General features: G+C 39.6%; 2 protein-coding genes and 1 long non-coding RNA gene across 3 annotated transcripts; 1 reads left to right on the top strand and 2 right to left on the bottom strand.

The window, feature by feature from the left end:
• The first annotated feature begins 45,462 nt into the window (after positions 1-45,462).
• LOC149393545 (uncharacterized) lies at positions 45,463-46,368 on the top strand. The gene is made up of 3 exons (XM_089618069.1): positions 45,463-45,653; positions 45,836-45,980; positions 46,078-46,368. Exons 1-3 carry the CDS (start codon positions 45,463-45,465, stop codon positions 46,366-46,368), a joined length of 627 nt encoding a protein of 208 aa, XP_089474195.1.
• Positions 46,369-47,657: 1,289 nt separating this feature from the next.
• Positions 47,658-48,490, bottom strand: LOC149393544 (uncharacterized). Its single transcript, XR_016299645.1, has 3 exons — positions 48,131-48,490; positions 47,868-47,942; positions 47,658-47,756 (listed from the first exon to the last, which is right to left on the bottom strand). It is a non-coding gene; the product is annotated as an uncharacterized LOC149393544 (long non-coding RNA).
• A 2,915-nt stretch (positions 48,491-51,405) lies between these two features.
• On the bottom strand, positions 51,406-71,276 carry LOC149393543 (uncharacterized). Its single transcript, XM_089617119.1, has 24 exons — positions 71,103-71,276; positions 59,144-59,361; positions 58,939-59,044; positions 58,740-58,841; positions 58,608-58,667; positions 58,359-58,437; positions 58,086-58,233; positions 57,857-57,983; positions 57,592-57,772; positions 56,902-56,930; positions 56,667-56,818; positions 56,463-56,565; positions 55,032-55,127; positions 54,887-54,936; positions 54,672-54,795; positions 54,521-54,583; positions 53,757-53,816; positions 53,511-53,672; positions 53,347-53,420; positions 53,135-53,228; positions 52,910-53,046; positions 51,942-52,022; positions 51,740-51,845; positions 51,406-51,617 (listed from the first exon to the last, which is right to left on the bottom strand). Exons 1-24 carry the CDS (start codon positions 71,274-71,276, stop codon positions 51,555-51,557), a joined length of 2,589 nt encoding a protein of 862 aa, XP_089473245.1. The 3' UTR covers positions 51,406-51,554.
• Positions 71,277-72,089: the final 813 nt, after the last annotated feature.

The following is a 72,089-nucleotide window of genomic DNA, read 5'->3' as shown; positions in this document are numbered from 1 at the left end:
TGTTAACCCTTTTTCAGCGGGATTGCCATCCTCACCTTGGACGTAGAATATCCTCGCTTGGGTTTGATCACCATCCATGATGCCAATTCCCTCCTCAGTTTGGAATTTCACCAGTAGGTGATATGTGGACGTGATGGCCCTTAGTCTGTTCAATGTGGTTCGCCCAATGATAACATTGTAGGGCGACTCCTGGTCAACCACAAGGAAGGGGACCATGTGAACGACTTCAATACCTCCGGCAGTTTCGAAGGTGACCGGCAAATTGAAGATTCCTTCGGTCATGACCTTTTCTCCCGTGAACCCAAACAAAGGTGTCTGGGTCGGGACGGGGCGGAGCCCCCTGAGTTGCATGCGCTCTAGGGTGGTCTTAAAGATTATATCGGCTGTGCTGTCGTTAACAATAAGGACACTTTTCACCAAGTTGTTAGCCACTTGGGCTTTGAGGACTATTGCGTCATTGTGTCGATGCACAACTCACTTAGCCTCCTCATTGGTTAATTGTATTGTCTCGTATGGCACGGATGGAGGTTCCTCATAGGTGAGGTTAACCTGCCCGGCAAGGCCTTCTTGAGACGCAGCCCTTAGGAGCTTTTTTCTTTGCCGGGCTGAATACCCGTCTTGCAGGCCACCTAGTATGGTGGTGTCGATGTGGAGTTGTATGTCTCCTGTAGCCGCGACCGTAGCATGGTCGGTGTTAGTGTTGGTTCCTCCATCTTTCCCAGGCTATTGCCTATTAGTGGTGGGGACTGCAGCACCTATCATTCGGAGAACGAACTCTTTGAGCTCGCCTTTTTGAATCAATGTCTCAATCTGTCGCTTGAGCGCGAAGCATTGAGCGGTCATATGACCATAATCCTAGTGGAACTCATAATAATGGGACCGATCGCGAGATGCCGGGTCACTTTTATTGGAGCTAGAGTGGTGAATTTGTCACGCGCCACAACGTAGATTCGATCTACAGGGGCGTTCAAGGGTGTGAACACTGACTAGTCTCTGAAGTTGTTCGCGAGACGCGTCTTCTGGGACATAGAGGGTCGGCTGTCAAAAGCTTGACCTCCCTTGTTCACTTTCTTCCTGGGGTTGCCCTGCTCGTTGCCGGGCTCGTCTCAACGGCGGGAGTTTTGGTTATTGCTCCTACGGCCATCGAGGTAGTCTTCAACCCCCATGAAAGTCTTGGCTCGGTTCATTAACTCGTCCATTGTAGATAGGAATCTGCCTACGACGGACTTTAAGAAGTCCCCAATGCGTAAGCTATTGTCGGTTGTTTTTGGAAAAACTGGAACGCCGAGAAGACGCACCGCTCAAAGGGCCGATGGCCAAGCCGGAGGTCCTAAAAAGTGGCAAGCCTTCCGTCGCGAGACGCTAGCAAGCCCTTATGTCGGAACTTTCAGCGCCCCTCGGGTTGAGTAACTCTACCCGAGTCGTTCCCAACTCCTCAAGTCGAGTCGTTCTCCTCGAATCAAGCCTCGCTCCTCGGGTCGAGTCGTTCTCCTTGAGTCGAGCCTCGCTCCTCGAGTCGAGTCATTCTCCTCGAGTCAAGCCTCGCTTCTCGAGTCGAGTCATTCTCCTTAAGTCGAACCTCACTCCTCGAATCGAGTCGTTCTCCTCGAGTCGAGTCTGGCTCCTCAAGTCGAGCCCCGAGTCGAGCCTTGTTCTGCTAATTGAATCATCCTCCATGAGTGGAGACTTTCATATTTCGCTCCGCGTGCCGCGCCTGGCTGGACTCGCGCCGGGGGTTGCGCGCCGCGTGCCACGAAGGGCAATCTGCGTGCCTCCTCTTGGCGGGGCGCACGCCCCCAGTCCCACATGGACGAGAAATGAGCCTCCTAAGGCCCTCCAACTACTATAAATACCCATTCTCATTGAAGGGGAAGCCATCCTATTCATTCCTTTCGATTCGCCGAGAACTCTCGCTCTCCTTTGCTTCTCTTGATGCCATCTCTGGCCTGAAGCGCTTTCTACGAGTCTCTCTCATTCTCAAAGTTTCTGAAGCACTCTTCGGGACTCCCAGATGTCGCTCCCTCTTATCGAACGCCGAGACTGGTGCCCAGGCACGCTCCTAAGGTTTTCCACCGAAAATCCCTTACGCGTCTAGCACACTAGACGCGTCTGCGATTTCCGAAGTTTCGAGGACTCCTTTGTGCTCCATTTCCTTCATCGAGAGCGCCCCTTAGGCTCGGCCCCTCACTCTGGGTTACATACGCCCTGAATTAAATTCTGACCTGATGCCACACACGAGTACGTAGGTAGCCGACCCAAAAGGCACGGTCACTCCTCCTCCTCACCCCTTCTCTCCTCTAAGAGGCACGTTGATCGGAGAAAACCCAGCTCGAGACTTTCGAGTTCACACCTTTGGCTCGGGTGTGGCTACTTGGTTCGGCCTTGGGTCAAACCGCCCGAAGCTTCTAATAGTTGTTCATTTTCGTGCGACGACATTTTGGCGCTAGAAGGAGGGGATTTCCCGACTTGTTCAGCTTCTTCTTTTCTCTGTCCATCTTCTTCTTTTCTCTTGAAGACTCGACTTTCTCGAACTCGAGAGAAGATGAGTAGTCAGCCACCCACACGTTCTGAGGGCGTTAACAACCCTGATAACGCTACTGGGACCAAAAAATATTTCTTGCGCTCCCGAGCGCATGGTGAGAAAGAGTCGCTCCATGAAGAGAGTTCGACCCGCTCACCATCTCCATCTCCAGATAGCAGAGACGACCGCATCATGGAGTTGGAGGAGAATATCTGCCAACTAAAGGTAAAGAACGCGAGGTACCACAGCTGACTAGTTGCAAAACAACCTACGCATGACACGGTGATCCCTGATGGGGATCCTGAGAACCTCAACGACGAAAGTCGCGACCGCGACCCTGGTTATGAGGGTACTGGTGATTCGGAGGATGTCGAGACATCTCTCACGAAGGACGGGGGACTCCCCGCCGTGAATGAAGCCGGTCCTTTGAACCCCTTACCCAAGACACGGGATAATCCTGCTGCCTTCCAAGAGGGGAATTCTCGACGTTCGGCCCTTGACCGACTTGGTCAAAGGGATAAGCTTTTAGTCTTACCCTCGCCGGACCCGGTTTCGAGTGGTTCAAGAACTTAAGGCCGGGAAGCACCCATTCATTCAAAGACTCGAAGGACATGTTCCTAGCACGGTTCGCTACATCTATGGTCCAAAAGAAGACCAAGATGTACCTGTGGTCAATCAGGCAAGAGAGTGGCGAGTCTCTTAGACGATACCTCGCCCGATTCACCGAAGAGTCGGACAAGGTCGACCGCTTTGACGACAGTGATGCAATTTCCGCTATCATTGAAGGCTTGCGCACAAGTGACTTCCTCAAGTCAGTCGTTGGCCATGTCCCTTCTACCATGGCCGAGTTGATGTCTCGGGCCAAGACCTTCATGGGAATCGAAGATTACCTCGACGGCCATAAGAGCAACAATCAAAGCTCTCGTCGTCGAGGCGAACCAAGCCACGAGCAAGGTGAATCTCGTAAAAGACGAAACAAGGGGAACCAGGCTTCCAACAGCCAACCCCCTGCACCCCAATAGCCGCGACTTGCGGAAGACTTTAGAGGGTATTTGTCGTTCACACCACTGAACACGACGTCGGATCAGATCCTGACTTTGGCACGTGACAAGTTCACTCCCCCGGCTCTAATGAAAAAAGTTCCTGCGACTAGCGATCAATCTAGATATCGTGAGTTCCATCAGGAATATGGTCACCTGACCTTCGAATGCCACCATCTCAAAAGGAAAATCGAGGCTCTGATCCAACGGAGTGAGCTAAAAGAGTTCGTGTTGCGCATGATTAGCGATGTGGGCCCCACCTCAAGCAAACCACAGTCTAGCAAATGAGGAGGAGTAACTACTACTACCGACCGAACCACAGCAACTGATGCCGACAATCCGCTGCTCCACGTTGTGACCACCATACTGGGAGGTCCAGAAGGCGGAGATTCAATCCTGCAACGGAAGAAATTCCTACGGGCCGTGTCCCAAGAAGACGCCGCTGTGCACGTCAACCTTACTTATAAGGAACCTCCGTCCATGCCTCACGAGACGATGTACTTCACCAACGAAGAGGCCAAGCGAGTTGTACATCCGCACAATGAAGCGATAGTGCTCAAAGCCCAAGTGGCTAATAACCTGGTGAAAAGGGTTATCATCGACAACGGCAGTGCTGCCGACATAATTTTCAAGACCACCCTAGAGCGCATGAAGCTCGGGGGGCTACGCCTAACTCCAACACAAACGCCATTATTCGGGTTCACTGGGGAGAGAGTCATGACCGAAGGCATCATCTTTATGCCGGTCACCTTCGGAACTCCCGGAGGCATCATGGTCTCATTCCTAGTGGTTGATCAGGAGTCGCCCTACAATGTAATCATTGGGCGACCCACGCTGAACCAACTAAGGGCTATTACTTCCACATACCACCTACTGGTGAAGTTCCCTACCGAGGGGGGAATTGGCATCATGGCTGGAGATCAATCCCAAGCCAGAATATGATACATCCAAGGAATCAATTGAAAACCCGCTAGAAAATGGTTAACACGATCTCCCAACTGAGAGGTAGCGTCGAGTCGACCAAGGTCCTCCGCGAAATCCACAAAGACATCTGCATGACACCCAAGTACAAGGTGCCGGCGTCCTCATCCCAAACAGGGAGGGACCCTACAGCGTCCACCAAGTCATACATGATGGGACCCACATCGAATACACGAACGAGATCCCGATCTGTCACCCATGGAATGCAGAACGCTTGAGAGAATACTACCAGTAGCCAGAGCTTCCCCCATTTTATTGCTTTGCTTTCCAACATTCAATAAGGCCTACAGGCCAATGTTTTAGGATTTCAAATTTTTGGAATATTAATAAAGTTCGAGGTTTTTCTTTCTAACTCCGCTTGATCAAAGTTTTTTGGTTATCAAGATAACGCTTGTAAACCCAAAAACTTTGGGGGCTAGTGACATAGGCAATGGTAGGTACGGTCGAAATCCTCAAGAAAGTACGCTCCGCCAAAACAAAACACCCGAACACAAACAGGAACAAGCGTGCTCATTAGCTGCCTACATGGCACACGTAAGACGCCTATATGGCGCACCCAAGACGCCTACATGGTGCGTGTAAGACGCCTACATGGCGCACCCAAGACGCCTACGCGGCGCGCCTAAGACGTCCAAGAGATGCAGGCCAAAGACGCCTCTGCGGCGCGCAATAAGACATCCAAGAGATGCATGCTAAAGACACCTTTGCGGCGTGCCATATGACATCCAAGAGATGCATGCTAAAGACACCTTTGCGGCGCGCCATAAGACATCCATGAGATGCATGCTAAAGACGCATACGCGATGCGCCATAAGACATCCAAGAGAAGCAAGCTAAAGACGCCTCCGCGGTGCCCCATAACACGTCCAAGAGATGCAGGCTAAAGACACCTTCGCGGCGCGCCAAAAGACATCCAAGAGATGCATGTTTAACACGCCTACATGGCGCACTTAAGACGCCTAAATGGTGCACGTAAGACGCCTACATGGCGCAACCAAGTCGTCCCTCGCGACGCACCTAAGACGCCTACATGGCGCACCTAAGATGCCTACATGGCGCATGTAAGACGCCTACATGGTGCGACCAAGTTGTCCCTCCCGATGCACTTAAGACGCCTACATGGAGCCTGAAGACGCCTACATGGCTCGACCAAGTCGTCCCTCGCGACGCACCTAAGACGCCTACATGGCACACGTAAGACGCCTACATGGCGCAACCATGTCGTCCCTCGCGACGCACTTAAGACGCCTACATGGCGCACGTAAGATGCCTACATGGTGCAACCAAGTCGTCCCTTGCGACGCACCTAAGACGCCTATATGGCGCGACCAAGTCGTCCCTCGCGACGCACCTAAGACGCCTACATGGCGCAACCAAGTCATCCCTCACGACATACCTAAGACGCCTACATGGAGCACCTAAGAAGCCTACATGGCGCATCTAAACCATCCCTCGTGATGTGTCTAAGACGTCTACACGATGCACAAAGCTGTCTCTCACGACGCGCTCTAAGTCGCCACAAGGCATTGCGTATGATGACTAATCACAACGCATTCAAAGATGCCACAAGGCGCACCTGAACCGCCATACTAGGCGCAATTTATTCCATCTCACACGATGCATGCACATCGGCGCGGTTGCGACAGACTTGTCCCAACCCAGAGAAAGCGACATGATCGCTTGGGAACAAGGACGCGAACCATACAACAGTTCGCACGTGTAAGGCCGACTTCCCAAAGGCAACAAGCCAAGCTGCTATGGGAAGGAAAGCCAAATCTTGCTAAGGCAGAAGACTTGTCGAAACCATCGACAGACACGCGTACCTACCGAGACATGCCATAGCTAATCGGAATAAGAACGCACAATCAAAATGAGCAGACATGTTCATAAAGGGAAAAATATCATATTTCATATAAAGAGGGCAACTGCCCAAAAAATCCTAGAAAGCTAGCGCTGAGACAAGTGCGCTGAAAAGAAACTCCTAAAGAAAGCAATGCACTAAACCCTTGCGGGGAAAAATTACTCGGACACAACGTGTTAAACAGCGGAAAAATAGGATCGAAGAACTCGAAAGTGATCCCTCGAGAGACGTTCTTGGTAGCGGTAGCTTCTCAACATTCCACTGCCGCAGCATGCCTCGCCTCCTCGACCCCGACATCAAAGTCGTCTAGCAAGTTAGACGCAAGTTGTTACACCGCTGCCTTCTTCGCGATAAGCCGAGCTACTTCTTCCACCAAAGAGTCACGCTCGCGCTTCGTCCAGGCGCAGGCAGCCTCGCTTGATGAAAGCTGGCCCTGTATGATAACAATCTCATCCGTCCGCGTGTCCAACAGGCGTCAAAGGTCACGCACCTCGCTCCGGAAAACTTCCATCGACCGAGTCGCCACCTATAGAGCTTGACGCCCCATAAGTCAACTCTCCAGTCATCTTCGCCACCGCCATCTGAGCACGATCACACTCCCCTTGGGAGACTCCCCATTCCACGTGAGCTAATTGAAGCTGCTCTCGAAGACTCACGAACTCCGTCTTTGAGCGAGAACCTCTCTCGGCCTGAGCTAGCTGAGACTTCGCTTGAGCAAGCTCCTCCTGGAGGAATCCCATGCGATGAATGAGGTCATGTAGAATCTTCTCGCCTCGGGTTGCACAAGGAAGCTCGTGAAGCGATTCGAAGAGCAGGTTAGCCAAAGCAAGATGGTTGCAAAATGAAGTGAAAAGACAAACAGAGGGAAACTTACCCTCTGGGCATCAAAAACACCATGACAGAAGAAGTCTACATGGCTACTCGTTACGATGCCTTTTCACGTCTCCAACGCAGACTACCTGCCCTAGCCTCATCAGTAAAGTCAGCCAGAATCGGAATGGCACTACTCCAAAGGCCTCAACTGAGACCCGTACTCACATCTAGGGAATAAGGGTCGATCTTCCGAATGCAGACGGAGAAGCGCCACCAAAGTCAGAATGGCAAATGCCCCCATGAGACCGACATATGCCCGATGCGTGATCGAACTTCTAGCGTCAATCCCCGAGCAGTCGAAGCCCTCCGGAGTGGCAGAGGCTTCCACCAGATACCACTCCGTCTTCTCGAAGCATCGGCCCGCAGCATCAACCTCCATCTCTGACACCTCGGAATGAGCACGCCTTTGCAAAATGCAAAAGTGCAGTCGCCTTCCAAGCTGGCCGAGACAGACGCCATGATCTTCCCCTAAAAGGTCACAATTAGACAATAATTGACATGCTAGTCATCGACGAGTCCCACGGACTCCGGATTGAAGATGTCATCAAACAAAACGTTAAAGAAAGACTTGGGCGGGACTTCGCCCAAAGATCAACAAGCCGCGACACGTCGGTCCACCTCTGCACACGCGCCCAACTGCTTGCGCATGCACCTTCCCTTGCTCCGAGGCTAGAGCGACAAATGCAATCGCGTCCATCTCGTCAACGTCGAGCTGCGTCTCCTATCTGCTTGGATCATCCTCCACGTGTTGATCACACGCTCGTGTTGAGAGAGACGGAAGAGCGGGAGAGAGCACATGCAATTGCGAATATCCTTTATAATCACAAAAGCTTCGCGACAGCGAAGCTTTGGGAGATCAATTTTCCTCAAACAACCGGCTGAAACAAATAAAAGTTCACCGCCAGAAGCCTCCCGAGCAATGAACTTTGGGGGGCTAATGTTGTCGATCGTTTTCATAAAACCTGGAACACTGAAAAAGACGCACCGCTCAAAGGGCCGATGGTCAGGCCGGAGGTCCTAAAGAGTGGCAAGCCTTCCATCGCAAGATGCTAGCAAGCCCTTATGCCGGAACTATCAACGCCCCTCGGGTTGAGTCACTCTACCCGAGTCGTTCCTAACTCATCAAGTCGAGTCGTTCTCCTCAAATCGAGTCTCGCTCCTCGATTCGAGTCGTTCTCCGTGAGTCGAGCCTCGCTCCTTGAGTTGAGTCGTTCTCCTCGAGTCGAGCCTCGCTCCTCGAGTCGAGTCATTCTCCTTGAGTCGAGCCTCGCTCCTCGAGTTGAGTCATTCTCCTTGAGTTGAGCCTCGCTCCTCAAGCCGAGTCGTTCTCCTCGAGTCGAGTCTCGCTCCTTGAGTCGAGCCCCGAGTCGTTCTCCTTGAGCCGACCCTCATTCCGCGAATTGAATCAACCTCAACAAGTGGAGACTTTCATATTTCACGCAACAAGCATGATATCCGAAGCTCAGACGGCCCAACGAGCCAAATAAAACAAAGGCCATAAAGGCCCACCAAAATCTAGCTAGGCGCGCGCCGTGCCCAGCACTCCGCGCGCCGCGCTTGGCTGGACTCGCTGGTGGAATTGATCTAGGGATAAGAAAAAGTTTAACGCTTCGAGCAAGCGGCGGAATTTAAAAAATTTCTTTAAAATGAGTAAAATGATTTTACTAACCTAGACAAAGAGCAAGTACATGTAAATAAAAACTATAAATGATAATTAAATAATTTACTAACCTTTGAGAAGCTTGAACGTTGAGGAGCCTTCGGAAGGTTTAAACGTTTGTCTCCCCTCGCAGCACGTCTCTCTTCTTTCCTCGGCAACTCGAGGAACCACGAATTTTCTATCACTAAAATCACTAAAGAAAAAAGGAATTAGTGAGTGGGCACTTTTAAAAAGGACGACTCGAGAACAAGTCTCAAAGTCGAAGAGCTAAAATTACTAGGTCAAATGAGGACCTAGGTGCCAAACAAAAACGAAAGAAAACTAGAGTGAGAGGGAAGGGGGCGGCCAAGCTAGAGAGAGAAGCTCTCAATCTCTAAAACTTGGGATGAATGAAATGTGAAGAATAAGGGCTCTATTTATAGGAGAGGTTTTACCTTCAATAAGGTAGTTTCCTCTTCTATAGAATATCACATATTCATGAGCAAATATTCCCTCTTTCTCTTTCTCATTTGGGCGGCCAAGAGAGCTTCTAGAAGCCTTGGATTTGTTTCCTCTTTTGCTTCCCTCTTGCTTTGGCCGAAATCCCCCCTTCCATATAGAGGAAATTTGTTTCCTCTTTTTCTTTTGGCAAGTATCTTCATACATTAATGCACAAAATAAACTCTCTTTCACACTATAGGTTGCACGAATTTTTGTCTCCTTTTCCCTTGGGTTGGATGGCCAAAAAGGCTTCTAGAAGGTGTTTGTAGATTTCTCTTCATTTGTTCATGACAACATAAGAAAAGCCCATTAAGAATTTTCAAGTAAAATTCTATGAAATGAAATTAATCCTCAAGGCCCAAATAACTTGTTATGGCCGAGTACTAATATGTCATCATATGACATTGTCAAAAAATTTATTGACATTCATTTCATCTTATGTCCAAAATAACAAAAATACCCTTTTGACAATTTTCGTAAAACTTATCTCGTTCTTGTTTTGACTTAGCTTCTAGTTTAACTATTCCTACTCGATATGATTTGTGACAGTGACCTCATGGCTCCAAATGAAAAAAGCTTGAGCTAAAAACTTGGACTCAAAAGTTCACAAACATTTTCCAAGTTTAGCTTAATGTCAACTGACTCCACTAAAGAGTTGACACTGAAAATCTCTTGGTTCAAATGAATTTATTTTCTACTCAAGAATTCAACTAATTGTGATGAGTGGATCCACAGAATATTATCTATGTTTACCCTTCATGAATATCATCAGCTAGTCGGGATTTACAAAATTACCATTTTACCCTTCTAGCTGTTATTTTCTCAACTCTTTTATTGCTTGAGAATAAGTTAGAAACAATGTATTGATGAGGAGCTAAGAGGTCACATTGTTTCATCCAAAAGAGTCAAGACTCAATTTGAACACTGGCCAGTTCATTTATTCACGTTCCAAGGAACAAAGCATGAGATGATATATATTGCATTTCAGGAATCTTGTACATGAATTCCAAATCTATGAGAACTTCACAAAGTTACTCATGACATATTCATATCTTAGTACTTTACCGATAGGTCTTGTTAAGAATCACATAGTGAATCCAAACTCTGACTTTCTCAAATGAGAATACATAAGCTATGTAATCGCATGTCTCATTTCAGGATTGAGGTAAGCATGATGCAATTCATACGTAGTGACTTCGAGACATAAGAGGTTAAATGGTTTGTTCTTATATTGTCTCTAGAAGTGCACTGGTCAATTCAGTACCTTCAGAGGATACCTAGAAGAACTATAGAGTCTCCAACTCTCAATGCCCCATAACCAAACATCATAGATTCTCCTAACAATCGTACTGAAGTCAATAGTCCTTTGACCCTTAGATTGCGAATATATCGTTTTTAAGCAAACTACGAAGAGTTTGTTCATGAAAATCTACATTTGTCTCTTCGTAAGTTGTTAAGTTTGTTTATGGACTAAAGACTAAGGTTTTATCATAAAGCTTCAAACAGAAAAGGAAGAATGAATGAACGTTTCAACTTTTATTAATAAATAAGCAATTACAAGCAAGAGTCTTCTTGAGACTATATTACATCAAATGTACATAAATAGACACTACTACTCTTCATGTGGGCACCATTGACAACACTCGCATCGCACGCAGCGTGGCGCATCCCGCGCGCCGCGGGTTGTGCGCTGCGCGCCGCAAGTGGCAGTCTTCACACGGCGCGTTGCGCACCGTGCGCAGTCGCACGCCTCTTCTTGGCGGGGCGCGCGCCCTCACTCCCACATTGAGGGGAAAGCCGTCCTATTCATTCCTTTTGTTTCGCTCGAGTTCTCGCTCTCATTTGCTTCTCTTGATGCCATATCTTGCCTGAAGCGCTTTCTACGAGTGTCTCTCGATCTCAGAGGTTCCGAAGCACTCTCGGGGACTCCCGGACATTGCTCCCTTTGATCGAACGCCGAGACCGGTCCCCAGGAACGCTCCTAAGGTTTTCCACCGAAAATCCCCTACGCGTCTAGCACACTAGACGCGTCCGTGATTTCCGACGTTCTGAGACGTCGCCGAGGACTCCTCCGTGCTCCATTTCCTTCGTCGAGAACGCCCCCAGGCTGCGTGCCTCACTCTGTGTTACATACGCCCTGAACTACGTTCTGACCTGATCCCACACACGGGTACCTAGGCAGCCGACACAAAGGCACGGTCACTCCTCCTCCTCACCCCTTCTTTCCTCTGAGAGGCGCGTTGATCGGAGAAAACCCAGCTCGAGACTTTCGAGTTCACACCTTTGGCTCAGGTGCGGCCACTTGGTCTGGCCATGGGTCAAACCTCCCAAAGCTTCTAATAGTTGTTCATTTTCGTGCGACAACACAAGCCCTCAACGATTGCTATAATTGCATCACTGTCATCGAAGCGGTCAACCTTGTTCGATTCTGCGGTGAATCGAGTGTGATACTGTCACAGGGACTCGTTATTCTCTTGCCTGATTGACCATAAGTACATCTTGGTTTTCTTTTGAACCATCAATATAGAAAATTGTGCTAAGAACATGTCCTTCAGGTCTTTGAACGATTGGATGCTCCCATCTTAAATTCTTAAACCTCTCGAAACCGGGTCCCGTGAGGGTAAGACTAAAAGCTTGGCATAGAGCGCCAGGAGACACCCCGCATCGTCATCCAAGTTTTGTAATGTTGGATGTGATAAGTGGGGTCAGTCTCTCCACGGTAGAGAGGGAGGTTCGGGAGTTTGAAGTTTCCCGTGCACACCTCAACGAGGATTTGGGCAATGAACGGCGAGGAATGTTCTTTTACGACCCCGTACATATCACCGGCCAAGCCACCTTCACGTAGATCGCGTACTTCATTGCGAAGGTTATGAATTATGGTGACAACATCAAGGCCAATGTTTGGGGTCACTTCCTATTCGGGTGAAGTCACCTTGCGCCTTTCATTCGATTCTTGAGCCATACGGGGGTCCCTATTGATAGGGGCTGCGGGGTTGTGACTCTGTCGGGCACTTAACCTCTCTCGTAGGTCTTCGCTACGACTGTTTCGTTGGGCAGTAATCCGATCCCTTAGGTCTTGGTCAATGGCACGGGGGCGTGAGTTTTGAGTAACACGCCTCACCCGCCGAGTTGCCTGGCCTTCCCAGACATTTCCTCTATGCCCAAGTCAGTCATGGGCTGAACGCCGGGATGTCTCGTCTTAGGTGGTGGATTCGAAAGACCGGCTTCAATCTCTATGGGGAGTTTCCCTTCTATAGTGAGAGAAGTCTCGATATCCACCAAAATTTCCAAGCCCTCGTAGTCAAGATCATAGTCATGTCCTTCATCTACACGGTCTTCAGGTTCCCCTTGAGGAACGTCTTGCATAGGTCCCTTACCCGCCAGTTGGCGGTGGTACCTTTCATTGGCTGCCCTTAGTTGGCAGATATTCTCCTCCATCTCAAGGATGCGGTTATCCCGGCTATTCTGAGGTGGAGATGGTCAGGGAGTGTGACTCTTGTCATTGAGAGACTCCTCGTCGCCATGCACTCGGGAGCGCAAGAAGTATTTCTCCACTCCAGTTGCATTTTTGGGGTTATTCACGCCCTCAGAACGAACGGGTGGTTGATCGCTCATGTCTTTCTCAAGTCAAGAAAGAGGAGGTTATGATGTAGAAGGGATTCCGGGCTGTATAAGTCGGGAAGTCCCCTCCTTCTAGCGCCAAAATGCTATCGCACAAAAATGAACAACGATTTAAAACTTCGGGCGGTTCGATCCAAGGCCGGACCAAGTGATCGCGCCCGAGCCAAAATGTGAACTCGAAAGCCGAGTTGCACCATCCAGACCCTGAGGTGTGTATTGGAGGGTGTTACCATGTCAAATGTTGGCTGCCTACGTACCCGTGGTCCAGGATCAGGTCAGAACGTAGTTCAATGTAGGTGTTGTAGCTATCTTGGACTCGAAGATAGAGAACTTAAAACTTTAGAGAAGGACCTGGCTCGTAGGTTATATTGAAGACTTTAGAGAGGATGCTTGACTCGTAGCTCAGAGTTCTAACTCAAGGGTCAAGAAGCTATGGCATAGCTTGTACGTTGTGAAGACTCGGGTCTCAAAATTGGAACGCGCCCCTGTTGTCAAGGGGGTTCTCGGATTTCTGAGCCGAGTTCGGAGAGGAGGAGAGAACTCTTGGAATGTCACAAGAGAGCGGTGAGAGAAGAGAGAATTTTCTAAAAGAGAGCTTTTTCATGGTCTCCTTCAAGTGATGAAGGGGTATTTATAGATTTTGTGGAGGCTATGGGCCGGCCCTCATGGGGGCCCATGGAAGGGCCGCGTGCTGGTCGAGGGAGCAGAGCGCGCGCGGCCGAGGGAGCAGGGAGCGCGCGGCCGTGGGAGCAGGGCGTGCTCGGGAGTTGGGAGCAGGACGCGAGGGAGCAGGGCGCACGCGGGGTCGGCGGGAAAGAGGCAGTGCGCGCGGGCCAGAGGGTCGGGGGCGCAATGCGCGCGCGGGCCGGAGTGCCGGGGGTGCCGTGCGCGCGAGGGCCGGAGAGTCGAGGGCGCAAGGCGCGCACGGGCCGAAGGCCCGGCCGGGGGAGCAGCGCGCGTGCGTACTGGAGGCCTGGTAGGGCGCGCGCCCACGGACCGACATGTGCATGGGCCGGGGGCCCGGTAGGCGTTTCGATCGGCGAAGTCCGGCCGGTGCCGTTTGTTTTTGTTTTTCCGATTTCCTAAAAATGACCGGTAACAAACCATACTACATGGAAGTAATGATACCGTTACAAAAATAAAACTATTCAGAGTCTCTAAAATCAATACTAAAAAAATAAGAAATACAAAAAATGATTTTAGGGGGCAGCTAAAACTAAAACACAAAAAAGAGAAATAAAAATAGTACTATACGTATACTGATACTAATATGTGTCACTGAATATATATTTACGTACTTGTTTGAAGCAAAATTGAGATTTGTAGGGTCATCGTCGTCGTTTGGCAGGTTATTCCTCCATAAGAAAGGAAACGTAGTCTTTTTGCGGTGGACTTTGATTGTCATCGTCGTAATTATAAAAGGCTTTGCAAAAGCTTCACTTTTTCTTCTTGTTTGAGTTCATTAGTAAAGTTTTGTTTTATATTTGCAGAGTAGTGTTCGTCGTTGCCGTACGTAGTTATTATTCATATCGTTTTCCTACGTAGTTGTCACGGGATACTCGATATTGCCTCGAGACACTCAATCCTCCTATTTTGATAAGTAAAATAATTTTTGTTTAGTAAATTATATTGATGGTGATATTTTTAGCTTTAATTTGAGTTAACAATTAAATTATATATAAAATTGCGTTAGGTCTACGAAATAGTAATTAGGAATTTGAATTAGATAATTGTTTAATACTTAAATTGTTGAAACTTGTGAGCTGTTTTGACCGAGTCACGGAAATTCGATTTATCTAGTTATTAATTAAGGATTGTTATTTGTGATTAAATACTTAAATTTGCAGGTTTTGGTATGTCAATAATATAGAAGAAACCATGCCAAATTTTAGGTAGAATTAATTACATTCTAACTTCTAATTGTAAAAAAAATAACTATCTCGGAATTTTTAATCAACGAAATGTTGAATCCAAATTATGAATGGATTTCTGAGAATAATCATGTGAATAATCCAGAGTCTGATTCGACCCTGAGAGAAGAACGAGAACAAGAAAAATTGGACGACACATTCGCCGAGCTTGAAGCAGAGCTATACACTAGGTGCAAAGTGTTTTTGGCTTTCTCATTTTTGGTGTCGTTGATGCACATCAAAGTCACGAACCAGTGGAAAAATAAGTCAATCACTCAGCTTCTTCAGCTACCGAGGAAGTCTTATTCGACTGGAAATCGATTTCCAGAAATTCACTACGAGGTGAAGGACGTTTTGGTATGGTCTACGAGATGATCGACATTTGCGTCAATGATTGTGCCTTATTTTGGAAAGGCGAGGAAAAGGCCGACTATTGTCCCATTTGCAAATAAAGTAGGTGGAAGGTCAAAGGGGTCGGAAATAAGATTTCGCATAAGATATTATGGTATTTTCGTTTCAAGGATCGACTGAAGCGATTGTACGCATGTCGACATACAGCCCAGGAAATGATTTGGCATAAGAAGGATCATGTCAAGGAGTCAGGTGTACTTAGGCATCCTGCTGATGGTTTGGTGTGGAAAGAGTTTGATAACAAGTATCCTGATTTTGCAGCGGAGCCGAGAAACGTTTGTCTTGGGCTTGCTACTGATGGGTACAATCCGTTTGGGGAAAAAAGCTTATCGTACAGTATGTGGTATATGTGGTGTTGACTTCATATAACTGGCCCCCTTGGTTGTGCATGACGTCAGAGTACTTGATGTTGACCATGCTCATTCTAGGTCGCAAGTCACCGGGAAAGGACATGGACGTTTTCCTCCAGCCGCTTGTTAAAGAGCTAAACGAGTTGTGGCAATCTGTCAGATTACGAGATGGGGCCACCTGTACGGTATTTACAATGTGTGCCGCATTACTCTGGACAATTAACAATTTCTCAGCACGAAGTAGTTTGTCAGGATGGAGTGGACAAGGGTATTTAGCTTGCCCCACATGCAATACAGACACGCCAGCCCTCCGTGTTAGAAGCAAGATTGTCTATTATGACCATCGTCGATACCATCCTTCGAAGCATTCAATGAGAAAGAGCAAAGACTACCAAATCCGCAACAAGAAAAGGAGGCCACCGAAGAAGTTAAGCGCAAGTAACATATTCGAGCAGTTGTTATACTTTCCTCTGACAATACCAGGCAATCACCCTGAGTTTAGAAAAAAGAAGTGCATGACGCTCGCCGAACCAGTTGAATTGGAGTAAAAAAAAGTATTGTCTACAAGTTACCATATTGATCAGAATTGCAATTGAAGCACAACCTAGACGTGATGCACATCGAGAAGAATGTCTGTGAGTATCTTTTGGGAACTCTACTCAATATATATGGGAAAAATAAAGACACTGTGAAATCGAGAATGGATTTGAAGGATTTGAAGATAAGGAGTGATTTGCACTTGAAAAAATTAGGGGATCGTTGGGTCAAGACGCCGGCGTCATTCACGCTAACAGAAGACGAGAGAAAGCATTGTACAAGTTTCCTTAAGTCTGTCAAGTTCCCCGAGGGACTTGCTTCAAACTTGGACAAAAATGTTACCCCATACGGCAAATTGACAGGTTTGAAATCTCATGATTGTCACGTCATCATGCAACAATTGTTGACTCTTGGTATTCGTCCGTTTTTGCTGAAGCCTGTGGAGAGACTATTGCTAAACTTTGCAACTTTTTTAAACGCTTGAGCGATAGAGCGTTGCAAGTTTCTGCTATTGAGAAAGCAAAAGATGACATTATAGTGATCTTGTGTAAGTTGGAACGCATATTCCCTCCCGCGTTTTTTAGCATCATGGTGCACTTGGCAATACATTTACCCGAAGAAGCTTTGAATGGAGGACATCTGCATATGACTTGGATGTACCCATTCAAGAGATATTTTTGAACGCTAAAGCACTTTGTGAGAAATAGAGCGAAGCCAGAGGGCCCTATTGCTGAAGCGTATGTTGTAAAAGAAGCTTTGACATTTTGTTCAACGTATCTAATAGATGTCAATGCTCGTCTTGGCACTACAAGAAATACCACATTTAGCGACGAAACTATTAGCGACGACTTTATCGTCGCTAATCACCCTTTTAGCGACGATATTATCGTCGCTAATTTTTTGGGGCGAAAAATGTTAAAGTTTGGCGGCAAAGATAATTAGCGACGACTTTATCGTCGCTAATTCTTTTTTGTCGTCGCTAAGTTCGCGGGGAAATAATTAGCGACGATAAATTCGTCGCTAATGATTTCTGAATTCGGTTAGCGACAATAATATCGTCGCTAATAATGTTGAATTAATTTCGAATTTTAAAGAGGAAAAATCCCTCAAATTTAATTAAGACGAAAACCTTTAGCGACGATTTTATCGTCGCTAAATATTTTTTTATCGTCGCAATACAATTAGCGACGAAATAATCGTCGCTAAATGTTTTCGAATTTTGACGAATTTTAAAGAGGGAAAAATCCCTCCCGTTAAATTAAAACGAAATGATTTAGCGACGATTTAATCGTCGCTAAAGATGTGAAATTTACTATTAGCGACGAAGAAATCGTCGCTAAATGCCTGGTTCAATTAAGTTCATTTAGCGACGATTTGAAATCATTTAGCGACGATTAAATCGTCGCTAAATGTCTTTAAATACCATATCGCGACCTAGTTCCCTCATTCGCTCCCAAACCCTAAAAAATCCTCATTTTTCTCTCTGGTTTCTCCTCCTCCGCCGTGCGCCTCCTCCGCCGTGTGCCGCCGACGCAGTCGACGCCGTGTGCCTCCCCGGTAAGTCTCTCTCTCCTCACATCTCTCTCTCTCCTAACATCTCTCTCCTGTCTGCAGCTCCTCCGCCGCTCCGCCACCGACGCCGTCGCCGCTCCACCACCGACGCTGTCCTCGTCCTCGTCCGCCCCGGTCCGGCAGCGCTGCTCTTCCTCGTCCTCGTCCACCACCGACGCCGTCTGTATTTGTCACAGTAAGTTTTTTTTTTATAACTTTATATATTTATATATTAGTTATTTATATAATTAATATATTAGTTATATATATTAGTTATTTATATATATAACTTTATATAAATAAATGGAATTGTATTAATTAGTATATAGTTATTTATATTAGGTAATTTCAATTAGTTTATAGAATTAATTAGTTTAAATTAGTTATTTATATTAATTAGTTTACACATATATTTAAATTAGTTATAAATTTTAATATTAGGTATAAATATTTAAATTAGTTATAAATATTTATATTAGGTAAAATTATGTAAAAACATGTAAAAACAATTAGTTAGTTTATGTAGATTAAATGGAATTGTATTTAATTCTTGTTACAAATGATTAATAATGTGAAATTAATCAGTTGATATGGATTATGAATTAGTTATAAATATTTAAATTAGTTATAAATATTTATATTAGGTAATTTAAATTATTTAAATTAGTTATAAATAAATGGAATTGTATTAATTAGTTATAAATATTTATATTAGGTAATTTAAATTAGTTTATAGAATTAATTAGTTTAAATTAGTTATTTATATTAATTAGTTTACACAAGTATTTAAATTAGTTATAAATTTTAATATTAGGTATAAATATTTAAATTAGTTATAAATATTTATATTAGGTAAATTAGTTTATATGGATTATGAATTTTAATAATCGAACCACTGAGGTTTGATTTATTGTTAGTTTTAGGATGTTTCTATGCAGGTTTTAAAGTTAAAGGCTTGATGCCGGGTTGTTAAGTTTATAGGTGAGGTTCTGCCGAAATTTCGGTAGGATTGTGAATTTTCTTTTGAATTTCAGATGGCTCCGGCTACAGGAGCTGGAGGCAGCGGAGGCGGGGATGATTTCTTAGCCCGTCTCCCGAATTATTGCCAGTCAGCGCCCGTACGTGATGGCGTCGAAGAAGAAGACGAGGATATCGAACCGGCCGTGCGTGGGCTGACGGTCGGGCTTTGATCTGAGCGTGCACGGCGCCCCGGGGTGAAGGAAGTCGTTGTTTATAACGAGGAGTTTCAGTCGTTCTTGCAGCCAGAGCGCGAGATGGATCCGTATCTCGCGACGTTCGCGAACACGCTCGGGTTGGTCGTCCAAGACAAGATCTCGCCTACGGTCCCAAGGTGGACGAATGCGAACGTGGGGCCGGCGAAGGAGGCCGAGATCCGAGCAGCGATTCGAGACAAGTACGACATTCGAGTCGATGGTGATGCAACCGGGAAGAAGAAGGCGATTGTCGATGCGGCAATCATTCGAGACGCGAAGACTCATCTTCGCGATTGGAGGCATACCTTGCGGTCATGGTTCGACATCGACTGCAAGAGCAGCATACAGGTGGCGCGGTCGCTGAAACCGAGGACCGTTAAGCTCGACACCGAATGGGAGACGCTGATACAACGATATACGAGCGATGAGTTTAAGGTAATCAAATCATTTACGTTAAATATGTGTTTACCCTTTTATTAAACGATTTGTTATTTACGTGTACGTTTACTTATATTATAGGCCATACAAGCGAAGAACAAGGCGAATCGCGCGAAGAAGAAGACGAAGACTCGACAGGGGACGATTGGGTTCTCGACCCACCGCATGAAGAACGTAAGTTTTATGTTTATATGATACATCAAATCGTTAAAATTATCTAACACTTGAAGTTTTGTTTACATGCAGAAGAGCGCCGAGACAGGCGCTTTCGAGAGCTTGTTTGCGAACTACAAGTGCCAACATCAGTCCGACAAGTCCGAATGGCTGACTCCTGAAGCCTCCGCACGTTATGTAAGTTTACATTTATTTTTCTTATTTTTTTATTAATATATACTAACTAGTTAATTATATCAGGATCGACTGGTCGCTAGGTTCAACACGTTGCGAGCAGAGGCTGAGCACCAAGGAGCGGACATTGATATTTCCGTCCTAGAGCAGCAGGTGATCCGCGATATTATGGGTTCGCGGACTGATCACTTGACCGGCGTCGGACGTTTGGTGCCACAGGGAGCACGGATGGCGGCTGAAGTCGCCGAAGTCTACGGTTCGGAGGCTGGGACGTCGCAACCAGGATATATCTCGCAGGAGGTGTTGACATCGACCCTCGCCGGGTTCGCCGAGACAATACAGAGTCAGGTGTCCGGCCTCAACCTTAGCTCGTTCATGTCCCAATTTCCGCAGAGTTTGCAGCAGGCTCCGTTATCCCACAGCCAGCAGACTCCGACGGCCGGCGTCCACACTCCGACGCTCGGCGTCCACACTCCGACGAGCGGCCAGCAGAGGACTCCCGACGCCAGCCAGCAGACGACGCCGGGCGGACCAAGTCAGTCTACTCCGACGCCGCAGCCTGCAGAACTTCAGCGCCAGCAAAAGAGCGTTTCACGTCGAGGAGGGGGAAAACGAGCGGCGGGACGACAAAGCAAACGTCGCGACTAGTGTTTTATTAGATATTTTGTGTATAGTAGATTATTATTTACATATTTCTCGATAACCGAAAACGTACGTAAACGGATTTTATATATTTCTTGATTTGGATAATATAATTTAGTTTTTATTTGATTTTTCATTTTAGAATTTCATTTTAGAGTTTCATAAACAAAAAACCATAAAAAATAAATAATTAACGACGAAAAAAATAAAAAAAAATAATAATTAGCGACGACTCTAAATATTATTACACAGAAGTATTTGTCGTCGCTAATTCACGCGGGAAATTTTCGCGCGTGAATTAGCGATGACAAAGTCGTCGCTAATAACCTGTTTCAAAATGGAAAAAAAACTTCTCGTCACGACATTTAGGGACGACATTATCGTCGCTAATATCGTCGGTAAATATTTAGCGACGAATAAATCGTCGCTAAATATATTTAGGCACGGACATTTAGCGACGATAATAATCGTCGCTAAATAGATTTAGCGACGATTATAGGGTTATTACCGACGAAAAAAATCGTCGGTAATTGTCGTATTTGTTGTAGTGTGGCCAAATGGATGTGGAAGCAGAACGTGAGCTTACAATTTTTCAATCGCATAAGTTTCGCCCTTATGGAAAGACGACTGCGAAGCGATTGGATGAGAAGACCATCGAGCAAATAGAGTGGTATTGTTACCGGTCCGTCCCGGCCCGGTACGGCAACGACATCATATGGCGGCTTCCCCGAGCCTTTCCCGGCGCACGGCCACCTCAAGGCCGGCCATGGCCGAGTCAGAGCCGGCCATGGCCTTCACGGCCGAGTCAGAGCCGGCCATGGCCGGGTCAGAGCCGGCCATGGCCTCCACGGCCGAGTCAGAGCCGGCCATGGCCGGGTCAGAGCCGTCCATGGCCTCCACGGCCGAGTCAGAGCCGGCCATGGCCTGGTCAGAGCCGGCCATGGCCTCCACGGCCGAGTCAGAGCCGGCCATGGCCTCCACAGCCGAGTCAGAGAGCCGGCCATGGCCTCCACGGCCGAGTCAGAGCCGGCCATGGCCGGGTCAGAGCCGTCCATGGCCGGGTCAGAGGCGTCTCTCGGCCAAGGGGCTGTTCACGACGCTCCTTGGTCGCCTATAAATACCAAGGTACCTCCCTTGGTCCAGGGAATCCATGCTTGAGCACTGAAACGCTGCCGAACTCGTACCTCGCTCGTTTCTCTCAAGCTTTGGCCTCTAAACACCCCTAAAACCTCTATACTCCACCTCAATCACACTAATGTTGAGCGTCGGAGAGGTAAACAGGGGCACCCCCCCTGTTTCCCCTTTGTAGTTCACGCGTTCTTTGCTCCTTCTCAGGTACTTTGACGAACTCAAGGGACATCCACAGCTAAGGGACGACTTGGGATACCAAGTCCGACACGCTCGAGTCAAGACGAGACCACTTGGTCCGGCCTTGGGTCTAACCGTCTTTGGCTCCTAAATAGTTGTCCGAAAAACAGCGACAACATTTTGGCGCTAGAAGGAGGGGATCTCTCGACCTTGGCAACACATCCCCTCTACCAGTCTTCTCCTCACTTCTACGACTCTCGAGAGATGAGTCGTAGCCCCGCCACCTCCGTGGGCGCCCGAGCGACTAGCTCGAGGCACGACCTCAAAAGCTCCGCGCACCGCCTCGAAGGGCAACCTCGTGATAACGAGAGCCAGCCCCGAGACCCGGCGAATGACCCCGAGGCCGCAGTCCAAAAGGACACGGCTCGGAGGCTCGCCGAGCTCCTAGACCGCCCCGGCGTCACCGGCGCACTCATCGCCGACCTCCTCGACTCCAACAACGTCGACGACGTCAACCTCGAGACCGACCTCGACCACCTTGCTCACGAAAGGGGACGCACGCGCACGCTTCCAAGGGGACACCCTCGGGCGGCCGCGCCGAGACGTCAACTTTCTTATGAGTACGCGCACGCGCCCTCGAGGGAACACCCTCGGGCGACCACGTCAAGGCGTCAAAACTCGCGCGATACCCGAGGACGCTCGGTCTCGAGGTCCCGAAAGGGACGCTCCAAGCTCACCGTCCGCGTCCAAAACCCTTGTGAAGGTGACAACGTCGATGGTCTCGGCCCCCGCCAAAGGCGTCACCCGAATGACGCGCCCTTAACAAGGGTGATAGGGACGGCCTCCGGAGACTTGAGAGACCGCCTCAACTCTCAAAGAGAGAAGCACGAGTTCGACTTGAGAGAAAAACTCGACGCTCAACGTGAGACCGCGATCGTCTTGGGGCAGCAACCACCCAACACTGATCAAGCACCCAACCAAAAGCGCGCGGCCACGCTTGTGATGCCGACCGTTGGTCCCGAGTCACGAAGGAAACGGCGCCGGAAGGGTCAAGTCCCTAACGACCACCCTTCTCCAGCCCCGAAGCGATCCTTCGTCCCGCTCAACACAACGCCCGACCGGATCCTGAGCTTACGCCACGATAAGCTGGGAAGCCCCGCTCCACTCACAAAGGACCCCGCAAAGCGAGATCGAAGCAGATTCTGTGAATACCACAAAGATCACGGACACGTGACGATCGAATGCAAGCAGCTCAAGAAGCGAATTGATTCCCTAATTCGAGTTGGGAATCTCAGGGAATTCGTTGCGTCTACTAGCAAGCCATGATGGTCGTGACTTTGACATTCACGCCCGAACTCGATCGGCTTCGTGATCACTTTCATTTCAAAAATGTAATTTCCTTTTTTTTCAAAGAAGGCCAAGTGCCATGACAAACTGTAACGACCCCCTTTATTGCAATAGAGAGTTATTTCACACATGAAAAAGTGTAACGCACACTATTGTATACCTCTAATATGAGAGTTTCTTGGCCTTCGTCCCACAAACGCAAGAAACTCGGGAGGCTAACAAGGACCAACGCTCAATCAAAACGCTCAATCAAAAAACAATTCAACAACAACTCAAAAAATAAAAATAAGAGAGACTCTTCACATGTCTCCTCGAGATGAATTCATTCCTCGAGTCGAGCTACGAGTCCGCGAGTCGACCGATACTCCTCGCCCCGACTCTTCACAAAACTCCTCGTGCAAGCTCTACGTGAGTCCTCGAGTCGAGTTCGAGTCCACGAGTCGACCAATACTCCTCGTGCTAACTCTTCACATGTCTCCTCGAGATGAATTCATTCCTCGAGTCGAGCTACGAGTCCGCGAGTCGACCGATACTCCTCGCGCCGACTCTTCACAAAACTCCTCGTGCGAGCTCTACGTGAGTCCTCGAGTCGAGTTCGAGTCCACGAGTCGACCAGTACTCCTCGTGCTAACTCTTCACATGTCTCCTCGAGATGAATTCGTTCCTCGAGTCGAGTTCGAGTCCACGAGTCGACCAATACTCCTCGTGCTAACTCTTCACATGTCTCCTCGAGATGAATTCGTTCCTCGAGTCGAGCTACGAGTCCGCACGTCGACCGATACTCCTCGCGCCGACTCTTCACAAAACTCCTCGTGCCAACTCTTCGCATGTCTCCTCGAGATGAACTCATTCCTCGAGTCGAGCTCCGAGTCCGCGAGTCGACCGATACTCCTCGCGACAACTCTTCACGAAACTCCTCGTGCAGACTCTACAAGAGCCCTCGAGTTGAGTCCCAAGTCCACAAGTCAACTAACTATTCCTCGTGCAGGCTCTACATGAGCCCTCGAGTTGAGTCTTGAGACCGCGCTTGCCGCCCAGCTCGTCGGCCGATAGGCAACGAGTTACAAATGGGTTCAAGGCTTGCGTCCGCCAGGGCGTATCTGGTCAAGCCAGCGCCCACGGGAAACCTCGCCACACAAATGTGGCATCGCGCTCGCCGCCCAGCTCGTCGGCCGAAAGGCAACGAGTTACAAATGGGTTCAAGGCTTGCGTCCGCCAGGGCGTATCTGGTCAAGCCAGCGCCCACGGGAAACCTCGCCACACAAATGTGGCATCGCGCTCGCCGCCCAGCTCGTCGGCCGAAAGGCAACAAGTTACAAATGGGTTCAAGGCTTGCGTCCGCAGGGCGTATCTGGTCTAGCCAGCGTCCACGGGAAACCTCGCCACACAAATGTGGCATCGCGCTCGCCGCCCAGCTCGTCGGCCGAAAGGCAACGAGTTACAAATGGGTTCAAGGCTTGCGTCCGCCAGGGCGTATCTGGTCAAGCCAGCGTCCACGGGAAACCTCGCCACACAAATGTGGCATCGCGCTCGCCGCCCAGCTCATCGGCCGACAGGCAACGAGTTACAAATGGGTTCAAGGTCTGCGTCCAAACAAAGACGCGCAAATCGATTATGCCTTCGTTGGCAAATCGAGAAAAGTAAGACGCGCACAAAACAAAAAAGACGTGCAAATCGATTATGCCTTCGTTGGCAAATCGAGAAAAGTAAGACGCGCACAAAACAAAGAAGACGTGCAAATCGATTATGCCTTCGTTGGCAAATCGAGAAAAGTAAGACGCGCACAAAACAAAAAAGACGTGCAAATCGATTATGCCTTCGTTGGCAAATCGAGAACATAAGACGCGCACAATACGACAAAGACGCGCAAATCGATTATGCCTTCGTTGGCAAATCGAGAACATAAGACGCGCACAACACGACAAAGACGTGCAAATCGATTATGCCTTCGTTGGCAAATCGAGAACATAAGACGCGCACAACACGACAAAGACGCGCAAATCGATTATGCCTTCGTTGGCAAATCGATAACATAAGACGCGCACAACACGACAAAGACGTGCAAATCGATTATGCCTTCGGTGGCAAATCGAGAACATAAGACGCGCACAACAACAAAACAAAGACGTGCAAATCGATTATGCCTTCGTTGGCAAATCGAGAACATAAGACGCGCACAACACGACAAAGACGTGCAAATCGATTATGCCTTCGTTGGCAAATCGAGAACATAAGACGCGCACAACACGGCAAAGACGTGCAAATCGATTATGCCTTCATTGGCAAATCGAGAAAATAAGACGCGCACAACACAATAAAGTCGCGCAAATCGATTATGCCTTGATTGGCAAGTCGAGAAAACAAGACGCGCACAACAGAATAAAGCCGTGCTAATCGATCACGCCCTCACTGGTAGATCGAGAAAATAAGCCGCGCACGATCAACCCGAAACAATAAGTCGTCACTCACGATGCGCAAAGGCCGTTCCCCGTGACGCGCACCCGAGAGCATTCATCCCGCATCCGCATGAAAACTTAGATTTTGACTTTCCACTCGACCTACGCTCGACCAGAAACTCGGGGGGCTAATGTTACCGGTCCGTCCCGGCCCGGTACGGCAACGACATCATATGGCGGCTTCCCCGAGCCTTTCCCGGCGCACGGCCACCTCAAGGCCGGCCATGGCCGAGTCAGAGCCGGCCATGGCCGGGTCAGAGCCGGCCATGGCCTCCACGGCCGAGTCAGAGCCGGCCATGGCCGGGTCAGAGCCGTCCATGGCCTCCACGGCCGAGTCAGAGCCGGCCATGGCCTGGTCAGAGCCGGCCATGGCCTCCACGGCCGAGTCAGAGCCGGCCATGGCCAGGTCAGAGCCGGCCATGGCCTCCACGGCCGAGTCAGAGCCGGCCATGGCCGGGTCAGAGCCGTCCATGGCCGGGTCAGAGGCGTCTCTCGGCCAAGGGGCTGTTCACGACGCTCCTTGGTCGCCTATAAATACCAAGGTACCTCCCTTGGTCCAGGGAATCCATGCTTGAGCACTGAAACGCTGCCGAACTCGTACCTCGCTCGTTTCTCTCAAGCTTTGGCCTCTAAACACCCCTAAAACCTCTATACTCCACCTCAATCACACTAATGTTGAGCGTCGGAGAGGTAAACAGGGGCACCCCCCCTGTTTCCCCTTTGTAGTTCACGCGTTCTTTGCTCCTTCTCAGGTACTTTGACGAACTCAAGGGACATCCACAGCTAAGGGACGACTTGGGATACCAAGTCCGACACGCTCGAGTCAAGACGAGACCACTTGGTCCGGCCTTGGGTCTAACCGTCTTTGGCTCCTAAATAGTTGTCCGAAAAACAGCGACAACAGGTATATCTTGAATAATTGTCTTGAAGTTGATCAGTATATGATGTAAGTACTATTTTCAAATAGTGTAACTGGCTCTTGTACCGCATTTAACATTTGGTGGAATTATCAATGAACACGAAGAACTGATGGAAGCAGAAGGTCGACCTGAGGTTCATAGAAAAGAATTCAACGACTGGTCTAAGAAAAAAGGTATTTATCTGGTACAATACTATACCATTCGATCAATATTTTTTCCTCTTTAGTTTTTTGTTGCATGTGTTAGATTTTTGAACTTAGAGACATGGGCTGTCACGTGTTGGATGAGTTGTACGCATTAGCTATTACACCATATTCCACAGCTCAAATATATTCAAATTGTGAGGTCAATGGGATTAAGTTTGTGACTTGTCTTTGCGATGACAGCCGGACTACTCAAAACAGCGGCGTCAGGGTACCATTAGTTGACTGTCATGATTTTTACGGTAAAATGGAAGATGTCATCGTGATGAAGTAAACTAATAGCTGTCGTGTCATACTGTTCAAATGTCAATGGTTTGGAGAGAATGATCCTAAGAAACGAATACATAAGGATGAGATTTTTGGAACTACAAATGGTTATGTGGCGAAAAAATTGTACCAAGGTGAGCCATTCATATTGGTGACTCAAGCCCGACAAGTTTTTTTTATCTTAAAGACTTGCATAATGATTCGCAATGGGAAGTCATATAGGAAAGTCATCATCGTCATGTGTGGGATGTTCCCGATATTGAAGATCGATCCACGTCTCAATTATTGGTTCAACCAACGGATTTAGAGAAACTATCTATATGTCATGACATAGCTTTACCAGAGGTTGTGATCGATGATGTTATCATTGAAAAATACATCATTGTAGAGGACAACGATTTTATAGATGACGAAGAACTTGACCAAGATGTTATCGTTGATTGCAATGTTGATCGTCTTGATGATATGGATGATGATTTAGACTTAGATGACATAGATTATGTATATGCTGACGATGAATGAGTAATTATTTTTCTCGGCTTTATATTTCAAAATTAAATTATTGTAATTATATTATTTTTAACATTTTGTTTTGTTTTTAAATGTATAGATATGTCTATGGGTATGGGAGCGGGAGGTAGCAATTGAGATGATTTATCCCATCACCGCGATGATAGTGACCATGACGATAGGATGCCACCAACCAAGAAGCGCGGAATCAGGACTGGCTTGACCTCTAAGAGAGCCAAGATGGGCAAGCCAAAAGAGTTGGTGCACTATTACCCGAACTACGATGCTTTTCTACAACCGGAAAAGGATGAAGAAACCGATTACATGATTTTTACGAACTTCTTAGGCGGTGTGGTTCACGACGTCATTCCTCCGTATACAATTTCTTGGAAGGAGGTAACGTCAGCGCAGCAAAAACGACTATTGGAGTTGATGCACGAGCAATATGACATTAGGTGTATAGATCCTGAGACAAGCGTCATTGGAGAGAAGGCAATGGACGAGAAAAAATCGATCAGGCTATCATCGCTGAAGTGAAGAAACGCCTACGAAATGTGAAGACAAAATGCAGAATTCAATATAGGAAAAAAGGTGGCGAAGATCAAGAGTACGCATTGAAAAACCCTCCTTCGAATGTGAACGCCGAAGCTTTGGTAAAGGTGTTGGATCTTTTTGAGACGGCAAAGTACAAGGTTTGTTCCTAACTTGTATATGTTTGTAACGCTTTTTTGTTTTTACTAAATATATATGTTTGTGTTTATGCAAGCAAAGAGTGCTTGAAACTTTGTGAATCGAGCAAAGAATAAAAGTGTTAGCTTGCAAGGGACGGTGTCTTTCAATGCCTTGTGCCATAAGAAAGTAAGTTGTTTTGCTTTACTTTAAAATCATTTTCAATATTTGATTTATTTCCTTGTAAATTTTCTGAATAACGAGCACGACAATCCTGACACCTTGCTTGGAAACTATCAGAAGGTCTATACCAAGAAAGATGTGTGGACCTCGGCAGAGAGCAAAAGGGCATAATGTAAGTGTTTTAATCACATGTTTACTTAATAACATTTATTTAACAAATTTATATTTATATTTTTAACGTGTACATAGTAGAATGCAAGCGTTATCGACGAGCAAAGGTGGCATGCCACTGATCTAGGATTACCAGAAGACTTGGAGGCGTGGGAGAGATATGCCATGCAAGAGGTTCTCGGGACCAGGTCTGATTATCTTTCGGGAATCGGCTCCGTTGTCCTGAGAGCATTGGCTATCAATGCGCAACGAATCGACAATAGTCAAGCTTCTTCTTCTGCTTCACAAGGACCGCTAGGAGTATTGATATCGATGTCGAGTTTCTTAGGAGAACTCCTCAAAAACCTTCAAGCTTCAAGCATTCCCGATACACGGATTCCAGTCTTACCACCCGACGTAACGCAGATGGTATCAAAATTATGTCCGTCGACTTAGCCAAGGAGTAGTGCTACCTCACAGCCGACTCCTTCGCAAGCAAGGATGCATTTACCGCAGACATCTTCTCAGATGATTCTTGAGCCACCATCCGTGACACGTCCGACTTAGAAAACTCCTGATCCACCATCAGTGACACGTCCCGCTCATAAGGGTAAAGGGAAAACAACAACAAAAGGGAGCTCGAACGGCAATGGATCAGGAGCACGGAAAAGAGCGGGACCTGGAGTGAGACCTGGAGGATCTGAGGCGTAGATGTGCATCTTATAGACTATGATATTTTTGTATTATTTTGTTATGTATATCATATGACATATGTATGATGTTTATATTAGTTTTTTATGAGATATTTACGACCTTTATTATATCATATTTATTAATTTATATGAATTTTTTAATAATTTAAATTAATTAAAAAATAATATATAAAAATTAATTAAAATAAAAAACAAATATTTTGAAACGATTACTCGCGTCCCAAACCATTCTTGCTTTGTGGCGGGATTATTTTTAGACGCGAATTCTCGTGTCTATAGAATTTCACAAATATCTACAGACGCGAGAAGTCGCGTGTCTATATCTCCCGCCAAAAGGCGGGAAGTATTTGAGGAAATAGAAAATGGAGATATAGATGCAATTTATCGCGTCTGTAAGTCGTGTCTAACATCAGATGCGACTTCTCGTTTTTGTTTACCAATAGACACGAACATACAGACGCGACCATAGTCGCGTCTGATGTCGCGCCTATTAGTTAAATAGGTGCGACTTTGGGAGCTTTAGACACGACTTTTGTCGCATCTAAAGCTCCATATTGTCCTAGTGCTTCCTATCACCGGTTTGAAGGTCATTCTTTTTCGGCTAAGATTGATCACCACATTATTCTCGCTTAAGAAGTCCATACCCAAGATTATTTCAGTTTTATAAATGTATATATATATATATATATATATATATATATATATATATATATATTAAATTGGATTATTGTATATTGTATGTTTAATTTGTTAGGTTATTTTGAGCTTCTACGATTTTTCTCTCTCATATGGAATTAACAAACTCAAGAAAGCTATCTGAGAAAGAAGAGAAAAGTGACAGAGAGAGAGAGAGAGAGAGAGAGAGGGAGAGAGAGAGAGAGAGAGAGAGAGAGAGAGAGAGAGAGAATGTTGACTCAATCAAATCTATTTGACTTATTGATTGATTGAATGCGTAACCAATTCGGTTATAAGCATATAAATACAATTGTGAGATTGTATCTCAGCCATTAATGTACAACAAACTATATCTAACGGTTGAGGTGGTATCTGGTCTAAACTAATTCTAATACCCCCTCTCAAACTAGACTGGGGTTGACATGTTTAGTTTGAACGTAAGATACATAAACTGAGGAACTTGTTTCAAGAGTTAGTACATATTTCATATTAATTATGGTTCCAATGACCTTTTCTCTAATAAAGTGTGCGTCTACTTCTATGTGTTTCGTCCTATCATGGAATATAGGGTTTGATGCTAGTGAACCTGCTCCCATATTATCGTACCAAATGATTGTCGGACCTTGATCTAGAGTGATTCCATGTTCAGTGAAGAGAGACTTGAGCCACATGATCTCTACAACAGCATTGGAGAGGGCTCTGTACTCCGACTCTGTTCAGCTTCTTGAGACAACTTATTATTTCTTCGAGGCCTTGGAGATCAGATTGGAGCCTAGGAATACACATGTACCACCTATCGATCTCTGATCATTAAGACTCCCTACATAATCAGCGTCTGAGTACGCTGAAAAGATCATGGACTTGGTAAGTGTGAATCAAAGTCCTCGATCTGGCGTGCCAGCTAAGTAACGAAGAACACGCTTGCATGCTTGCTAGTGCTTTGTCGATGGAGCTTGTACAAATTGACTCAGTTTGTTGACTAAGAAAGCTATTTCCGGTCTGGTCATGGTGAGATACTGTAGTGACCCTAGTGTACTCTGTTACAGTGAGACGTGCTCAAACGGTTCTCCACCTTGATTTTGCAACTTGGTTCTAGGACACATTGGTTTAGAGCATGGACTTGAGTCACTCATTTTGGTCTTATGAAGCAACTCCTTCACATACTTTGGCTATGTTAGGTTGATACCACCCTTATCTCTAGTTGCTTCGAAGCCAAGGAAAAAGTTGACTGAGTCAAGTGTCTTTTTTGTTTGAAGGATTTGTCGAGATCTCTGATAACTTACTGTTACCAGTGATGATAATGCCATCAACATACACTAACAGGTACATGCATTGTGCTTCTCGCTTGTAGATGAACAGAGAACTATCGACGACAAAGTTCACAAAGCCCCAGTCAAGTAAGGTCGTGCTCAATTGGGTATACCAGGCTCGTGGACCCTGTTGGAGGCCGTGTAGGGTTTGTGAAGCTTGCATTTTTTATCGGGCTTTGTTGGATCTTCATATCCCTTAGGTTGATATGTATAAACTTCTTTAATCAATATGCCATTGAGGAAAGCAGTATTGACATCCACCTGTTGAATATCCCAACAAAAGGTGACTTCAAGTGTGAAAATGACCTTGATTGTGGAAGGTTACACCATGGGACTGAATGTTTCAAAGAATTCCATTCCATGTGTTTGCTCAAAGCCGTGTGCTACAAGACAAAATGTGCTTTTAGCTTGTTAAAAGATCCATCCGAGTTTTGTTTAACATTGAAAATCCACTTGTTGGAGACGATAGAGGATGCTTGTTCAGCCGGTACCAGTAACCACGTTTGATTGTCATGCAAGGCATTGAACTCAAAATCCATTACAGACTTCCACTTGGGGTTAGACAAAGCTTTTCTAGTTGATAGTGTTTCAGATTCAATGTTACAAATTAGAGATTCAACTGTGAAAGTCTTGGGTTTTGATACTCCCAAGTTTAAACCTAGTTCTCATTGTATGTGTGTTAGTGGGATTTGTGGTTGTGGTGTTTGATGTAGGAAGGTTTGACAAGGGCAGTGTAGGAAGTCTAATGGGTAAAGTAGCCTGTGAGGGTGATGTTGAGTGTGTACTTTGTGACTGACTTGTCTGAGTTGGACTTTGGTGTTGTGGTTCAGGGTAAGCTTGGGATTGCACTTCTTGTGGTTCAATGGTTTGACTTGTAGGTAAGGACCGTGTGTGCTAATTTTTAGAATGACTAGGAATAGGTAAAAGACCAACATGTAAAGTGATACTAGACACCGACTCATGTGTTTTGACTGTTGGATAAAGAAACTCCTTTTTGTGATGTGAGAAAACATTTCACTATAAGGAAAATGAGACTCGTTGAAGATGACCGACCTTGAAATGTAAAGTCTACCTGTAGAGTCAAGACATTTGTAACCCCTGTGACTTAGACTGCAATCAATACACACACAAAGTTGATTTAAACCTGAACTTGTTGGAATTGTAGGGTCTGAGTTAGGGACAGGATGCATTCCAAAGACGTTAAAGAAGTGATAATTTAGCTTGACATTGTGAAGGAGTTCAAAACGTGATTTCATTTATAGTGTGTGAGATGGTAGCTTGTTTATGATGAAAGTTGCACTCACAAAGGAATCCCACCAAAATTTTAAGGTAGTTTGGCTGTGGATAGGAGAGTGAGACTAACTCTGTGATATGTTGGTGTTTTCTCTCAGCTTTACCATGTTGTTGGTGAGTGTGAAGGCAGGGGTGTCTAACACTGATCCCTAGTTTGTGAAATATAGGTACAATAGGCATGTACTCACCTCCCCAATCTGTTTGCACAGTCTTAATTTTGGTGTTGTATTTCCTTTTTTACATAGGTGTTGAATCTGAGAAAGGCATTGAATGTTTCAGATTTGCTTTTGAGAGGTAGAATCCTGGTGTGTCTAGTGAAATCATCTACAAAAAGAATGTAGTACCTATAGCCATCTAGGGACAAATATGGTGCAGGAACCCACAAATCCGAGTGAATTAGTTCAAAAGGTTCTTTTATTTGTGTGTTAACATGTTTGAAATTGAACTGATGCATTTTACCAATTACACAGTCAGGACAAAAATCCAATTTATTTACAGGTGTAGAACAATGTATAGACTTTAGGATACATTTGAGGACATCACTATGTACTTGAAATTAGAAGTCTAGACCTGCTTGACTTAGTATTACACAAAAATGATTATGAACGCTTAGTAGTGTTTGACACATCAACAGGTTTTTGGTAAACTGTGAGATGCTAAATAGGTTTTTGGTAATGTTTAGGACATGTAAAATGTGTTTTAGGAGTAAATTTCCATTGTTAACTTTTAGATTTGAATTTCCAATATGTAAAATTGGCAAAGAAGAACCATTACCTACTATCAGCTTGTTTATCCCTTTGTAGTCGCTTGGATTGTTGATGTTGATGATCTCTGATGTGACATGATTCGTCGTCTCACAATCCAGGTACCAATCATCAGATGTTTGATCATCAAGCGCTAAGGTTGTGAAGGCTTGATTGTTGGATTGACCTTGTGAACTGTTTGGAGAGTTTTGTGGCTGAGGAGTGGCATCACTGAAATGTACATCAAAACGATGAAAACATTTTGTGACCAAATGGCCTACTCTTCCACACAGTTGACACACTGGACGATTGTTGTTGTTGCTTCGACTATCGCGGCCATCGCGACCACGGCCACGGCCTCCACGACCAGCATCGTAGCCTCGATCGCGTTGAGCAACATTTTCCATTGGAGACGATAAAGAATCGCCAAATTGAACTGAATTGTTCGCTTCAATTCACATTTCTTATGACTGTAAAGCGAATTGTAGCTCAGGTAGGGACTGAGTGTTCACGCAACTTGTGAGATTGACAATGACTGTATCATATTAGGCACCTGGACTGCCAAGAATGTACAGAATTAGGTCATCATCGCCGATGAGAGAACCGGTATTGCTTAGGTCATCAGCAGTGGTTCGCATCTTGAGGATGAACTCATTGATGCTGAGATTGCCTTTCTTCATGGTCTATAATGCAAATCGGAGTTGCAGAACTCACGCCTTCGACATCGTTTGGAAGATCTGACACTGATTTGACCACGCCATCCACTTGAGAAGGAATTGATCGTATCGCAGCCATAGGTAGTGCTCTGGATTTGATACTTGACTTAATTCACCATTGGCATTCGTGGATTGATGAAATTGAGGTGGACATGGAAGTGTGCCTAAGAGGAACCCTTCGATTCCATGCGCTGTGGAAAAGGACTTGAGTGCTTCAGAATAGGAAATTGCTCCGATCCAATCGCAGATTCAGCGGATTGATGTGAGGAACAACACTCTGGTATGACTGGATTTGACCTGCAAGAGCTTGACGCTGTGGATTGTTGATGAACGGTGATGCCTAAAACGCCGTTATGGTAGTCTGTGATGCCATAGCCACCGAGAAGAGGACTCAAAAGGAGAGCCTTGGCTCTGATTCCATAACAAACTCAAGAAAGCTATCTGAGAGAGAAGAGAGAAATTAGATAGAGAGAGAGAGAGAGTGTGTGTGTGTGTGTGTGTGTGTGTTGACTCAACCAAATCTGTTTGACTGATTGAGTAATGGAATGCTTAACCAATTCAGTTATAAGCATATAAATACAATCGTGAGATTGTATATCAACCGTTGATGTACAACAAACTATATCTAACGGCTGAGGTGGTATCTGGTCTAAACTAATCCTAACAGGAATTAACTGGGTGTGTTATTCTTTCTACACGAATTGAGCAGCCAAGGTCTTGTTCCTGTTCAAGCTGTTTGATTCCCATTTTTTGGAATCCAACGATTCGCAGATAGATGATTATGGAATTGTGCTTGATTTCTATTTTTGTTAGGTTCCATTTGCTTGTATAGGAACTGGAACGAATGATTTATAATGGTCTAACATCATCATGTAAAATATCATTTTTAGACGGTTGTTTCAATATCTCATTTGATTTCATTTCATTTTATTTTATTGTATTTCATGATTGTTATATTTAGCTAGGGGATTTAAAATGAGAGATATTTATTGCTCCCTCGCTCTAAATTTTTTTTCATTTAAATAGCGTCGATTGTTTCTCATGAAAGTTAATTGTTATATTTTATAATTAAATCTCAAGCTTTGGGTGTAATTAGTATGTGTATATGATTTTAGTTCTCAATGATGAAGCTACAGCTTGTTGAGCTTAAGCTCTCAGTCAATAAAACAAATTCACTTTTTATCTATTATTTTTACATTTTTTTACTCTAAAAATTTATAAATTAACCCCCTTGGAATTTCTTTTATATATTACCCCGCTAATCTAAACTCGATTATGGTATATATTTTAAACTCAAAACACAATCTAAATTTATTCATCACGTGCTACCTAGTATATAATATATATATATAGATAAATATTAATACAGTTATTAACTTTATGATCCATATATTTATCATCTATATATGTAAATTATTACATAAATAGAATTATCGCACGTTACCATATATATATATATATATATATATATATATATATATATGTATGTATATATATATGTATGTATATGCATATGTATAGAATTATCGCACGTTACCATATATATATATATATATATATATATATATATATATATATATATATATATATATATATATATATATGCATATGCATATGTCGCATAAACCCAAAGAAAGGTCTCTCTAGTTGTTTCTTTTGCAACTCGTTTAAACCCGTCTAGGCATAAAGTATTCTTTTAGCTTTCAAGTTAAATATTTTGAGGCACTTATGTCCTGAATAGTCCACCATATATATGTATATATATATATATGTATATATATATATATATATATGTATATGCATATGCATATGTCGCATAAACCCAAAGAAAGGTCTCGCTAGTTGTTTCTTTTGCAACTCGATTAAACCCGTCTAGGCATAAAGTATTCTTTTAGCTTTCAAGTTAAATATTTTGAGGCACTTATGTCCTGAATAGTCCACCGATTTCACGTCTCGTAGTTCTAGGCATCGTTTTCGGTTTTTCAAGTAACTTTACTTACTTGCATTAGTTAATAGAGTTAATTTATATATATTGTGTGTTTATGCGTTGTGTATTTTGTTTACTATTTGCTTGATTGTTTGTGCTATGTGCCATATAGATAGATTTCATGTGAATTCAAGTCACATCCATATCATATCATGTTAGAACTTTAAACACATTTAAAATTAATAATGAATGATGAATAGTTTACAAATGATTAAAATACTCTAAAATGTTAAAAGAGTTATTATAAAGAAATTGTGTGTGTTTAATGTCTAAAGGGCTGAGTGGGCAAGGGACGCGGAGGATCGGCGTACCCAACAAATGTTTCATGAATGAATGATTGTGCTAGGGATGGTCCCTTACAGTGACGATAAGCCCGTTTCGGTGGGAGTATAGAGTTGTGTACGATCTCATGATTTAATTCGTACTCATCTCTCTTTAGTATAGAACAAAGGGATCCAACGAATGTTTAACTGGTTCTTTAATCACGGTTCACTGGTTACCGAAAGCTTAGACACACACCGAACGCTCAAACGAAAGAAAACACTTAACCAAATGAAAGGGGATGATAGAATTTCATGTTACATGTTTTATGAGCATGACATTCATTTTATATGCATAAGGTTTGCTTACTGGGTTTATAGCTCACCCCTTATGTTCAATCTCTTTTTAGGAAACAACTTGGCAAGGTAACTAGTGGTAAATATTTAAAATAAATTATTTTATATTTATTTTAAGACCTTTAACTTCCGCAATTATGTATATTTATTTTAAGACCTTTAACTTCCGCATTTATGTATGAATATTTTCTACGATGATATTTTCATTATCTTTTATTTAAGAAGTCTTTTGTAAGTTTTAGTTTTTTATTTTGCAACTTTGTTTTATAAAATTGATTTTCTCATAAAAAACCAATTTTATTATTTTAATTTAGTGAGTAACAAGTACGTGTTACAGTAGGCTAACTTTTATGAAAATATTTGTTTGTATTGTATGTAAACTATCTACAATAGAATGATGAGTGTGGACTAGCAACGTCAATAGCTAAGGGATTAGGTTGTGGTTCCCACTCGTTTTTTTAAAGACTTTTGCTACGCATTATCTAAGTACTCAGTTTGAGATTTGTCTAGTTAAGACATCTTTAAACTTAAATGATTTTTCCAAACTAAAGTTTAATTTCATGATTTTATTTCTGTTAAGTACTTTCTTACTCTCATGCTCTAGTTTTTAATTCATATTTAAGTATGTTCCATGTTCTAGTAAAATAATTTTATTAAGTTATAAACTTTATGTTATATTTTAAAGTTTTATTCACTCTTGAAAGCTATTTTGTTTTTAAAAAAAGAAATGACGTTTAAAAAAAATTCTCCATATATTTTTTCCTATGCTAAAATATTTAAATTAAGTTGGGCGATGGAGGAATTGAGTCGTCATATATTTGTTTAAATAGAGTGGAAGTTGTGATGTCTTAGAACCAAAATAATAGGCTTAAAAATTAAAAAGGTAAATTTTTTGTTTTGTTAATGACAAATATACCCTGTGTCTGAAAACTGTTTAATCTTTCATTTATATATAGTTCAAAATTATTGTTTATAAATTTTCCTTTTGATGTTTGAAAAATTTGGGGGTGACACATGGGCTACCCCCAAAGACCTTCATAGGTCCGCCTCTGGGTGTGCCTAACTCACCCGCTCACAATGATCAAGAGACTGATAGTATTTATCATTGTTAGTAAACATTTGAAAACCAAACTTCATTTTGAACACTTTAGAAAATCAAACTTTTGGGTATGTAAAACGTCCAAAATATCATTTTAATTTTTTTTAATCACTAGAAAAATGAACACAAAAATCATGGAGCTTGGTTTTCAAATGTGAGGTAAAAGTAAACTTGATTACTGAAGTTTCTCTTATTACTTTTGTTGTTTAATTTGTGAAATCACAAATTTTAATCTTAATTAAAAGGATATTTGTGTTGAAGTGACGTTAGTATTCTTTTTTGTAAAATAGTAGTGAATGATTTATTTATGTGGTAGTTTTTGAACTTTTAGTTTTTATGTGTGCTTTAGTGTGTTTTTTAATTTTAATACACTCTTTAAATTACAAATTATGGATATATATTATATGCAAGTATATATTATAACTGAGTTATGTATATATATTATGTATGATTATATATACAATATACTTAATTAATTTGTTAAGTTATTATAAGTACGTATATATATATATAATATATTATATCATATAATATAATATTATATTAAAAAGTTATAAGTTATTACATAATAGTCAGCGTTATGTTAGGACATATACATATATACTTATATATAATAAAAATAATTGTTAATATATTAGGAGTAGGAGTAAGATTAGGTTTGAGTTTTTAGGGTGTAATCAAGTCGTACATATAAACATTCAATCCTTTTTTAAACGCTTTCTCTCAGTCATCTCTCTTCCGTTTCTATTTCTCTTTGAAAATTCGTGGCCCTAGATAGACAACTCAATCATTGAAAGAAATGGTATGTATTTCTTCTATCTGGTTCATATTCAATAAAAAAATCAATTTTTAAAAAGCTTGTCGTAGTTTCAAAAATCGTTATTTTGCATCGATTATTTTTAGAAAATCTAAATTTAAATGTCTCATATCTAAATCTTTAATCGAGTATTTTTTATGAAACATATAATATATTCCGATTATTCTCAAAACAGCACGCAGATCTGTAAAACAGTTTCTCATCAATTTTCAAAACCGTTTTAAAACGCTTTGTATGGGTTGTTTGTTAATCTTTTTAACCGGATTCTTTTTGTAAAGTATTTTCTAGTATTTCTCATGTTCAAATTAATTATTTTTACGATTTTAGAATTAATGATTATTTTTAAAAAGTCATTTCAAAATTTGGGTGCAGATCTGATTGTTAAGTAAACCTTAAATTTTTATGATTTGTTAATTTGCTTTGTTTCTCAAATTTTCAAACGGTTTCTGACTTTGTCGATTCAGAACTTTATGTTCAAAATAAAGTTTACTACTTACTAGAATGTTTGTAGATTTTTTCGCAGCAATTTATTTTTCTGTCTTTTACCGAAGGGTTAGGGGTATTATTGTTAGTCTTGTTATATGATATGTTATGATATGATACGATATGAGAGTTTAGTATGTGATATGTTATTATATGTCATGTTGATGATATGATATGTTATGTTGTGTTATGTGATGATACGCTGTAAATTAGAATATTTATAACATGTTCTTATTTCTAGTTATGTTATCATATATATTTATTATGTTCATTCATGTATGTAACGAAAATAATCAAGTGAAAAGATAAGTAAGAGAGTCGTACCGTCTCGAGCTATGGAGGTCTTACAGAGAAGTTCTCAAGCCAACTTACGCGCCAATATAGGGAAATTTCTCATATGTTATAAGTTTATATGATGGAGCGAAATATGGGACCTTGCAACCCCATATCTTCGTATCCAAAGTGCGAACTGAAAATTGGTACGACAACTCTGGGGGACCCCCGAATTAAAATATGATAGACTTATAATAGGATATCTTATGTCACGGTTTAGCTTAAAACACCAAAAAAAACCAGTTCATGCATTTTTTATTACTTATGTTTTGTGAGTTAAAGCTATTCTTGTTGAGCGTTAGCTCACTCTATGTATATATGTCCGTGTTGTAGGTAAACAACATATGAACACGTGAGGAGGGTGGATCAGCGGCGGCAATAGCGAGAGAGTTGGGTTATGGTTACCGTTTATGAAAATAAAAGACTTCCGCTTTGCTTTCAGTTTTTAAATAATATCAAACCCAATGCTTTATTTTCCATGGTTTTAAGTTACGCATTTCAATTCCGTTAAGGCTTATGACTTTATTTATGGTATTATCTGCAATGGTATTTTTGGTTTTAAATTTCGATTATGCAACTTTCGATTTTTGGTTGTTTTCGTTCATCAGGTTTTTAAATGAAAATTTATTTTTGGGTCTTGAGTTTTCAAACTTTATATTTTAAGTTATGTTTAAAATAAAATTACTTCAAATTTTCTAAAGTTTTAACAATATAGGTAAGACGGTCCGAAAAGTCGGGTCGTCACAGTTGGTGTCAGAGCAACGAACCTACGACCCCCTTCGCCATCGATCGTGCAGCTTCTCCCTACTCAAGTAAGTTAGCACTTTTTTGTTTTATATCTTAGTCGGTTTTTTTTATTTAGATGGAAAACGTTCAAGCTGCTCGTGGACGAGGTAGAGGAAGAGGCATAGTTGCCGCTGATGTTCCAGTGCAAGATGGTCATCATGCCGCTCTGTTTCCCGAACAACAGGGAGCAGCAGAAAATTCCAACGGTCCAGCCTCTGGACCTCAGCCAGCGGCCCAGCCAGATCTTGCGATACTCATTACTGCATTGCTGCAATATATCGAAGCCCAAGAAGTGGAGATACAAGAGTTGAGGAACTATCTTCCCCGACAATGGAAATATTGAAGATGATCAACAAGCACCACCAGCACCTCCTCAGGGCGTACCTCAGATGGGCCAAGTTGTTGTGGCTCATGATCTTTTTGAAAGGTTCAAGAAGACGACAGCTATAGATTTTGAAGGATCGATTGATCCTTTCGTGGCTGATGAGTGGATGTCAGAGATGAAGAAGATCTTCAACTTCATGAATATCTATGAAATTGAGAATGTCAAATGCACATCTTTTGTTCTGAAGAAGGATGCACGATACTGGTGGGAGACAGTATCTGCTAGAAGAGACATACACGCTATGTCTTGTGAGGACATCATCAAAGAGTTCAACAATAAGTATTTCAATATGCCAGCGATGAATACTCAGCAGAAGGAGTTTGCGGAGCTTAAGTAAGGAACGATGACTATGACTGAAACTGTTAGTAAGATCAATCAATTGGCCAGACTGTGTCCTCACTTAGTTCAAACAAAGACAGAAAGAGTTAGGAGGATGATGGGAATGTTCCGACCGGAATTGGCCCTAGCCATTGATAGTGAAAGTCAGCCACCTACCACAGTCGCAGACTGCCTCGAACGTGCCATGAGAGCTCAATGCCACTTGATCCAAGTAAAGGAGGAACGAGCCCAGTTTTACAAGTCTCGAAAAGAGGTAAAAGGTCAAAACAGAGGACCCGACAACAGGAAGTCAAACAAATCAGGAAATCCCCAGCCTAATCAGAACAGTCAAGGCTTCAAGGCACAAGCCCAACGGAATGAGAATGGAATGAAAAGAAAGCATCCTGAATATAATGGTAACGCCAATAGCAAGGTCAAGGTAGAGGATCTTTCCAGTATGCAAGACATGTGGAAAGATGTATCCTGGAGAGTGCCAGAAGGGAACCATGACATGTTTCAAGTGTGGTTAGCCTGGTCACTTTCTCAAAAATTGTCCAAAATCAAATTCCTCTCAGAATGGACAGTATCAGCAACACAACCCAAATGGACGATTCAACTTCTTGCAAGCTTCCATCGAAGGGCCATAGATTTTCCAGGGTCGACTTGAAGAACCACCAACTACTCAGACAACACCACCACCTCACGGTCGCATCTACACTTACACCAACACTGATGCTCTAGCCAACTCTTTGAATGTGGTAGCAGGTCAGCTTCCTATAGCTCATTTTGATGCTTTAGTATTTTTTGACTCTGGTGCTACGCATTGCTTTATTTCGTTAGAGCTAGCTAAGAAATTAGACAACAGTGTAGAGAAAACTATGAAAGTTTTCAGGAAGGAATTATCGTCCGGTGATGTCCTTTTATCAGAATATTGCTTAAAAAGAGTACCGATAATAATTATTCATAATGAGCTAAATATCGAGTTTATCGTCTTGGAGATGAAAGATTTTGATGCCATTTTGGGAATGGATTTTCTGGAAGAGAATAATGCGATAATTAATTGTCGAAGAAAGAGGGTGACCTTCAAACCAACTTTGGTAACATGATTCACTTTCACGGGAAGACCGCTCAAGAAGCCGAAGATGATAGTGTTTGCATTACAAGCTAGAAGATTGCTAAGTAAAGGTTGCTATGCATTCCTAGCATCAGTTGTGGACAAGACTAGGGATGTAGAAGCAACTCCTAATGACGTGCCAATGGTGAGGGATTAAGTCGATGTTTTCCCCGAAGAATTACCAGGCTTAGCTCCAGAGCGTGAGATTTTTTTTGGGATTGAATTACTACCTGGTATGGGACCGATCTCTAAGGCCTCCTATCGAATGGCACCATCCGAACTCAAGGAACTACAGACACAATGTAAAGGATAACTTTTGAATCTCTCAGTTCGTAAATTCACGTTTAATAAACGAGCTTCCATTTGTTACAATTATATTATTGAGTTAATGATTGATGTATAAATTTATCGAGTTAATTTAAATTATTTTAAGGTAGTGGAAAATCTCAAAATAAATAAAAGATTTATCGAGTTAGTCTCGAATAATAAATTATTTTCCGAGGAAATATTCCGGAATTTAATTTAAGAAATAAATTCTCAAGGGCGAGAATTATTTCCGAGAAACTGAATATATTTAAATTAAATCGAGAACGAGCGAGAAAATACTCGGTTGAATCATTTAATTAAAAATTCGATCGGGTACGGTTTTAGTCACAAAATTTTGTGATAAGGACGTAATTGTAACAACATTTAGGACCCATTTGAAAGAAATTGCTCAGGCAGGGTTAGTTTGAGAAGATGGAGACAAAAGGGATTTAATGGATATTTTTTTTTCTTTATCCTTTCCCTTATCTTCTTCTCCCTTCTTTTCTGTTGTTCACGTCATTCTTTCTTCTTCCTCCATCCTCACCGCGCGATAATGAAATCTCTTTCAGGGTTTATTCTGAGTTGCTCTCCTGTAAGTAGCATATGTGTGTGCTCTGAGTGTTGTAGAGTACCCGAACTCTAAAGAATTTTTGTGTCAATGGTACCAAAATGAAGAAAACCCTGACAGGCTATGAGGGTCTGAGGGATGGCGCTGAGTACTCATATATCAGGGAGTCGACCAAGAGTCGTACCCGGCCTTGTTGCCAGGCTATGAGGGCCTGAAGAATGCACCTTGATGGGCTATGTGGGCATGGGGGTTCCACCGACGTCGAATGAAGTTGGTACCATTAGTGGATCCCTGACAGAAGTGAAAACTCTTAGGCCGACGGACGACTGCTGCTTGAAGTCTAAGGGTGGTCTCTTATCGTTCTGAAGGTTATAGTGGGGGATATGTGTAACCTTAAAGACGACAAGTACTAGTTAGAGTGTGCACACATTAGTCATGCTCTAAAACTAGTTAGATTTGTATCATGCATTCTTATGTGCTTGTTTGCACGTCACATGTTATCACATGGCATTAGTCGCTTTATTTTCTAAGTCAGATTCCCACTTACTGAGTCAATCGACTCATAGTTTTATGACCTTTGGTAATGTAGATAAGGGCAAGACGGCGATGTGAGTAAGGATGCGGAAGTGGAAGACTGGACGTGTATCTCTAGACCTTTGGGCTAATGGGAATTCACCCGGGATCAACCTCTTCTATAGTAATATCTATATTTTATTGAACCCTTCTGTACTCTACGCTCCTAAAACTATCTCATGTAATTATACGCAAACCCAAGAGCTGATATGTAAAATATTAAGAGTCATTATGAGACTCAAAGTTCGAATGGAGAAAAAATGAAAAATTTACCCGGGTTTTCATACAACCACTTTTAATACTTATATATTATTGTATTATGTTTTATATAAGTGTTATGGTTATTATGTTTATTTAAATATGTATTTGTTTGATATGAGATATATTGTTATATTGATATGTGATCTATGACGTAATCCACCGTCGCGGCTCGTGAACCGGCGACGAAAGTTCGCGGGTCGTGACACACAACTTCAAGATTTGTTGGATAAAAGATTCATTTGCCCAAGTCATTCACCATAGGGAGCACCGGTTTTATTCGTGAAGAAGAAGGATGGATCTTTCCGTATTGGCATCAACTACAGAGAACTTAATAAGGTTACCGTCAAGAATAAGTATCCGCTTCCTAGGATTGACGACTTGTTTGACCAACTCAAGGGAGCGAAGGTATTCTCAGAGATTGACTTGCGATTCGGCTATCATCAATTATGAGTCAAGGAGGATGACACTCCAACGACTAATTTTCGCACCTGCTACAGTCGTTACGAGTTCACAGTCATGCATTTTGGACTCACTAATGTTCCAACAACATTCATGGATATGATGAATAGGATCTTTAGCGAAGTCTTGGATAAATTTGCAATTTTCTTCATTGATGACATTATGATTTACTCTAAGAGTGTCAAAGATCACGAGAGCACCTACGAGTTGCACTACAGACATTGAGACGACATCAGCTATATGCCAAGTTCTAAAAGTGTGAGTTTTGGCTGGATAAGGTTCATTTCCTTGGTCACGTGGTTTCTGAGGATGGGATCTCCGTTCACCCTTCCAAGATAAAAACCGTCAATGATTGAAAACCGCCTCAAAGTGTGACAGAGATCAGGAGTTTTCTCGGTTTAGCAGGTTACTATGGAAGCTTTGTTGAAGGGTTTTCTAAAGTAGCTACTCTAATCACCGCCCTCACGAAGAAAAATAAGAAGTTTGAGTGGACTGAGAAGTGTGAAGAGAGTTTTCATGAGTTGAAGAGAAGACTCACCACTACGCCAATCCTTATAGTCCCTGAAGTGGAGAACCTTTGTCTATTTATAGCGATGCGTAAAAGACAAGTCTTGGTGTTGTGCTAATACAAAATGGAAAAGTAGTGGCATATGCATCACGACAACTCAAAAATCACGAGAGGAATTATCCTACTCACGATTTAGAGTTAGCCACAGTGATTTTTGCCCTCAAGATTTAGACACACTACTTGTATAGTGTTCGGTGTGAGATATTTACCGATCATAAGAGCTTAAAGTATATTTTCACTCAAAAGGAGTTGAACATGAGGCAAAGAAGATGGTTAGAATTGGTTAAGGACTACGACTTCGGTATCCATTACTACCCCAGAAAGGCAAACGTGGTAGCAGATGCCTTAAGTAGGAAGGATGAGGCTGGGCTATCGATGATGCGAGCATTATCTCCTCAACTCACTGGTGAAATCAACAATTTGGGAGTTGAAATTGTCACATGAGGATAAGCCAATATGACCTTGTAGTCAGAGCTTTTTTAGAGGATCAAAGAAGCACAACTGCATGATCCGGAGATGTCAAATTTGAAAGACGATGTGTTAGAAAGCCAAAAGTCAAAATTTTCCATTTTGGAGAAGGATGTACTCTTTTCGATGGAAGGATTTGTGTACCCAACGAATATGAGTTGCGAAGGCAGATTCTTACCGAAACACATGAGACACCCTATTCAATCCACCCAAGTTCCAAGAAGATGTATCAAGGCCTCCAAGAACATTTTTTATGGAACGGAACGAAGGGCGACAGTTCAAAGTTTGTCAGTAAATGCATTACCTGCCAGAAAGTGAAGGTCGAACATCAACGACCAGCTGGAAAATTACAGCCAATCGAAGTTCTTGAATGGAAGTGGGAACAAATCACATTGGATTTTGTGGTTGAGTTACCTAAGATGATTGAGGATTATGATGCTATTTGGGTAGTCGTATACCGTTTGACCAAGTCTGCTAGGTTCATCCCGATGAAGGTCACGTACTCTGTGGAAAAGGTGGCTGAGTTATATATTAACGATGTGGTGAGACTATGGCGTTCCTTTGTCATCATCTCAGATCGCGACGGTCGTTTAACTTATAACTTCTGGAGGTGCGTGTAAAAGTCGATGGGATCGCTACTGAAGTTTAGCACCGCTTTTCATCCCCAAACGGATGACCAATCCGAAAGGACTATTCAGACCTTAGAGGATATGCTATAAGGGCATGTGTCATGGATTTTGGTGGGAGTTGGAATAAGAGGCTGTCACTTATTGAATTCTCATACAACAACAGCTACCAAGTCTCAATCGGCGTTGCACCGTATGAAGCTCTCTATGGGAGAAAGTGTCGATCTCCAATTCACTGGATTGAAGCGGGAGAAAATAATCTCAAGAAAACGATTTTATCTGTTACACAACAGAGGCTATCAAGAAAATTTGTGAACAAATGGGAACTATCCAAACTTGACAGAAAGCTACGCCGATAAGAGAAGGCGACCACTGGAATTTCAATTCGGAGATTTTGTGTTCTTGAAGGTAGAACCTCTCAAGGGTGTGATGAGGTTTGGCAAGAAGGGAAAATTGAGCCCGATGTATATTGGTCCTTTCAAGATCATAGAAAGAATTGGAAAGCTAGCCTACCGTCTAGCTCTGAATCCCGAGTTAGCATCGGTGCACGATGTGTTTCACGTCTCGATAATCAAAAAGTACCTACCCGACCCAAAGCACGACGTAATCCAAGAGCCTATCGAAGTTCATGAAGACTTGACGTATGAAGAGAAACCTGTCCAGTTTCTGAAATTTTTTAGCGACGCTCTTCAGTTCTGAGAATAGTTTCCAGTGGGTATTGAATCAAATTCTTTCTTTGTCCGGTTAGATCTCGAGTCGTCTAGTATTCATGACCCATCCGCGATCAACGATTGTATTCTCCAAAGCAAAGGTGAGAATAATCTCACTGCAACATGGATTAGTTGGAAAATAATATTGACTATCACTACCAGAAATTTGACCTCTAACTACTGCCGAACGCCGTAGTCATTTTAAGTTGACTACAGTTTACCGACTGTCATCTATTGCACTGGAGTCTTATCTCTTTGATTATGACTCCAGTTTTTTGCCGTAGTGTATCTGTTTTATAAGACTGTAGTTAAAATATATAACTACATTTTATAGATGTGGTCTTACTAGTCTCATCTATAAATACTACAGAGTTATGCTGTAGTTATATATAACTCAATTACATAAGAAGAAAAAAACACTACATTTTTAACAAGTAGTCTTAATTGATTCAATTAGATAGACTACGACGTTTGTGTGTCATCTATTGCACTGGAGACTTATCTCTTTGCCTATAACTCCAGTCTTTTCTGTTGAAGACTACATTGTTTAGTTGTAGTTTATATTTATGAAATTATATTTTTACAATATAGACTACATCTTATTTCTGTAGAGTATTTTTTTAATAAAAATATATATTTAAATACTTTTATAAAATAAAATACATTTATAATATATAAATATCCAAAAAACACATAATAATAATATCCAAAAATCTCATATTTCATTCAATCAATAATAAATATCATTTACATAAATATGGCATTACAAGTTTTTGGAATATAAGAAATAGACCCAAAATTAGTACAGGAAAGTGAACATCAAGTCTTAAGAGAAATAAGTAATAATTCAAACTATCCAAACTAAGAGAGGTGGGTATTGATTACTAAGTTAACAAAGCTCCCTTGACAAATCTCAAATATCTTGGAAACTGCAAAACAAGTAATTAAAAATTCAATACAACAAGTGACAAGAATGCATCGGATGAATAGATGTTTAATAACATAACTGATATCTTGAAATATCTTATAAGATGCATTACTTGCCCATTTTTAGATTTTATTTCTTGAATGTAAATATTTCAATATTGTAAAACCATGAGTAATAATAGAGTACATCACTGCTTATGAACACTAGTAAGCATGTATTCTAGTATGTTCTCTGCGAGACATAATCAAATTCAAATAAAAAAAACGTTATCAAAAGACTTGTATCAATTTCAGAAGTCAGCAAAATACTCACTCAATTTTGCCCATTGTTGATAGCGTTTAACTGGTGAGTCTCGGTTGTGGTCGTGAATGAAGTCCTTTGAGGAGTGACGGAGAATCGCTGGGTAAAGAAATATTCTGAATTAAAGAGATAAATGAGTGAGATAGATCCTGTAGAACATAGAAAATTCGCAAGCGCTTAAAAAGTACACGACAAGTGATGTAGCATAAAAAGCAGTTCAATAAAAATGTTTCATAGTTTTGAATTAGTTAAAAGTATACCTCAACAACTATCCACATCTCTTATCAGTCGTCATGTTAACAAAATGATCTTCCATTTGAAAAGAAGACACGCCGCTGTAATCAAGAAAAGAAGTGGACTGATCAAAACAAACTTTCTTAGAGAAACATAACAGCAAAATTTACTCAAGATATAGTACACTATTTTGGAGAGGATGAATTGCTCAACAATAATCAGACAAATTATACTCAAGATATAGTACCAGTCAATCAAACAGATTCACTTTGAAAAAAAAGAATCATACCTCATACATTAGCCTCACTTGACTTTGGTTGTACTGATACTCGTCTATAGTTTTAGCTGCAAAAGGAAACATGATGTATATTATACAAATGAAATTGAAAAAGGAGTTTGAAACCATGGGCAAATCGATAAGCAAAGGCTGACCTGTGAGCATGTATTTTTTCTTTACCATTCTCAAATGGATTCCACAAATTATGAAATTAATTGAGTATCCTAGAATTAAATCAAATATATGTATTCTCTCTGAAAAAGTAACTATATATTATTGTGCTATATTTTGTTGCAAGTACACTGAAACACACATAGTGATGCACATAGAAATGGTTCACAAACATACTGTGAGAACATCCTTGAGCTTGATCTTGTTGTCGTCGAGCTCAACGGTGGCGGCTGACTGTGCGGTGGCAGCGATCCCGCCTGGGATTACGGTATTACTTCCGGTGGCTTTGACTTTAGCGGCTTGAATTGCGGCCGCATCGCTCAAGTCCACGGCCTTGTCTCCGACGGTTTTCACCGCTGCTTCTAGAGCTTGTCCGATAGTGACTAAGCTCGGTGTTGATCTCTGAGCTGTTAGAGCCTCGCCAATAGTTTTATTTTAGATTAAAAACAAATATAATCAAACCAAAAATCAGATTCAAAACCAACTAAACCAGTCTGAAAAAACAAACGCATAAAGAAGAAATATCCAGAGCGAGGCTTAGATTCAAGCAATCAAACCAAACTGAAACTCGAATCCAAAGTCTCAGAATTCCAAAGGTCATAAGTAAGACGAGAGAGAGAGAGAGAGAGAGAGAGAGAGAGAGAGAGAGAGAGAGAGACCAACACGACCATAAGTGAATGAGAGACAATAAAACCAAACCAAAGCACGAAACACTTCTCAGCCCTAAATTAAAACCCAGAAATCTAAAACGAGAACTCCAACCATCAAGACAACAATCTCATCCACGGAAATCAACAACTAAGACCCACGAGAGATAAACACAACGAAAAGCCCCAAATATCCAAAACTAAATACCTAATCTCATATTCAAGGCTGATAGGGGTTTTAAGTTTTACCTTGCTTGAACGAATTTCAGAGCACTCATGGACTCTTTCACTTCCTCCCAATCAACGATTGATCTCGCTGAAACCAAGGAACCATGAGCTCAGTCACGAGTTCGTGGAGGGGAAAAGAAACGTGGAAGAAGAAGACCGGAGAAGATGAAGAAGATTGACGGCGATGGGTGAAAATACGAGATGAGAGAGAGAGAGTATATGAGGTTTACGAAGAGAGAGAGACTGAGAATGTGAGATATACGAAGATGAGAGAGAGAGGGTTTATTTTTTTTACTTAGTCGATTTTAGACTTGAGATTTTGATGTACCGGTTAAAACAAAAAAAAAATAGTGGGAAATTTCCCTCCAACATCAAAATAGTGAAATGTTAGAAATTTATTTATATTTTTAGTGCTACCACTACTTTTTTAGATTTAGCTGTAGTGAAATGTGCTAAATTTTAGTGGGAAATTTCCATCCATTCAAAAGTGGTGAAACTTTGGTAATTTTTAAATTTTTGGTTATTACCACTACTTCTTTATATTGACTGTAGAGAAAAAAAAAAGACCATTAGCTACAGCTTTATATTCGACTAGAGTCTAATATATGCCTAGAAAAAGGTGACCGTAGTCTGTATTCAAAGACTCCATTAAAAGGCTAAACTGAAGTTTAAAAAAAAATGTAGTATATATCCCACATTTCTGGTAGTGTATATGATCTGAATTAGATATAGTGTATGGTTTGATTTGTTTGGATATGTTTGTTTAGATATGTCTATTTGTTTGCACATGTTTGTTAGTCTTGTTATGTGATATGTTATGATATGATACGATATGAGAATTTAGTGTGTGATATGTTACGATATGTCATGTTGATGATATGATATATTATGTTGTGTTATGTGATGATATGTTATAAATTAGAATATTTATAACATGTTCTTATTTTTAGTTATGTTATCATATATGTTTATTATGTATGTTTATTTTATATGTTATTCATGTATGTAACGAAAGTAATCAAGTGAAAAGATAAGTAAGAGAGTCGTACAACCTCGAGCTATGGAGGTCTTAAAGAGAAGTTTTCGAGCCGACTTACGGGCCCAAATGGGAAAATTTCTCATATGTTATAAGTTTATATGATGGAGCGAAGTATGGGACCTTGCAACCCCATATCTTCGTATCCAAACTGTGCACTGAAAATTGCTACGACTACTCTAGGAGACCCCCGAATTAAAATATGATAGACTTATAATAGGGTATCTTATGTCACGGTTTAGCTTAAAACACCGAAAAATCGGTTGATGCATTTTTTTATTACTTATGTTTTGTGAGTTATAGTTATTCTCGCTGAGCGTTAGCTCACTCTATGTATATATGTCTGTGTTGTAGGTAAACAACATATGAACATGTGAGGAGGGTGGATCAGCGGCGGTGATAGCGAGAGGGTTGAGTTCTGGTTACCGTTTACGAAAATAAAAGACTTCCGCTTTGAGTTTTAAATAATCTCAAACCCAAGGTTTTATTTTTCATGGTTTTAAGTTACGCATTTCAATTCCGTTAAGGGTTATGACTTTATTTATGGTATTATCTGCAATGGTATTTTTTTTTTTTAATTTCAATTATGCAACTTCCATTTTTGGTTGTTTTCGTTCATCAAGTTTTTAAATGAAAATTATTTTGGGTCATGAGTTTTCAAACTTTATATTTTAAGTTATGTTTTAAAAATAAAAAAAAATCACCTCAAATTTTCTAAAGTTTTAAGAAGTAAGATAGGTAAAACGGTCCGAAAAGGGTTTTGTTTTATTTATGGTATTATCTGCAATGGTATTTTTTGTTTTAAATTTCAATTATGCAACTTCCATTTTTGGTTGTTTTCGTTCATCAAGTTTTTAAATGAAAATTATTTTGGGTCATGAGTTTTCAAACTTTATATTTTAAGTTATGTTTTAAAAATAAAAAAAAAATCACCTCAAATTTTCTAAAGTTTTAAGAAGTAAGATAGGTAAAACGGTCCGAAAAGACGGATCGTCACATAATTAATAATATTATTATATATGATAATTAATGCCTAAATTGTTATAGTTGTTACATACATTAGTTCGTTTATTATTTACATGAATACCCGGTCAAGCAAGTTACTTAATTCCACACCAAAGTCCATATATATAAAAAATAAAAATAAAAAAAATAATAAAAAAAAAAACACACACACACACAACAACAACAACAACAACAACAACAACAACAATAACAACGCACCGAAGGATTAAAATATATAAAGGATGTATGTTGTATTTATTAAGGCGTCAACAAATAATCAGATATTACCATACGAAAACTAAGATGTTAAGAAAAGGAGCCATCAATATTAGGGCGCATAATCTTCATTTCAGCATGGTGAAGGAAATGGGTCGCCAAGTACTGGGACGTTGCCAGGGCGTGAATACATAATCTGCATTAAAAGCACAATATAAATTTTAAATCCAATCTCGCAAATACTAATATATATGCATTTTTTTTTCTGGAAAGTAAAAAACTTTGAACAAAGATTCTAATATTTAGAAGAACGCTTACCTGGTAATCTCCAAGTGTACGCGACTTGAACCCCGCTGCACAATAGTCAAAATAATACTCCCAAGTCCGAAGGAACTTTTCATTGAATCCTAGAGCTAATATTGCGCTGAGAAAGAGATGCATATGTAAATAAACATATTTAGCAAAAAGATAAAGAACAGAAAACAAATGGATTGCAGTTATAAAATAGAAATACCCGAACCTTTGCTTAGCCAATAAATTTTTTCTCCAACATCTCAATGTCTTGTAATAATGAATGCCAATGTTGTCAACGTGCTCAACGCTGTAGTTCATTATTAATTTTGTTGTCAAATCGGTATGGATAGGGAAAAAAATGAAAACAAAAGAAGAAAAGAAATTTGCATTTTATGCGTATAAGAAGTGTACGAGTTTAAGTTATATACTTTTTTTAATCAAATATTATTCCACGCTATTAACCTAATAGAAGCTAAATGAATAGCATTTAAGTAATATAGTCCGTAGGTTTTAATAAGAGCATTTTCAATGTTAACACCATATATTTCGTGTAACTTTTACATCAAATGTTTTTGGAAAAATAATATCAAATAGTCATTTGAAACTAATTAATTAGCAAAATAGTCAATGTTTCAAATTTTCAGCAAAATAACCAAAATTACACTGTCAATTTTTTCTTGACCAAGACTAAATTTTTTGACAATTATTTTAAGCAATTTATCACTTTAAAAAAAAAATTAATCCAAGGGTCAAAAAAGTTTTTGAAACTTGGTTATTGCACATTTTGACTATTTCATTAACTCTAGACAAATTTTGTCTACTTTACAAATCCAATATTTTAAATTGGCTATTTAGCTAAATCACCATTTTTTCACCAATGGTATTACACTATATCTTACATTAAAGAGAATGCTATAATAATATGTTTTTTTATTAGGCTTTTTAATCTAAGATGTTCATTATTTGGTATAATTACACTAAATTTGAAGTTATAGACTTAAGTTTTTACTGTTAGAGAACTCTAACTCTATTTATACAGTTATAGAATTCACCAATGAAAATGTTCTACGTTACTAGTTCACTATAAACGTGAAGAAACAAAATGATTTTTACTAATAAATATTGTACGACACGAATTTTTACTGTACTTATCATTAATTAACAGAACAAGAATAATAATGAAAGAAAATATACCAAAATCTAGATGAATCAGCCATGGCAGATGTGACTCTGCTTAGAGAAGGAAGACACCCTCCAGGAAAAATGTACTCCTTTATAAAATCTGAGCTTCTTCTGTACTGATCGTATCGTTCATCCGGAATCGATATGAACTATAAAAAAAATATAAATAAGTATACAACCATATTTTACTTGGAAATTAATTATGATTGATGTTTTTATAATATAATTTGAGATTACCTGTAAAACAAAAATTCCATTTTCTGATAGCACAGATTCACAGCAGCGGAAAAACTCTCCCATATATTCATGTCCAACATGCTCTATCATCTCACTACAAAACAAAATACTAAAGTTAAATAACGAATCATTGAAGAAAATTGGATATTAAAATTAGTGTGCTATTTTGATGTAAAATGCAAAATCTTGAATGTATTTACTAAAATTGTCACCTAGATATGATTCTGTCACATTTGTAGCCCGCTGGCAATTGTTGATAATTGCATAGAAGAAATCTGATGTTGTCCTGATCAGACATAGCATTTATAAATTCATCAAGACCACAATTTACACCATACCAATGTATTTGAAATGAAATTTATATAATATATGATGCCTCAAGTCCAGCTTCTTTGACTCTTTGTTCAGCCAATTTAAGTTGCTCCTCGGAAAGAGTAATGCCGGTGTATTTGCATCCAGTTTGTTTCACAACTTCAATTGCTAAGCTTCCCCAACCACTTCCGATCTCCAGAACCTCATGATGTTTCTCAATTCTAGCCTATAAAAAATAATAAACAATCTATTATAATTTATCTTTTCAGAAAATGAATTTATAGAGTTTGTTGCATACATAAGGGCTCACTTTCTTAATAAGAGAGGAGAGCTTTCTCAGTTGAGCAGTCTTCAAGTCTTCATCTTCTGTCTGTGAGAACAAGTCATTTACAACTAACTAATGCCTATTTTAAGTAATATAATTATTATGTCTTCACTACATATCTAACTTACAGTAAAATTTTATTTGTAATCAAATAAATTACGAAATAATTTGTGATATTTTTAAAATATGTGTTATGAATTAATCAGGGTAATATTCTATAAAAATATGATCTATAATAAGTAAATAGATCACATACTGTCAAAACTACATTTCAGAAGTAGTGAATGTAAAGCTTTAAGAATAACTATTGAAAAAGAATTTGGTGTTTAGGGATAGCGTTTATTTGAGGCTTGGTTATAAATTAGGGAGGCATGAAAATCTTTGTAGGAAAGAGAACTTTTTTTGCTTGGTTTGATACAAATGTGAATGATTACATCTCTATAAATAGTATTTTTAGGAGAATTTTATAAACACCAATTCTAGTGAGTTCTCAACTCTAGAATTTCCCAAGACTTTTCTAGAAAATATGGATTACCACCTTAAGAAAAATTTAAACACTGAATACTACCAAGAAAAAATACTACGTGACTAAGTCCAAAATAACTAAGCCATATAGCCAAATACAAAAATAAATTTAGGCCCAAATATAAAGTTTATATTTCCAACACTAACATGTGGGAAGAAACCATTAATTAATTGATTACGAATAAAAGAATGAAAAGTTTTATTTTCGCAAATCTTTCTCTGACCTCAAATATGCCAGTGGAATATGTCATTGTCTCGTCCAAGAACATAGCAAAGAACTCGTTACTCTGCACAAACACATTAACATATAAAATTCTCTATAAGCCCAATTGTAATGAGAAAAAGAGTACTCTTCTAATAATTCGACGTTCGTACGAGATCGTAATGGCGAGAGATATTCCTGCGTGACTGTGTGAGGGTATTTTGCCGCAAGGCATGTCGAATGAAGTATTTTGCTGAGGCTAAACTTGCTGTCAATAACATTGGAGTCCACCATCCTCTAAAGCTAATTAATTAAATAAAATCCATAATTATTATTATCTTAATAATATTGTTATTGCTCACATATAGTATGTTGGTTCATTTTGTACCTTTTCTTGTTTGATGTTGTAGGGTTTGAATCCCTGTTAGCAATGAGAATCTGAAAAAATGAATTGACAAGACATGCTAGGCGAAAATATTTCTCTTTTAAACTAATTGAATTTTTTGAAGGTTATTCTTAATTCAGTTTCTTACTAGAAAGAGATTTAGAAGGCCTTCGTCTTTATCAGCAAAACTAAAATCTCCATTGATGTAAGCGTCGGCAAGGCCTAAATCAGCTTGAGTCATTACCTGAAAAATAATTGTTATAATTTGTTTTGGAACTAGGTTATTAAATAAAGGGTTATATAGGTATATAGTCCCGCGGCTATAAAGATTTTGGTTTTAACCAACATTTTGTTAATTTCTGTTAATAGTCACAGCAATCTATTTACAGCATGTTAAAAGACGTGAATGACCTCAAATAACCCAGCCAAATTCCCGCCCATTATTTTTAGCCTATTAATTTAAATGGAAAACAAATATTCGATCATAACTACTCGCACAAATTGAGAGAGAATTTAAAACTCAATAAATACACATAAATGACCCTTTTTATTTTTGGTTTATAACAACTTGCACAAATATTCTGTATATACGCTAATAGGAAATGGCCCTTTTTATTTTGGTCAATTCCATCCAGTATTGTAAATACGACGTTGATTTACAGTTAATACTAATTGTTTCATCGTAAATGCATTGTAAATATAAATCATATTTACAGTATATTCATGTAAATAAACTAAAAAAAATTATGAAAATATTTTGAACATTCTAAAATTATGAATATATGAAAGATAAAAGAATTGTAAAATTCAAAGATTTTTGCCACGAAAATAGAAACTAATTAGTTAAAGTGAACGCTGAAAATTTTCAAATAGACGTTACCAATATTTCCAAATCGGTTAGATTCAAAATTTAAAAAAAAAAACTGTCTAATTCAATTACTGGACGTAATAAATAAGGGCATATGTGTAAAACTAATTCAATTAATAAGATGCCACGTAAGCAAGATGGCTATTTACGAGAAATTAGCGAAAGGTTGGCTAAAACCAAATTGCTAGTATTTAAGATGGCTACGTAGCCAATTATTGGTTAAATAAATGTGTTGGGTCATTGATAAATAATTCAAAATTAATGTGGTCTAATTCATAATAAAAATTGTGACTTAAAGATATGATATTATTATGTGATTACTATAATTGCTAATTCTAATTTAATTAGCGGCCAAATTAGAAATATACAATAGTTATTAGCAACTGTATGATAGTTATTTATACAATGGTCACTGATTGCAGTACGTATTTTTTTTTGTATGTCCATCAGCAAGAATACTTCAGACTCGGCCAAATTGTAATTGGAAGACTATCACCTTTTTGGCCATTCAATACAATAGATTCGAGTGCGTTTTCCGTTATTTAGAGCTATGGTTTTATTTCTTTTGAATTGAATTGAGATTAAATTAAAGATTAAAAATTTTACACTAATCATTTATAAAACTTATACCACACACGCACACGCACAAAAAAACGTAAAAAAATAATTTCTAGTAATTGATGATACGAAGTGACAATATAAGGCACATACCTTCCAATAAAAGTTTGGGCTGTGAATTTTCATAACAGTTCTGTAAGGACATTTTTCTGTACTCCCCTCAAAAGTGAAAATATGTCCTCCTTCCTCGAGTAAACTTTTAGTTACAAAAACAAATTCACGGTACAAAACAAATAATATTGTATAAGTAAGAAAGAAACAATAATTACAATCTCAAACTTCTATAGTGAGACTCACGTTAAACATCCGGCGGCCGAGATGAAATTTCTGAGAAATCTCGTGACCAAAAGGCGAGCGCCGGTTTCTACATAGGAAGGTACCATTTGCTTCAGATTGCTAAGAAGGTCACAACTTTTTCCGAGCAGGCCATTAGCAGCAGAAATCCCAGACTGCAAATGACAAGTTAATATGTTTTTTAAAATCGTATAAGAAGAGAAAATTTTATTTCTTATAACATGCATGTTTTCATTACCTTCAGTCCATGCTCAGGAAAGCCATAGCCTGAATGAAACAAAACGAAATGTGAAACATTTAGTACAAATTATCAGGCTTGTAGCCCAAATTATTATTACACGGGATATTTTAGTCCATGAACTAATTCCTGAGCAATATTCATCATACTACTGCTAATGATTGTGTAACATTTTAGTCATTTCCGAAGAAAGAAAAGAGCCAAACATTTTATGGAAATCTATCACCTTTGAAATATATGTTTTTCGACTTAAGAAACTTGTAAATCTTATATAAGAACGAACTAAATCATACTATAATCCTATATATGGAAAATAAAATTAAACCATTTGGGATTATTAGAAGAAATTTATAAGCAACTAAGTTTGTTTAAAAACAATTTATTTAACTTCTAATATATATTAAATTGTTTCAATGTTGGAGTTCAAATGAAAAATTAGTATTTTTTATTTATTTTTATTTTTTGCTTATAAAAAATGGACTAAATACTAATATACTATAAAATTAAGAGTCAGATTACCATTTTGTTCAAAAAATAACTTGAAGCACCAAAATGCAACTTGTATTATAGTTCTAGGACTATTTACACTTAAAAGTTAAATTAGTAAAACAGAGTTACATGTTTCATATTTAGCCAACACGATCAATAACAGAAAAAAAAAAAAAAAAAAAAAAAAAAAAGAGTATTTACCCGTATATGCTCCGCAAAACCAAATCCCTCCCTGTCCTTGAATACGATGAAGCTCGAGTGAGGCTTTTAACGCAGAAATGGAAGGGATTGAGTGCCGGGTTGACCATCTAAACAACATGTTTTTAGGCGCTTCTTCTGGATCAAGTGTCAAAAGAAAGGGACGCTCTGTTTCGCCGAGGTTCTAAGTACATAGAAAATATCACTTATAAGGCTATGGGAGGAAATTGTAGAGAAGATCCCATTGATTCGTGTACAAACAACTTACTTGAATAGTATTGAGCCAGTATGTCAAGCACACTTTGTTTTCTGTATAATTTCCCAGAAAATTAAATGCACTCCATGCAGATGAGTTTTTAGGCATCAAAGTTTTGTCACAATGCAGGTATATATCACTGCCCACGAAAGAAAATAGGTCTAGTTATATTCGTCTATTTATTCCATAGCAAATCAATTTATTTCATTTTCTAATATTTTTTAAATTATATATAAATAACCTGTCGGCATACTGGAATGCTCCGAGTACTCTTCGTTCGTTGAGTGTTGCTTGGTCTCCAAGAATTCTAAGGGCTTCAGAAGCAGGGACGGCCATAATACACTGATTATATATTTCTTTAGAACCATTTTCACAGTGTACTAAGCAACCTGAAAATTCTTGTACATATTAGAAATAATTCAAGATATCAACAAAGGTACATTTAAACGTGTGCGATTTCGCGTGATTATTTAAGTTTGATGATTGAAACTTATTTTTTCTTTAACAATCTTACCTTCACCGGTTGTTGTTATCATTTGTACCTTGCAACCCGCCCTAATTAGACATCCTCTACTCTCGATAACTTCTCTTACCTGTATTTTCATCTCAAAGTAATTTATAGAAGTATTGAGAAAAGATTATCACTTTGAAATGGTAATTTAAATTGCATATTAAGAATTTAAGAACGGAAGAGTTAGAAGTATATATTGATTCCGATTTTAACAAAATTCATTGTTGGGGGTATCAGTATCGAACTAGATACCTTCTTCACATAAGAATGAGAACGTCTTTTAACGGTAAGATGCTGAGGTGGGCTGAAAAGCTGAAAAATAGGCAACATATTACTTGAGAAGAAAAAAACGAGAGAATAATCTTTTAGTACAAAAATAAATACCTGATGAAGATGGTAATGGCGAATATAGGAAAGTACTGCGAAAGCTGAGAAGTTCAACACTCCTTTAGATGGACAAGCTCGGTTTATGCTACACAATGGAATCTGCAGTAATAATATACTTTTTTGAAGTCAATTTCATTTACTAGAAAAGAAAATGCAGGAATGAATTAGAAAAGGGAAAATAAATTGATTATCTCACGAGGAAAATTTTCGTGAAGAGTTCCGAGTAACCGCGAGAGTTGACGAACTGTCCCAATGTTTCATTTTTGTTTATATCCGGGTTGTTCTCAAGCCCCTCAAGATAACTAAACCAAATAGGAGTATTAGTTTAGATAAATATATAAAATGTAGAGCAATGAATTGGTACGTTAAGAGGAACTATATACATCATTAAAATGAAGTACCTAATCACATCACTCTTGAACTTGGTGATTTCTCTGATCATTTTGTAGAAGTAAGGGTTGAAGAGGTTCATCTTTTGGGAAAATAAGCTTGAGAAGCCATTTTTGCTTCCCCATTCATATCCTTTGCCTTCGTCGAAACTTACTGAGAGTGACATGTCTGATCTCTCTACTTCAACTCCAAGGCCGTGGAAAAATTCCATCATATTTGGACATGTTACCTGGCCATTATCCACGCATTGTTTGTCCATTAAATATTATTAAATGAAAAATAAAATAGCCGCAAATCAATTTAGATCATCGAAAACATATATAAACCTTTTAGGTGAGCGAATTTATGACAATTTTGTGATGTTCTTCGATGTTTTCAGTGATTTGATATGGTTTTGGTCGCAGCTAATCACATAAAAATGTAATTCGTTTTTTTTTTCTCAATTATTTCTTATGGATTTTGAAGAAATTAGTTGGTATCCTTAAGTCCGCTAAATTTTTACATATAACAAATCATTACAAATTTATTTAATTTCAATGAAACTATTAGAAAAATTACACGGCCTAAGTCATTTGAAAAGTTGAAACATTGAACTTACAAACAAATCAACGCTTCAAGATTTAAAAAAAGGGAAAATAACACATATATACTCTGTGTTTTAGTAAAATATCGAGTTTAACCTTTGGTTTTCAAAAATGTCGAGTTCATACCTTCTGTTTAACTAAAATGACGAAATTATACCCTGAAATGGATAACAGTATCACAAATCTCCATTTGATATTAACTCTTACATAAGAAAAACCGAATCAAATCGAAACCAATACCCTAACTTCTAAATTCTTAATTTTGAAATAAAATTAGCCTTAAATTGAAATTAAATAATAAAATTCATATCTCTCAATAGATTATTTCATTCCGTGTTCGAATTGCAACTCTGAATCCTTGATTATTTGTTCGAATTTTTTATTTTGATGACTATCAACGGTCGATTTTTACCCCTTTGCATCTTTCTGTGTTTTTCACAACTAAGAGACTGCAGTTTATTTTTTTGTTTTTAAATAAATTACATATATGGCGTGAATGAATAAAGATAATTGGTGTTTATATATAAATATTATAGTCAACGTCAATGAAAAGTCGATAAAAATTCAATTAAAAGAAGATTCGTGGCACTGTTGTCTATATCAGGGTATAATTTCGTCATTTTAGTTAAACAGATGGTATGAACTCGACATTTTTTAAAACCAAAGGCTAAACTCGACATTTCACTAAAAATAAGGTATATCTGTGTCATTTTCCTCTTAAAAAAAGGAGTCAAATTTAATGGTTTCAAATTTCTCTTTGTAATTTTATCCTTGGAAATATTAACCGAGATACACTTTTACAAAATGTTATTAAGATTTATTATTAACCAATATTAGATTTGAAGTTTTGAATGGACTATGTATTTCATCATCATCATCATCATCATCATCATCATCATCATCATCATCATCATCATCATCATGATTATGATTATGATTATGATTATCATCATCATCATCATCATCATCATCATCATCATCATTATTATTATTATTAGGGTCCACTAAAAAAATAGTCAATTTAAACGTTTGACATTGATAAATAGCCAACGTTTGGTAAATCTTAGATAAATAGTCATTTTCATGTATTTACAGACATAGATCTTAGATAAATAGTCATCTCCATACATTAGACCACGTCATTACTTACGGCTATTTATCTAAGATTTACCAAACGTTGGCTATTTAGCAATGTCGAACTTTTAAGTTGGCTATTTTCCTATTTTTTATTATTATTTTATTTGCTTTCGCGAATGAGTGGTTACCTTTGGTTTTTGCGAGATTTTGAATTTTTGCAAGTCAAATAACTAATACAATATAAATTAATCGTTGATAGATATTCATCGTTACTTAGTGTTCTTGATTTTTTTTTTTTTTTTGCATTTTCTCTTATGTTCACAATTGATATTAACCCATATATAACAGTATAAACTATTATGAACATATATTAACCATTATTTATTTTCAAAATTTAAGGCTTAAAGTTTTGGATGCGGTAATATTTTGATTTAGAGGAATAATTTTGTTACTAAAATAAAATTTGGGTTACAATTTTAAAAAGAGTAAGTGAAATGGCTAGTTATAACAATTTTTTTTAACTTATACATATTGGATGAGTGAGTTTTAAAGTATAATTATAGTAATCGTATGTTTTTTTTTTACTATTTTTATTAAAATTTCTTTTTAAAGCCAATGGAGACTTATTTCATTTTTTTCTTCTAAATATAAAGCCCACTTATTGAATTTTTTCAAATTATATATAGTTATTTTACATGTATATGAAATTATAAAAAAATAAACAAAATTAAATAAAACTGAAAATAGTAAAGGAGTATGTTTGCATATAGTCATTCTATTGGTTTGTTTTAAGATTTAAGCTTGAATTTTATTTTATTAATAAAATAACTAACCAGCCAACAGTAAATTAAATTAACTAAATAATTAATTAAATTAACTATTTTGTTAATTTTATGTACTGCAGATTAGTGGGCTATTTTGTATACTAGCTCAATCAGCCCATTAATATTATGAGAATATCACAAGTTCTCCTAAATTAAGGGAATAGCCCAACAAACCTAAACTACCTAAATTAACCTCATGTACTTCCTCGCTCTCGTCTTCGTCTTCGCGCTCGCCATCGTCACCGAGTGGCTCTCCCACTTGCGCCTCCTCAACACGCGCTCCTCCGCCGCCGGCGTCGCCCTCGCCCAGATGCTCCTCCACGCACTGCACGTCGGCCTCGCCTACCTCGTTATGCTCACCGTCATGTCCTTAACGGCAGCGTCTTCTTCGTCGCCGTCGCCGTCGCCGGTCACGTCGTTGGGTTCGTGGTTTTCGGTAGCCGTATTTTCCGGAGCGGCGATACCGAGAAAGTCGCCTCTGATCTCGCCCATGGGTTGTTGAGTCCGTTACGGCTCTATCTACCCTCGATCGATTGGTTTGTTGAATTGTTGAGCTATTTTGTTTATTCAGTGCTAATTCGCGAATCAGTTAATTAATTAACTGACTGAATTGAGTTAAGTTAATCAATTAACTAATTGGTTGAATTAAGAATTAGCTTAGGTTCTGAATTTTTTTTTAGTAAAGGTAATTTACTAATTGACTGAATTAGGAATTAGGTTAATTAATTGAATGCTTTAAATAGGAATTGACTTAAGTTCTGATTTTTGTAAATTTTTTGTGAATTTCCAATGCAAATATTCAGTTAATTAATTAACCTAGCTCAATTCAGTCTGTTAATTAATTAACTGATTCGCGAAGGGTATAATTGTCTGCTAAGAAAAAATGGGCTATTTCCTTAATGAAATGAAACTTGTGCTATTTCCTTAATCAAAAGAAGCTCAAGACTCAAGCTAATGATCGTCCTCTTTGTTCTCACTGCAAGATGATAGGGCATACCGTGGATAAGTGCTACAAAATCCACGGTTATCCCCCTGGATAGAAATTCAAGCCCAAAACTCAAGCTAATGTTGTGGAAGCAGTAGGATCTAGAAGAGTTATTGAAGGATCTATCTCTAGTCAAGGCACCTCGACTCTATCCACTAATCAAATCCTTCAGCTTATCAGCCACCTCTCCAACCAGTTGACTACAACAACTCAGACCACCAGTGATGTCAACTACATGACACCCTTCCAAGCATGTTTGAACGGTTTGGTCAACCCTATACACTTACAAGATAGTTCTATTCTTGGTTCTTGGATTCTTGACACAGGCGCCACTAGGCATATTTGTGATAAGAAGTCTTTATTTCTTAGATTACAGTCTTTACAGAACTCTACAGTTACTTTACCAAATAGCATTGTGATACCTGTGCATTTCATTGGTGATGTCAAACTAAGTTCTGATCTTGTCATTTGCAATGTTTTGTGTCTAGTTTCAAATTTAATCTCATTTCTATCTATGCTCTTACTAAGAAATCAAATACGACTATATGCTTTTATCCTTACTCTTTTACCATCCAGGATATCAATCACCTGAGGATGATTGGCAAGGGTAGGGTGTGCAATGATCTCTACATTCTCAATGAGACGAGCATCACCAAACCTACTGCATATGTGAATAAGGTGTCTTTTGAAACCTGGCATCAAAGGCTAGGTCATTTGTCTCATAAGCGTTTAGATCTTTTAAAATCTCGTTTAAATTTTCCTATTTCCAAAAATAGCAATTCTCAGCCATGTTGTGTTTGTCCTTTAGTCAAACAACATCGCTTGCCTTTTATTTAAGCAAATAAGTTTTCAGAATCTATTTATGACCTTATTCATTGTGATGTATGGGGTCCATATAAGACTCCTTCATATCAAGGTCATAGATTCTTTTTAACTCTTGTTGATGAAAAAAATAGATTTTGTTGGATTTTCTTAATGAAATGCAAGTATGAGGTTCATGCTATTATTCCAAGATTTTGTGCTTATGTTCATAATAAATTCTCTTCCACTACTAAACCATTTCGTTCAGATAATGCTAGAGAGTTATCTTTCACATAATATTTTTCAAAAAATGGTATTTTACACCAATATTCTTGTGTAGAAACTCCACAGCAAAATTCTGTGGCTGAGCGCAAGCATCAACATTTGCTTAATGTTGCTAAGTATTTATTGTTCCAATCCAAAATTCCTATTCGCTTTTGGACTGATTGCATTCCTACAGCTACTTATCTCATCAATCGTACTCCTACTCCAAATCTGTCAAATAAGACACCTTATGAGATCTTATTTGTCAAAGAGGTAGATTATCATCATTTGGTGTCTTTGGTTCTTTATGTTTTGCCTCTACTTTACAGGGACATAGAACTAAATTTGAGCCAAGAGCACGTTAGTGTGTTATGCTTGGTTATCCACCAAGTATGAAAGGGTATAAGTTACTTGATGTTAATTCCATGAAAATCTTGATTTCTAGGGATGTAGTTTTTTATGAAAATGTTTTCCCTTTTCATGATTTGAATGACAATAGTACTACACATGATCTTTTTGAAGATATATGTTTACCTGTTCTCTTGCATAATGATATCTCTCCAAGTATTCCTTTTGAGACCATCATTCATAATCAAGAAGAGATTCATACAGAGGTTGAGAATGAGCACTCTCAACCTATTGAGCATGAGTCTGTTGATCCTGTTACTACTAACACTATTCCCAGGAAATCTACAAGGAAGCATGTTCCACTAGCTTATCTTCAAGAGTATCACTGCAGTCTTTTAACTACTGGTTTAAGTATCATTCTAAGCACACAATTGACAAAGTACTTAATTATGAGAATTTGTCTTTGCCTTTTAAAAATTTGGTGTCGTTTAGTTTCAAATAATTCAGCTCTTGCATTCTATTATGTTCATAATCAATTCTCTTCCACTACTAAACTTTTTCGTTCAGATAATAATAGAGAGTTATCTTTCACATAATATTTTTCAAAATATGGTATTCTAGCACCAATATTCTTGTGTAGAAACTCCACAACAAAATTATGTGGCTGAGCACAAGCATCAACATTTGCTTAATGTTGCTAGGTATTTATTGTTCCAATCTAAAATTCCTATTCGCTTTTGGACTGATTGCATTCTTACATCTATTTATCTCATCAATCGTACTCCTACTCCAAATCTGTCAAATAAGACACCTTATGAGATCTTATTTGGCAAAGAGGTAGAGTATCATCATTTGGTGTCTTTGGTTCTTTATGTTTTGCCTCTACTTTACAGGGACATAGAACTAGATTTGAGTTAAGAGCACGTAAGTGTATTATGCTTGGTTATCCACCAGGTATGAAAGAGTATAAGTTACTTGATGTTAATTCCATGAAAATCTTGATTTCTAGGGATGTAGTTTTTTATGAAAATATTTTCCCTTTTCATGATTTGAATGACAATAGTGCTACACATGATCCTTTTGAAGATATATGTTTACATGTTCTCTTGCATAATGATATCTCTCCAGGTATTCCTCTTGAGACCATCATTCCTAATCAAGAAGAGATTCATATAGAGGTTGAGAATGAGCACTCTCAACCTATTGAGCATGAGTTTGTTGATCCTGTTATTACTAACACTATTCCCAGGAAATCTACAAGGAAGCATGTTCCACTAGCTTATCTTCAAGAGTATCACTGTAGTCTTTTAACTACAGGTTTAAGCATCATTCTAAGCACACAACAGACTAAGTACTTAATTATGAGAATTTGTCTTTGCCTTTTAAAAATTTGGTGTCGTTTAGTTTCAGTCCACTCAGCTCCTGCATTCTATCATGTTGTTGTTAAATCAGCAGCATGGAGACAGGCCATGACAGAGAAATTAGAAGCTATGCATGGAGACAGGCCATGGCTCGGCATAAATCACGCCTAGTAGCCAAGGATTACACTCAACTACAGGGGGTTGATTTCATAGATACTTTTTCACCTGTAGCTAAATTGGTTTCAGTTAAATTTTTATTGTCTATTACCTCTTCACAACATTGGTTCTTGTCTCAACTAGACATAAGTAATGCATTTCTGAATGGGGATCTTTTTGAAGAGGTTTACATGGGTATGCCATTGGGATATATACCATAACAACTGTAATCAAAGGGTAAAGGGAAACTGGTCTGTAAGTTACACAAGTCTATATATGGCCTTAAACAAGCATCTAGGCAGTGGAATATTAAGTTTACAGATGCTGTTTTGAAATTTGGTTTTGTCCAATCTAAGGTAGATTATTCAATGTATACTCGTGGTAGTGGTTCTAATTTTATTGTTCTTTTGTTATAAGTAGATGATATTATCATCTCAGGTCATAACAAAAATGTCATCTCTGATATGTTATTAGTCATTTGAGTTCTATTTTCAGGTAGAAAAACTTGTGTGATCTCAAGTATTTTCTTGGATTAGAAATCGCTAGATCCTCTAAAGGGATCATGATGTGTCAGAGACATTATACACTTCAGATTTTGGAGGATGAAGGATTCCTGGATTCTAAACCTATTAAGACTCTCATGGATCCTAAAGTACATCTCACTCTATCTGATGGTATTTTATTGGATGACGCCACAAGTTATAGGAGGCTTATTGGGTGGTTATTGTACCTGACAATCACTAGACCTGACATCACTTTTGCTGTCAATTCTCTTAGTCAGTTTGTTCAGTTTCCTCGCTAGCCTCCCTTATAAGCGGCACATCATTTATTGCGTGATCTTAAGTCTAACCCAGGATTATGCTTATTCTATCCCTCCACTTCTTCTACTCAACTTTGTGCCTTCTCAGATGCAGATTAGGCAACATGTGGTGATACTCGATGATCAATAACGGGTTATTGTGTCTTTGTAGGGTATTCTTTGGTGGCGTGGAAATCAAAGAAACAAACTACTGTGTCGAGGAGCTCAACGGAGGCAGAGTATCGATCGCTTGCAGCCACAATGATTGAAGTTCTTTGGATGAAGCAGCTCGCAAAGGAATTTCAGAAATGTTCAAACATGTCTTCAGTGATATATTGTGACAATCAGGCAGCCTTACACATTGCCTTGAATCCAATATATCACGAACGTACCAAACACATTGAGATTGATTTACATTTCATACGTGATCATCTCAACAGTGGGTTGGTGCGGTTGTTACCTATTCGAACTCCTCTACAAATTACAGATATCTTTACTAAGCCATTACACTCTCTGGCGTTGCACAAGAGAATATCCAAGATGAACCTGATCAACATCTTCAGACCACGTACATCTTGAGGGAGTATTTTGGAGTTATAGTATAGGATATAGCTTTCTGATAATTTGGTGTCGTTTAGTTTGTATTGTATTTTTTATTGTTGTTTTTCTTTTTAAAACGGTCGTTTAACTTTGTTTAAATACCGAGAATTTACTCGGATCCAACAATGAAAAATTATTTTCTTTCTTTTCACTTCTCTCTCTAAACGATCGAATTCATCATTCTCTCTTCTTTACAATTGAGTTCTCAAACTCAATACCTTCCACAACATTCACAAAGCTCCATCTTTGTCTGAACAGAGTTCTAGAAGCAACATAAAAAAAAAAATTCATCGCCACATCACTCGTCACATCTGACCATGATTAAATCTCACCGCTCGTCTTGTCAACGAGAAGCAATTCGTGTCTATTTTCTGATAGAGTTTCTTCAAGTATTCCACATTATGATCAAAGAGACCCCAAGCGAGTTTTTGCGCAGCTGATTTGTGATCTTCTCATCGGTTCTAATTATATTTGCCATCAGTTCGTCTAAGACTCTTAGCTGAAGAATCTAGTTTTTAAGTCCTCCCAACATATCTCTGTGATCTTGTCCTCATTCCATCTCATTGGACCTTCTACTAACAAAGCATTAATAGATTCAAGTGTCTATTTGATTAACCGTTGTTGGTTTGTTTTGAATATAGCCACTTGTTTAAAGCTATAGTCATATCTTTTCAATCTCCATTGATACACCAGGTGCTCTTTTCAATCTCCAATGATACACCAGGAGCCCTTTGTAGAGAGCACATCTTTTGAGCCTCCAGAATATGGGCCTCTCTTGCCTACCTCAAAGAAGCTCTAATACCGGGGATACTTACTATTGAGAATCGGCACTCACATAGATCTAATTGTTCAGCAATGTGCCAACTTAGTTTCTCTAGCAAAGCATGATTCATTACTTTAAACTTCCAAAAATTAAGGCCACCCACCTTCTTAGGCGCACACAGCTTATCGCATGCAATTAGTTCCATGTAGTTGACATAGCATAAGTGGGTATACCTTGTAACACAAATAGACATCGTATTCTCCGTTTATCCCTCTAATCAGTCAAGAATCTTTGTCTTAAGGTGTCCAAATCTTTTTGATCTATTTTTCCAAAAAAAAAGATGGTTCCCCAAACATATGAGATCCGTCGTACACTCGCCCACACCAACACAAGCCCGAATCTCATGTTTTATAGTATCAAAATAAGTAGACGAGAAGAAGACTCCCTTATTCTCCACATTCACGTTTTGTCCAAACCAATTTGGATAGTTATCAATTGCACTCTAAAGAGCTCTGACCTCCTCCAACTTAGCTTTGCAGAAAAGTAACATATCATCCGCAAATATCAAATAAACATTAGTTGGAGTTCATATCTCAATGATATCTCATGAATATTTCCTTGCTCTTACCCTTCAATAATGTGTCTATTATGATCTTCAGATCAAATGATAAAGAAAAGGGGAACAAATGGTCTCCTTGGGAAGCCCTCTTTCACACTTCATAGTCTCTAAAGGGCTTGCATTAAAAATAACAGCACTCAATGTCGTTGAGATATATTTCTCAATGAGATTATCCATATTATCTCGCATCCCAAAACATTTGATGACTTGGAGAACGAATTTCCATTCCATTCCATTCCAGTATAAGCTTTACTCAAGTTGATTTTGATTCCCATTATACTTCTTTTGACCCTTGATTCTCTTCAACTTCTCATAACTTCAATTGTGAAAATTATGTTCTTGCCTATCTACCACCCTAGAAAGAAAGCCGCTTGATCCGAAGAGATCACGTTAGTAATCTTCAACTTTTTGCCATGCTGATCTTCGTAATAACTTTGAAGAAAAAATCTCAAATTTATTGGCTTAAACTTGTCAAAATATTTTTCCCCACTTGTCTTTGGATCAAATCGACACCATGCAAACAAAGCTAATATTCTCCAAAAACTACCTCTTCTTGAGAACTCCACTAAGATATCCCTAGTAGTCCCCTAATACCTCATATAGAAATCTCAATGGTCCATCCGATTACTAGGCCTTTAATGTGTCATTCTCCACGCCGTTCTCCTTATTTGTTCCATGGAAGGTATCTCTACTATCTCCTCGTGTAGGAAGATTTGAAAAGTTTGGCACCTCTCAATACAAGATGGCCTCGTATCTCTCTCCTAAAGTCGAATATCCTTCCATGATAATCCACCATGTTTCCTCTATGATTCTTTTTCCTTCGAACCATAGTCGTCATACGGAAGAAACAAGTATTGCATCCATGTCTTTAAGACATGAATTTTCATGTCTTAGCCATGTCTCTTGGCTTGCCATTCTCTTAGCTCCTGAAGTAAGGCCAAATATCTTGCACCGTAGCTTTCATCACCACCACCCTTTTCCAAGCTCTAAAAATTACCTCGGGACAAGAGGGATTATTGATCCATGCTTTATAGAAGCGAATATCCTCATTTCCCCTCTATTTATTGAGGGAACAATCTAGAAGAATTAACATCCCACGTATACTCCACATAACCCTTTGTACCACGTATTTTCTTCTCGCCCATGATGTAGAACTGTCCACGGTCTCCCCATCAAGTGACTAAGGCTGAAAGAGTGTCTCAAAACTTTTGTTATTCTTTGTAATATGTAGGCCAATATACCCCGAAAAAAATATCGATCATTCTCTCTAGAATCCCTACCCAGTATCCATATTTTTTGTTGCTCTCCAATTAACAAGCTTAACTTCTTTCTTCCACCCTAAAAACCCTAACCTCCTTCTTAACTCTTGCATTCTTCCCAAACTAATTTTTGTTGTCTCCATAGGAAGTAAAATATCCAAACCCGCTCTCCCCATTTGACCCAAAATAACCCATTCCGACGTGTTTTGGTTGATTCCATGACACTTCCATGCTTGTACTTACATTGGAGGACGAGGCATGGGATGACTCGCCTCCTCAATTTTGATGCTTATGCCAAAATTGTGAAGCTCCACACCATAATTTGACTTCATGTTGTGATTAGCATCGTCGTTTCTTTCGCCATTTTAATTCTTCGGCCCCCTGGAGTGACTGACATCACGACACTCAAGTATTCCTTTATGTTGTTGCCTTCCTTAGACATAGTTCTCATTTCCTCGTTTTGTAGACTCAGCGCTTTGAGGAAATTATAGGCTTCCTTAATATTTCTTCTTTTTAGCTTTTGGCCCGTCATCCACTTCAAATTCAATATTAGGATCTTGAAACTTCTTATGGCCCATGTCTCCTTCAGATATCTCCAAGTGTCTCCTTCAGATATCTCCAACTTGGAGATATCTGAAGGAGACATGGGCCCTTTGTGTCTATTGGTTATTTACAACTATTAATGTCTTTGGTTTTGCTAATAAAATCACATGGTTATTTACTTAAATTTTACAAAAAATTGACTATATAGAAAAACTTAAATTTCATATGGCTATATATCTAAAAAGCCCATAAATAAAAATAAAATGGATATTAACATATATAATTGAAAAAGTATTTTTGTTATTTTCCTGTCTATGTATACGTGTCATGTTTAGGACAACCTTTTTAGTATAAGTTTACTAATAGCCATTTATTGGGTAATCTAGCAACGTAGCCAGTTGCAAACATGGTTTTAAGGATGTAGCCAACGTTTTTGATAAATTTTGTAAACTAGTCATTTACATAAATAAACGTTTAGAAAATATCGGAAATTATTCTTATGTAACATAAATCATAGAAACCAACTACTAGCTAACGTTTCAACCGGCCAAAACTTATCGCGTGTAAAATAAACGAAAATTAACCCAAGAAAACTTGATATCACAGCAAATTGGACTACAAAAAGAAAATAAAATATTATGGAATAAATCAAGTTAACGTTTATTAAAACTGTATTATTTGTTTGTGTTCAAAATGTTGGCTACGTGTTTATGTTCAGCCGATTTTAATAAAGGTTAATGTAGTAATTTGTTAAATGAATCATTGGTTAAATTGTAATTCCAACGTTTCAAGTGACTTAGATCTGTGTAGTTGTTTTTACTTATACAGACTTTAAATTACACAATATTTATAATTATCAATACAAGAATGATAAGTGACACTCATGGGTAGCACACATGTGAGTGCACTAACCCATAGCGGTACTCTAATTAATGATTCATGGGTGAGACTCAGCTAATGATTGCAAACAAGAAAGGTAGTACGTACCGGATTGAAGACCATGAAACCAAGGTCCAAATCAACGCCGTCAAAAGTAACGGTTTTAGCATAGCCTCCCAAGGAATTTTCCTTCTCATAGAGAACTACTTTGACGCCGTTTTTGGCTAAAGTATAGGCAGAAACCAATCCACTAATCCCACCACCAATCACACAAACTTTCATCCTTCCTTCGTTCTATATGAAATCTTCTTGATCAGTAATGGACTGAAAAAAAAAAAAAAAAAACTAATTTCCCCAAGAGTTAAAATAATATCACTTGTACTAACTTGTATCATTTTCATAATTTTTTTTATAAGATAATATGCGTTTGATCAACGAAGGGAAACAAAACACACATATTGAGGTAACTTGAACCATTGAAACAAAACACTAGTCGATTAAAAAAAATTTGTGCAGTTTGTAAGTTGAATCACTGAATTTTTTTTTCTTCATAAGCAGACATTGTATAAAGTTTCAGATAATCGAGATAGCCTTAATATCACAAACTCTTCAATTTGTTGGAGAGAGAGAGAGAGAATGGTCTAAAATCCGTGCTGTTTATCGGTCTGCTGAATGCTTCCCCAGAAATCTTTCATCATTAATTAGCGATTGCAAAGCTAGAAATATGAATTATTTTATTATAAATTTAACGTTCCCGTAAATTAGAGATACAATGCAAAATGCAGAGGATAAACATAACGAAAATTATATCGACTATGCATATATTATGGAAGATAAACAGCAAATTGACACCTTTTGTACATAATTTTTAGCTTATCATCGTTTTCCTCTACATTTTTTTTTAAATTATTTTTGTCCTCTACATTAGCAAGTTTTGTTTGTTATATATAAATATGCGTAATAAATAATAAAAATATTGTCAGTATTATAATAAAATAAAACACGAATACTTTGCAGGGCGGCATCTTAAATTGATTGTAAATACGATTTAAATCTGGCTTTTTGCAATATGATACATTAACAACGCAAAATGAC

Source organism: Urtica dioica, chromosome 6 (genome assembly GCF_054948205.1).
Source record: "Urtica dioica subsp. dioica isolate 48M chromosome 6, U.dioica_male_clone48M_v1_H2, whole genome shotgun sequence".
Lineage (NCBI taxonomy): Eukaryota > Viridiplantae > Streptophyta > Magnoliopsida > Rosales > Urticaceae > Urtica > Urtica dioica.
The sequence above is the reverse complement of the archived record's forward strand: the minus strand, read 5'-3'. Positions and strand labels throughout refer to the sequence as shown.

What these genes read in the sequence shown, in the direction of transcription:
- LOC149393545 (XM_089618069.1), top strand. Translation starts at nt 45,463, where the DNA reads ATGATTGAGGATTATGATGCTATTTGGGTAGTCGTATACCGTTTGACC. An exon ending in TTAACTTATAACTTCTGGAG is followed by an intron (nt 45,654 to 45,835) that starts GTGCGTGTAAAA and finishes ATACAACAACAG; the next exon opens with CTACCAAGTCTCAATCGGCG. An exon ending in AGAGGCTATCAAGAAAATTT is followed by an intron (nt 45,981 to 46,077) that starts GTGAACAAATGG and finishes GTGTTCTTGAAG; the next exon opens with GTAGAACCTCTCAAGGGTGT.
- LOC149393543 (XM_089617119.1), bottom strand. Translation starts at nt 71,276, where the DNA reads ATGAAAGTTTGTGTGATTGGTGGTGGGATTAGTGGATTGGTTTCTGCC. An exon ending in GATAACAACAACCGGTGAAG is followed by an intron (nt 58,234 to 58,358) that starts GTAAGATTGTTA and finishes AAGAATTTTCAG; the next exon opens with GTTGCTTAGTACACTGTGAA. An exon ending in TCGGCCGCCGGATGTTTAAC is followed by an intron (nt 56,566 to 56,666) that starts GTGAGTCTCACT and finishes TGTAACTAAAAG; the next exon opens with TTTACTCGAGGAAGGAGGAC.